Raw genomic sequence first — 71,933 nt, 5'->3', positions numbered from 1 at the left:
GAAAAAGAGAGTGTGTGTGTGTGTGTGAGTGTGTGTGTGTGTGTTTGAGGTAGACCAGAGGCCTTGGAGGCGGCAGGGCCTCCAGGGCTGGCTTTAATAAGCCGTGTGAGATGGTCACCTGTTTGCGTGCGGCTCCCTCGGTCTCCGTGGCTCGCCCAGAATGAAACAGCCCATCAATTCACTGCCTGAGGGCCCACGTCTCTCAGTCTCTCTCTCTCTCTCTCTCTCTCTCTCTCTCTCTCTCTCTCTCTCTCTCTCTCTCTCTCTCTCTTTCTCTCTGTCTCTCTCACTCACTCACTCACTCTCACACACACTCACACACACACACACACACACACACACATGAACGCACACACATTTACTCAGGGTGCTCCAAGTCCAACTCAGTCTAAAAGACATTCAAGTGGGGAAAGAGGCGCAGAGGCTATAATTTCGGCCGGATGGGGCATATTAACTTTTTTTTTTTTAGCATCCCATTAGCATAGCGCTCGTGTCCGTTCAGCAGCCACCCCTCGGAGCGCTGCAGAGGCCAGCCATGTGGGCTGAAGAGCTTGGAGAGGCGGTGGTCCAACTGGGGAGGGGGGTTAATAGAGGCTTTCAGCCAGGACCCCAAAGCCATTTAAGAATGTGCTGATTCTGATTTCCCTGAAATGTGCCTTCGGATGCTGTTTTCTGCTCGGTTAAATTAAAAGATCTCAAACAGGAATATTTAAAAGCCCACAAGGGTTTCTAAACAGAGGGCTGTAGTTTGGTGCTGTTTACCTTAGACTTGATGCCCTGACATACACACAAAAAAAACCTAGTACATGAAAGCATTTGCTTGTAATGAAATGCAGCCTCATAGATTCTATGTTTTATCTGTCATTGTAACTATGTCATGGGCACATCAGATAAACATAAACATCTCATAATTAGAGTGTAGCTATATCCGGCTCCCTTTTGTGTATCCCTCACTGGTTGGTCTAGATGTTTGGTGCAGATTTATGCAGACTTATGCAGCAGCATCAATGACCATAATAAACAAGGTTTCCACAGCAGAGTCATGCAACTGCGAGTGTGTGTGTGTGTGTGTGTGTGTGTGTGTTTGTGTGTGTGTGTAATGTCTGTCTGTTTGAATATGTGTTCTGCAGCCCAGGAGCTGGCCCGTGAGCAGGAGAAGGTGGTTCTGCTGGAAGGTGGGCAGCAGCGTGCCCAGGAACAGCTGGCAGAGAGGGTGGCAGAAGTTGTGCGGGCAGAGCAGGCCCAGAGGAGGCAGCAGGCCGAGCTACGCAGACTCAAGGAGCGGCTGGACAGCACAGAGGCTGAACTCCTCTCCAGCAGGTACCCTACAGTCAACACAACACATCACTGCCTCTATCTCATTCTGCTTGAAACACTCTCTGTCTTTCTCTCGTTCTATCACTTCTCATTTCCCTCTTTCTCTCTCTTTATCTCTCTCTATCTCTTTCTCTCTCTCTGTCTGGCTATATATCCGGTTAACTATCTGTTCATCTGTCAGCATGTCGACCTGTCTAATCTATTCATCTCTGCCTTTCCATCTGAGTATCTTTCTGTTGATCTGAAGATATTCCTCATGTTTATCTAGCTGTCTACAGTTAATGCCTTCTGTCCACCTATCTCTCCTTGTGCAAACAGTAACACAGTATATGTCAGGGCTGTAATAATTCAATGTAAATAACATTCATCTTTTCTCTTTCATCATAATTGAAGAGGCCAGTTACAAGTGGCTCAGAATGTAAAACTAGTTGGACTGCGTGCACCCTCTCTCCCTTATAGGAAGCTGAACCTTTCAACAGTCACCTCATTCAGTCTCCCTCTTCATTGTTCTCATGCCAAGTCTTACACTCCTGTGAGGCATAGGGTTAGGAGTCACAGAGAAGTGTCTCTTTGAAGTATTTGAACCTTGCACTCAAACAATACGCACGCACACACACAGGTTGTTGAATTTCCTACAGCTGTTCAGCTGACCCTTGATGTGTATGTGCCCCCCTCCCCCTTTCTTACTCACTCATACTCCTCTCTGCGCCCTGCACCATCCTCCATTCCTCTCTCTCTCTCTCTCTCTCTCTCTCTCTCTCTCTCTTCTCTCTGGCATGCATGTGCGTGGGCTGCTCGATGTTGCGGATCATTCGGGGTCGGGGCCCCCCGTGTGAAATCAGATGTTTAAAGCGTCAGCGCGGGCGGGAATCAGAGCGTCTTAAGCAGCACCTTGCCAAAGGTCTCCTGCTCACTGAGCCGTCCTGCAGCAGTAAAACGCCCCGCGCCCTCCGGTTGCCAATACACATTAGGGGGGATTTAGTAATTAAGTGATAGGCTGAAGACTAAATTGGGTGTTTGTGGGCCGGCGAGCCACCCCGAGGTCCCCACTGCCATGCAGATAGGGGATTCTAATTGCCAGGGTTATTGATCATCCTGGCAAGGGTGTGCAGGGGGATTTCACGAGTGATCGATTAGCTGTTACTGTGGCCAGCTCGTCGATGGGAGAGAGACAGTGGCTGAGAGAGTTAGAGAGAGAGAAGGAGAGGGGAAGAGAGGGAGAGAGGAGGTGTGCATTGAGGGGCTTCAGGGTCTTTTTTCCCCCACACAAACCATGGCCACGGTCTGGATGTGACACAGCAGCTAACAGTAACTGAGCACTTTTTTGCTGACGGGTGGCCTCTCTCCCTCTTTCTCTCACTATGTCTTTCACACACTCTTTGGGGAGTAGGTCGCTGTCCTCCAGGCAGCATAGTTGGCAGCATAGTTTCTCCCTCTTTTATTTTTTTCCTTGTCCCCCCAACGTGACCTTGTGTGTGTGTGTGTGTGTATGTGTGTGTGTGAGAGTGAGTAGCTCAACCGAGCGGCCTCTCACGCTACTGTGGTCAGGAGAGTTAATGTTTCAACAGAGCCACTGAACTCGCTGGATATTCGATTAGCTGCTTCTCCTGGCGTTAAACAGGCTGCGGCCACCTCCCACCTCCCAGACGGAGGCCCAGCTGCCCGGGCCGCCCAGTCGCCTTCCTGCCCGCCTGCCCCATCATTCACGCTCCAGCTGTGACTGCCTGCCCCCGATATGCCCAACCCAGCAGAAGCCTACACGCACACACACACACACACACACACACACACACACACACACACACACACACACACACACACACACACACACACACACACACACACACACACACACACACACACATACACTCACATGTCCATCTCATTAAATGTTAAAGCCTGCCTGGGCAAATTAAAGCCTTTGCCAAATTATAGCAAATTAAACACCTTCCGCCCACACCACTGTCAGACTCATGTTCCCTCCTGACACAGTGAGATTGAGAAATGTTTAATTCCCTTTGATTTATAGGGAATTAGGAGAGTGGCTTTTTTCTGTGTGTGTGTGTGTGTGTCTTGAACAAAGAGCATGACTTACAGCATCAGTTACTGTCCATTGCTTAAACTCCTGATATCAGTGCTCAAACAGATCAGTGCCTCACTCTTCTATATCCTGTGTTTAGGGTATTCTATCTATAATCAAGCATTTCAGGTCTCTTACTTCATCTCTGGCTCTCTGGAAGTATACTTGTAAGCCACTGAGAGCTGCTAAGCAGTGTACTGCTGTCTGTGGTGTTTCTTTCAGGAGCCAGGTGGAGCGTCTGGAGGGGGAGGTGGCTGAGCACAAGCAGGCCCTGCTCGAGGCTCATCAGGAGGGCACGAGGCAGCGCGAGGAGGCCCTCAGGCTGGAGGTGGAGCTGGGACACAGCAGAGAAGCACAGGACAGCCTGCAGCTTCAGGTACCAGACACACACACACACACACACAACCTCCTCAAAGCCTCTGCACATCTCCTCACAAAGCCTGGACGGAACTGGTGGTAAGGATATTACCAATTTGCACACAATGGTTTTGACTATACAATATCCAAAAGGATGGTGATGAAGTTGGCCTCTGGTGCATGCCACAAGTTCAGAAAGTATGTCTAACTATATTCCTGTAGTTTTGTATTTAGTTTGTTGCTTGATTTATTTTGGCACAAATACTTTTACCTCTTTGAAATCTCTATGATTGAGCAAAAGGCAGTCAGAAACCTTACCTCATGAACTTGCATCGCCTTTGTAGCTCAAATCAGACATTTAGTTTCAGACAAGGTTGGGGACCCCTCTGGCTTCGCTGCAACTTAGTGTGGCCACAAGTGAGTGATTGCATCTTATTCTCTCTTTCTCTCTCTGTCTCTCGGTCCTGTTGGGCAGCTGAAGGAGCAGGCGGATGCCAACCAGGCCCTTCGGGCAGAGCTGGCTCAGGAGCAGACGCTCCAGGAGGAGCAGCTGAGCTGGGCGAGGGGCAGCCGCAGTAGAGAGGCGTCTCTAGAGGCCGAGAGGGAGCAGCTGAGGACCAAACTCCACTCTGCCAAGAGCCTGGTACTACGGGGTCACACCCTACCAGCACACTCCTCCACCTTTCACCCTGAGCAGGAGAAGGAAACATCTGTGTTTCTCTGTTCTCTGTCTGTGAAAGGAGTAGCCTAGAGCCTTTGCAGAGTATGACAAAGCATGTACGCTGCATATTAATGACCAAACGTTATTCTGCCGAGAGCCTGGTTTTAGGGATACTCTCACCTCTTTGTTTTTAGATCATTTTTGCAACTGCACTTTTTACCCTTTCTTAAAGAATAACTCTGTTGTAGTTGTTCTCTGAAAAACACTGTACCGTTTTAATAAGTAAAAGGCTGTTTCGGAGACTGAGATAAGATGTGAGAAGTCATCTTTCGAGGTGTGGAGGTCATCTCGTCTGCGTCAGATGACATTCATCTCTTTTCGGCGAAAAAGGCTTTGTCTTTATCTCTCTGCTCAGTGCAATTTCTCACACTTTCCATCAGGCCTGCACCTCAAGCTGTTCTCCCAAAAGTCAATTAGTTTCCGTCTGAATGTGCTCTTCAGAAACGCTGCCTTAATTATATTTTAATCCCAGCGGGGCTAAATGTTTTCAAAAAGGTCTCAAATCTGCATTAATCACGAATGTAAAGGTTTTATTGCTTCTCTTAACTCGCCAAAGAGATGTATACCAGGAGCATGGCAATTTATGGACCGTTCATCTGTCGGAAAATTAAATCTTAGCACATTTTGATATCTCTTAGAAAAGTTAAATCAATCTGATGAAAAAGTTTCCCCACCAATTATGGTGTTAAATTAATCCTCTTAATCCCAATTTAATATCTGTCATGCACATAAGAGTACATCTCCCACCAGCCCACCCCCACTAATCCTCCAGCAGGGGCTCGCTATCTCACCGTGCTTGTCAGATTGGATCCCGATATCATGCTTTGATGTCCTCACTGTAACGCCTCTATCGCCTCCTCCATCGAGGCAAGGTAGAGGTGTGCGTGAATGTGCGGCCTGTGAGCGCTTGATTGACAGCTGTCTCCCTGTCTGTGTGTCTCAGCTGAAGGAGCAGGAGCAGCTGATTGGCCGGCTGAAGAAGGAGCAGAGTGCATGCCAGACGCAGCTGCAGAGGCTCCGGAAATCACTGGAGAGCAAGGAGGCCGACGCCAAGCACAAAGCTGACGAGGTCAGAAGTCAACGCAGACGCCGTCTGTACCCGGGGGGTGGGGGGGGGGGGAGTGGGAAGTGTGCATTGGAGAGGTTTTTGTAGAATATAATATGAAGATACAACGAGATAGAATAGAAACTAATTTCAAATTTCACTTGTATTCCTTAAGCATGGTTCTTTGGTTATTGTGCTTTAACAGGACAAGAGACCGATGACTCAAAGGTTTTGTAAAGTAATAGTCAAAAGTGGGGGTGGGCTACAGACTCTCATAGTTCAAAATACAAATCCTTATCCAGCAGTTTTGCACGATTTAGTCTCCTCGTTCATGCCCTCCTCGTTCATGCCCTCGTTCATGCCCGTCTGCTGTGGGCTCATGCCCGTCTCTGCTGTGAGCTCATGCCCGTCTCTGCTGTGGGCTCATGCCCGTCTCTGCTGTGAGCTCATGCCCGTCTCTGCCGTGAGCTCATGCCCGTCTCTGCCGTGGGCTCATGCCCGTCTCTGCTGTGAGCTCATGCCCGTCTCTGCTGTGGGCTCTGCAGGTGGCGTCGCTGCAGGACTCGGCGAGCAGGCTGAGGCAGGAGCTGGAGCGGGCGCAGGCGAGCGGGCGGCAGGAGGCCAGGGAGGCGTGTGCCACCCAGAACACACTGCAGGAGCTGAGGCTGGAGCTGGCTTCTGCTCAGGGCTCCCAAAAGGAGAGCATGGCACTGGTCTGTATACTTCAGTTGCAAGTGTGGATGTGATAAAGTGCATACCTTATTTTGATTTGTGGAAATTGAGTAGTGAAAATATCTATTAGATGATAGTGTTTAAATGTATTTAGCTTAGCCTCATTGAGGTGTATCTGTATGTCCATTTGCCTATTTTTTTGTCTGCTGGTGGTGAAATCTCTGGGGATGCGTGTGTGTGTGTGTATGTGCAGCTGGCCGAGCGCAGTCGTGAGTTGGCGTCGGTGCGCGGTGAGTTGTGCCGACTGCAGCAGCGCGGCTCCCAGCAGGCGGAGGAACACCAGCGGCAGCAGGCCACCGAGCTGCAGAGGCTACGCAGCGAGAGTCAACTCAACCAGGAGCAGGCAAGCACACACCCCAGCACCCGCCAACAACAATGACCTCTAGCATCATAGCTAATGCTTCAGCCTGTGCACCTCTCATATATGACCACAGTACACACCAGCCCCATGCATAAGTACAGGCCCCCTGTGATGTGATTAAGCCTGGGTTACACAGACACACGGTGTCCCTTGTTGCCAGCAGTGAGAGGTGCTGTGTCAGAGCCAGTGGCATCTTCAGGGCCTGCAGGTTGAAGTCATTATTCTGTATTCACATAGCTGTCCTTCAGCCCACACACAGCACCACCACAGAAACAGACCTCTTCTGTTAGCACTTTTAGATCCAAAGAATGCCCCAACCCATGTTTTTTTTAAATAGTTATCCACTATCTTGGCTGTGTGTGTGTGTGTGTGTGTGTGTGTGTGTGTGTGTGTGTGTGTGTGTGTGTGTGTGTGTGTGTGTGTGTGTGTCTGCATTTAGACTTTTTGTAGGTATACAAAGTGTGTGTGTGTGTGTGTGTGGCTATGGTTGTGTTTTGTGCATTTACTTTTCATGTAGTGTTTGTTTGCACACATTTAGTGTGTGCGTGTGTGAAGCGAGTGAACTGCAGTGGGATGAGGCAGGCTTAGCGTGGCTCAGGGCTATCTCCTTACGCCATCCTTTTTAAGTGCTGTCAATGTTGCATGATAACAGCACCACTCTCCAGGGCTCCTAATTGGTTTAGGAAAAGCATCGTTGTCATTTTTTGCGGTCAGCAAACTCCTTGGGTTAGAGAGAGAGAAAAAAATAAAGAAGTGCCCACCCCTTCCCACACTCACCCTCTCTCTCCATCTCTCTCTCTCCATTTCTCTCTCTGTCTCTCTCCCTTTATCCCTCCATCCACTCTTCCACAGATCCTCTTCTCTCGCCCCAGTGAAAAGATAATGATTATGTGCAGTGTGTGTGTTTGTGCGTCTGGTGTCTGTTTTCAGTTCTTGCTTTTAAAAATAATTGCTGTTGGTGCTGCAGCCGTATCACAGGAAGGCCAGTAATGACTGCTGGCACTGGTGTGGAACAGAGGCCGCTGGGGGTAGGGGGGGGGAGACGCACGCCATGGAGAGATAGAGGGGGGGGGGCTCTGAGAGAGTGTGTGTGTGTGTGTGTGTGTGTGTGTGTGTGTGTGTTTGTGTGTGTGTGTTTGTGTGTGTGCAGGCGTGCATGCGTGGTCTGATGCTTGGAAATGGATGTGTGTATATGTGGATGTGGTGAGATCATTTTGTGGATGTTGGTTTACACCTAATAGGTTAATGGTTATGTATTTTCTGTGTGTGTGTTTGGATGTGCATGCATGGTTTTAGTGCCTTGAAATAATTGTGTGTGTGTGTGTGTGTGTGTGTGTGTGTGTGTGTGTGTGTGTGTGTGTGTGTGTACACCGTCTTTTCACATATGGCTAGAACATATGGGTGTACACCTAATAGATGTATGCATATATATACATGTATATTGTGCATGTGTGTGTTTGTGTGTCTTCAAGAAAATGTGAAATGTAGTAAAAATGTGTGCATAAGTCTGTACAGGTATGTGTGCACTTGGAATGTGTTAGGATGTATTTATGAACATATGTGCAGGTGTGTGTGTGCAGGTGTGAGTGTGTGTGTGAGTGTGCGCACTCACTGGCCTTTTGTGTGGATTAGCGGTGAGAGGTGGGAGAGGATGATCAGACGTTGAGCACACTCTGGCTCCTGCGCAATCACAGAGGGATTAGAGGGGGAGGCACACTGCAGTCTGAAGCTCATCTCCTCACACACACACACACACACACACACACACACACACACACCACTTTAATTGCCCTTGCTTCTTTCATTACATTTATTGCCTCTCCTCTGCATTGCGTCGTAGCCGGCGCATCTGTAAAGGTCATTGTGTTGATGTCATCCCCCTACGGTACCCCGCCAACAGAAGCTCCTGCTCAGAGCTGAATTAGTGGGAGAGCCCCTGGCCACGGCACAATCAAGGCTGACGGCCTGCACAGAATACCTTATCTGGCACGCAGTCACTCCTCCACCATCACAGATCCCAGATGAATATGGAGCACATAGACATGGAGAGCAGTTGATGTATAGGTCACTACATTTCAGGCTTAGGGTGTTTTAGTGTTCTTAACATGGCTGGTGTCATATACTTAAGTAAGGTGAAGCCCTCTTGTAAATGTGTTTCTCTGTTTGCAGGTCACACACATTGAGATAAGTACAGAATTAAACAGACACACATTTAATACCTTTGTGTATGTGTGTGTGTGTGACGTGTGTTTGCGTGTGTGTTTTGCTCGCTCCAGGTGCAGACGTATGAGGGGCGTGTGGCAGAGCTGAATGCCCAGCTGGCACGGGCTCAGCAGTGGGGCCAACAGCAGCTGGCAGCGCTGGAGGAGCGGGAGGAGGAGGTGGTGGCACTGAAGGTGGAGGTGGCCTCCATCAGAGAGAACTACCACGCCTCCTTAGCCCAGGTGCGCCACGCTGGCTCAGCCCAGATATCTAGAACTAGATCGGCAGGTCATTTATCGCTAACTAACAGTTGTCCAAAGGTCGATAGTGTATACATTCAGATTGTGCCTATGTTTGTTTGTGTTTGTGTGTGTGTGCATGCGTGTGTGTGTGTGTGTGTGTGTGTGCGTGCGTGCGTGCGTGCGTGCGCGTGTGTGTGTGTGTGTGCGTGCGTGCGTGTCTCACAGGTGGAGGCCTTGCGCTCTCAGATGGACTCCACTGAACAGAAGTACTTGACTGCTGTGTTTGAGGTGAGGGCCCAAAGGAAATAGTATCAGCCACTCCATGTGACCTCTGAAACAGCAAGGGTCCTCCTGGGACCGCAAGGGTCCTCCACTCTTAACTCTCTCTCTCCCTCTTTCTCCCTCTATCTCTCTCTCTTTCTCTCTCTCTCTCTCTTCCTCTCTCTCTCTTTTTCTCTATCTCTCCCTCCCTCCCTCTGCCCCCACAGACGGAGGCACTGCGCCAGTCCCTGGGTGATGCCCGCTCCGACAGCACCCGCTTACACCGCGAGAGCCAGCTGGTCGTCACCAACATCAACCAGTGGGTCAATGAACAGAAGTAAGCACATAGGTCCAGATTCAAACTAACAGCGTATTGCTGGTGCAGCTGCCTTCAGTACTAATAACATTGCCTTCTGGTTGTGCAGACAGGCCAATGAAAAAATGTCCCAAAAGATCAATGACCAGACCAAAACTATCATCAGTCTCACCGCAGAAAAGGAGTAAGAGACGCAGTCAATGTACAGGTTACATTTGTTGGAGATTGGAGGTTTGATACGGACTCCTGTCAGAGTATAGTTTTTTTAAGGCAGGTTGTGTGTGTCCGTGTGTCCGTGTGTGTGTGTGTCCGTGTGTGTGTGTGTGTGTCCATGCAGTCACCTGCAGGAGAGTGTGGAGAGCCTCCAGCAGGAGCTGAGGAGGCTGAAGGAGGAGCTGGATGAGAGGAGGATGGAGATGCACAGGCTTAAGGTGACGACGGCAGCGCCCTGAATCTACTGTCACCATCACAGTCAATCCACAGCATCACAGTGTAGCTGGAGGGGCTAGATTATTATGAGGGTGATGGTAATGATAGTGATTAGGTTGGTCATTGTGAATATGTGATGGTAATGATAGTGATTAGGTTGGTCATTGTGAATATGGCGATGACAGTGTTGGAGGATTACGAAGACAGTGATGACTGCACACTGACAGCAGTGATGATGATGATGATGGTAATGATGTACTGACGATGAGGACTATTGATGTTTTCCAGGCTAAACAAGAGAGCATTGATGAACTCTCCAGTGCCGTAGGACGACATCCACATCCACTGCCCACAGCGGAGTGAGTAGTTCTTCACCATGTTTATGTACCGTAGTCTTTTATTCACAAGCTGCCTCACTCATGGGTCCAGTGAAGTCAGGTATCTGGACAAGACTCAGTGAATATCAATACTATCGTTGTGGAATCTGACAAGTTCAAAGTGTTCATTCAAAGGAGGCTGAAACATCAATATTGGATGATGAAAATATTGGATGATGAAATGAATTACTGTGAAATAGCTAACCCACATCACAAAGCAAAGCGACAGGCCGAGAGCCATTGGAAGTCATGTCAGGGGCACAGACAAGTGAAAACACCATCAAATCATGCAGTTGGGCTTAAAGGTGTCTCACTTGACCTCACACACACACACACACACACACACATGAAATAATTATATAAAAGTGATTTTCTTTTCTGACAGCTGTAGGGGGGTCTTGTCACAGGCACCGTCTGGTGTTCTGGGGCCTCTGGTGTGTACCTGAAGTGAGAGGAGAAATGTAGGTCATTAGCAACACTCAGTGCCATCACTGGCCCTGCCTGCGACTCAAAGTGGGGTGTTGTGTAACCGGAGAGAGCTTTATTGGATTGCATGCTTGTCTGGCGATGTTCTGGGATTTGCATAGTGTCTCTGTGACTAATGGGCCGTGCTGGCCGGCCATAAAAATCAGAGAGCTGTGAGACAAGGGATGGAGAGAGTGATGGTGGGAAAGAGGGAGGGGGGGGGGGGGATGTTTTAAAAATTCCCTGAATGCAAAGCTGGAGCTGCCACTCTTACCCACTCCCAAGCCCCCACCACACACACACACACACCCTAGTGCCTTTGGTGGTCTAGCACGTGGCGTCACGGGACACTCCCAGCATCCTCTAGTCCTCTGCCCTCACACTTCATTCTCACCTCCCAGAGGCCTGCTGTGTGTGTGGCGCAGGGGAGGGGTGCCTGTGTGAGCGGCCTGCCATCCGCTGGCCACCAAGGGAAGGGGAGGCGGTGTCTAATAGCCGGCCTCCAGTCGATGTCTCACCAGCGCTTGTTAACACTGAAGATGCATTTGTGTATCGAAGCAGATAACTTCAGGGGTGACTGCTGTGGGAGAGAGAGCGGCAGAGAGGAGGAGACACCCCATGCTGGACAAGTGTGTGTGTTTGGATGTGTGTGTGTGTGTGGGGGGGTCCCTGTCTGTGTGTCAATGTGTATGTATCTGACTCTGTTGGTGTTGGCGTGAGTGTGTATTTCTGTGTGTTCTAACCTCCATTACTCAAACACATAGCACACTGCTCTGGTTGCTGCTGCCCTATTGAGCCCCAACCCATTACGACTTTAATCCCAGACTCATCAGGCTGCTTCCAGAACTTTCCTCCTTTGCCCATTACCACAACTCCCATTTTTTAGATTGCCTGCGAATTTGATATTAGCTTCTTGTTCCCCCCCGCCACATCCTCTAAGACGCCATAAGACGCCAGAGGCCTCATTTCACCAGGCCAATCCCCTAGCTGAGCAGACGGACGTGTTTTTGTGGGCACAGGCATTTCCTCTTAATAACCCCCCAGATCCGCCTGGCCAATACAAACAGGAGAAGGGGAGTGTGAAGGGCGGAGGGGGAGCTGGAGGAGGAGGAGGCCCTCGCTTGATTGGGTTCAGGGGAAATCAACCCACTCAGGGCAGGCCGTGTTGACCGCAATGATGGGGTGGCTTTGGCAGCCGCCGATTGCATTCCAACCCGCTCCACTGTTTGTTCTGGTTTCCCAGCGCTAAGCTCCCATTATCGCTGGGCTACCAGCGGCGGAGTCGCACGGCCTCAGTTTAGTGAGCTTTTCTTCACTCCCCCCCTCACTCTCTCCTGCCCCGCTCGCTCGCTCGCTCACACATTTACATGCCAAGGTGTCTGCTGGCCTACTAGAGTTAACTCCCTCCACACGGCTTTGCGGAGTTCAGTTTGGAAGTTTCACAGGGGGGAAAGTTCACAGGAAGAGGCACTGGTGCAGTAGGAGTTTAATTGCCTCTGTAACTCAGAAATCACTAGTGTGTGTGTGTGTGTGTGTGTGTGTGTGTGTGTGTTTGTGTGTGTGTGTGTGTATGAGCACATGTGACTTACATATTTTTTAGTGTTTGCAATGCAGGCCTGTGTGTGACTCACTTATTCAGCTTCCAGCTGGTGGCCATGATCCACTCACTCACAGACCGCTCATGTGTACAGGGGTAAGAGGGTGAACCATGTCTGATGTTTCAGGAGGTCCCAAAAGCCGGTCCCCAGTCCCCTTCTAAATAAACTTTAAATTCATGGATTAGTAAGTGCAGGGCTTTAGTCCTTGCATGTATGTGTTTGTTTGCATATTTTAGTGTATGTGTGTGTCTGCATATTTTAGTGTATGTGTGTGTCTGTGCTTGTATGTTGCTTGTGTGTATGCCGTATTTTTGCGTGCATTCTCATGTGGGTTGTTCGTTTATTCATGGCATCTGGAGGTTTCCGTGTGTGTGTGTGTGTGTGTGTGTGTTTTCATGGCATCTGGAGGTTTCCGTGTGTGTGTGTGTGTGTTTTCATGGCATCTGGAGGTTTCCGTGTGTGTGTGTGTGTGTGTGTGTATTCCGGGCGGCTCCCTCCTCATGCATGGCTCCCCAGCTTTTATTAAGTGTCATTACCAGTGCTCTCAGCGCCGGGGCCAGCCACAGCCCCTACAAATCTGCTGAGACCTCACAAGCACTCCATAGATATGTGAGCATGCATATGGATGGACTCCTGATCCCTCTTATCTCCCTCCGAGGAGCAGAATTAGGGCAGAGAGACAGAGAGAGAGAAACCAGGGGAAGAAAGACAGGAGGAGAAGGAGGGATGTGGGCGGAAGGGTGCTGTGCAGTCATCTTTAATGGCAGGGCCAGAGAGCTATTAGTAAATGAAGGACAGTGGCGTTCATGCTTGATTTGCTGTCATAAATATGTAATAAAAGCCATATTTGTCTCTCCATCGTGTGTGTGCTGACTCCAAACTGGGTGGGCAGGCTCAAATAGGTGAAGGTGATGTACTGTTTTTCTGCGCTGCGTGATACATTTTGGGTACGTGTGTTCTCTGGGCTACAGAATCCTCTCGTACGGTTGGTAGTTTTCCGATGGCGAGAAATAGAATGAGAACAGAGGCGTCGTTAGGATGCTAGTTTCATTAGCAATGTACCTTTCCGGCTCACTTGCCGCGTGCCCCCCGGATTGATGGAAAGCCAGCGATGTTTATTTGGATATCAGGGAATGAAATATTCATATTGTACGCTTTTCCAAGCAGAAGTTATCTAGATGCAGCGTAAATGGTACTCGGGATTAGATTTTCACAGCAGATTGCTGTTATTAAAGAGAAAGAAAGAGGGGGGTGGGTGGGGGACGGAGGGAATGGGTTGGGGGGTTGTGAGCAGCCGTCTTCCAGGGAGGCAATCTATTTCTTTTTTTTCTCTCTCTCTTCCCAAGCCGAGTCGGAACGGCCAAGCGGGCTCTTAATGCACTGAAGCAAAAGTGCTTGGGTCCGCAACCTTTCACGCCTTCACCTCCCCTTTACGTGATTGAATACTTAATGACTTTGACTTTCCAGAGAGAGAGAGAGAGAGAATGCCCAGGGCCTGCCTGTGTTCGTGCCTGCCACACTTGTCTGCTTGCCTGCCACACACACTCACACACAGACACACACACATGCACACCTGCTTGCCTGTCTGTCTGGTTGCTGGCGTGGCCCTACATGGTTGGCCACTGGCCCCCACTGCCCACTCGCTCTGACTCAACACTTGACCGCTGGTCTGCCGGTGCTCTAGGTGACAGCGCCGGCCAGAAATGCAGCTCCCCCGACACTCGTTCTGACCCACCAGCTTCTGAGGCCTGGCTCCATGAGATTTTTGACCTGTATATGGTTTTCATGTGTCCATTTCCTACACCTACTTTGTCTCTCTCTCTTATCTGCTAATATACATAGTCAAACAGCTGTCTGTCTCACACACATTTGTACACATTTACAAATACCCACTCAACACAAGCAAATGCATATACTGCACATGCTTTCTCTCTCACACACGCACACTCCCTCTCTCTCTCTTTCTCACTAAGACCCACACACACACACTCGCTCTCTTTCTTTCTCATTAAGGCCCACATACACACACACACACACACACACACACACTCTCTCTCTCTCTTTCTCACTGAGGCCCACATACACTCTCTCTCTCCCTCTCTCTCTTTCACACTCACTAAGGCCCACATTCACGCACTCTCTCTCTCTCTCTCTCTTTCACACTCACTAAGGCCCACATACACACACTCTCTCTCTCTCTTTCACACACACACACCGCCCCACACCTCATTAGCACATCCGGCGCTCTTCTCCGTGGCAGAATATGACCCTGTCTAATTGCGTGCCTATCGCTTGTGCACGCGCACTCGTTTGCTCCGCTCCGGCTGACACGGCGACTGCTTATTTATTCTCCTCGGGGCTCGTCTATCGCATTAGAATGATTGACTCATTTCATTCCACGCACATTTTCACCCCCGACGATTATTTGATCAGCCCACAGCCACCTAACACACACGCACACACACACTGTCACACACACACAACACACACACACCGCACTCCCGCCCCCACATCTCGACTCATGGTCCCACACTTGTTAAAAAGTTCTAATGCTAGACAGGCACTTTATTATTATTCACACCCCTCATTGTCTCTTCTGCTAATTACCCACACCGGAGTGTCTCTTGTTCGGTTCCTTTTTTTTTTTTTTCTGTGCGTGTCCGTGAGCCTGTTTGTCCCGGCGGAATTAAGTGGCTCGAAAGGGCATGCATTAGCAATGCAGCCGGAATGGCCAACGAGCCAATTACGTATGCAAAGCCGCCGGATGCGGAAAAAAACGACCATCTCGGGTAAAAAGGAGAGGACCACGTTAGCACTGGAGGACCTCGGCTAAGTGAGCAGTGAGAGAGAACAGGAGAGAGAACTTTGGCATTCAGTTAGGAGAGAGGGCACGAGCGAGCAGGACTGGCGGTCAGGTGAGGCAGTGGCCCTGGTGTTTGGACATGAATGCAGAGTGGGGCTGCTTCAACAGCCCCTGACCAGGGGAGGGTTGGTTAATGGTGAACGTGCTGCTTGCCACTCAGCTGCTTCTTGGCTGACCCTGCCCCTCTTGAATCCCCCCCTCCGCCACCCAACCCCTCACACAGCAGTCAGGCCAGTTGGGAGTCAGACTCTCCAACCCTCAGGCACAGCTGCAGGGACAGGCAGAGCCAGAGCCAGAGCCTCCAGAGCCTCAGCCAGGGATCCCCAGAGCAGGAGCCAGAGCCACACCGGGACAGCAGGGCCCAGAGCAGTGGAGAGGAGGTCAGCTCTGGAGTGGTAGGTTAGAGCAGAGTGAAAATGCTCCTAATGGTAGGTCATGACAGGGGAACGCAGGTTTGGGAGTGTTCAAGTATTTACAAAAACCAAAGTGCAGGACAAATTAGACCCAACACTTGACATGCGTATTTTAGGTGACATGTACTGTATAGGGCTCAGCCTTCTGTAATTACACTAGTTGTGCAGCTCATGAATGCAGGTTATACTGGGCCTCTGTGGGTCAGGTGACATAATGCAGGGGCAAAATACAGCAATATCTGGGACCAATGGATCCAACATTAGACTGCTGTAGCAAATGTATTAACTCATAATCTCAGTCAAACAGTGCCAGAGGATAACCGCATCCCTCTTATATATGTTAAGATGGTTTCCAGTACATCATTAGATATTAAAATTGATATTAGTCTGTAGTTGTGCCATGTATGTCATGTGAGAGTCATCCACCCTTTCCGTTGGTCGCAGGCCGAGCCAGACCTGGAGAGGATTGGCGAGCGGTCGGAGGGAGCACACGAAGAAGAAGAAAACCATGTCCGCCAACCTCATCTGAAGCTACTGGCAGCCCATCCCCCCGTGCCCTCTGTGCCCGAGTACACCTTTGCGGTGGAGGTGGCACGCAGGATGGCTCAGCGGGCTCTGGAGAAGAGGCCTCTGCTCAGACTGCAGCGGCGCAGAGTGCTGCTTTGGAGTGGCAGACTCTCAGCCTGCTGAGGGCAAGGGCCTCCATCACTCTCTCTGGAACTCGGAGAAGAAGACTACCCATCTGCCCTCTGAACTCAGAGAAGAAGCCTGTGTGAGAGTGTTCTGTAAATGTCATGTAGGCATACAAAAGATGTGGTTATTATCTTTGGATTTTATTTTGGGGACATATTTGTAATGGTACAGAATATTCTGGCATGACGTTTTACCTTTGCAGATGTTTAAGTCTATTATGTGTGTCCATTTGTATGTGAGAATGATTCTGCAGATGTTGGTAAATGTTCTCATTCAGACTTGTAAGCTGAGAGATGCATCAGGCATTGGCATTGCCACAGTATGCTATTTGAGCCATTGGTAAAGGTTTATTTTATATTGAGTATTTAACACTGAGTGCTGAAGTTGTGTTGTTAAAGTTATAAAATGCCAATAAAGGGTAGATATATTTATTGAATTGGATCACCACGGTAATCTTCTTTGTTTAGTTTAGTTTTTTTATTCAGGTATTTTAACAGGGTCTAATTTATTTTTACCTTATTGCCTTTATTGTCAACAATTACTTTAAAAGATTCTAGAAAATGTGTGCCTTTTGCAGAAGGGGTAGCTGTCCTAGGAGTGCCTTGGTTCTGTGTCATCACTGGAGTTGTGATAGTGTAAGTCTTACCGTAAGCCATAGTCATCACTGTGAATGAAAATGATATGAAACATGATATGGCAGCAGCAGAATGTATTTTAAAATTATTTAAGGAATAAAAAATGGTTTCCAAAGTGAATTTCTTGCGTGTCTCTGTAATCAGTGTCTAGATTAGTTCTATGTGCTTGATGCTTGGTATGTTCTGATATATACGATAAATAAAGAGTGAGACATTGTGTTAAATGGGCAAATGCAATAGAAAGCTCCATTATATATGCAGTCTCTACCAGTTGGTCCTCTCTGAGCAAAGGCAAAGAATAGAACCAGAGGAAGTATCAACTAGTCTTTAAAGTAGCCTACACTGGTAGCCTTGCTAAATACAGACTATTTAACACAGCAGTGTGGCTACCGTAGCCTGCACTCACAAGCTCAACACTTATGTGTGTATATACAGTCTTGCTCAAAGTATCTCCACTTGCATTTGCTAGAGAGCAAAACATAGTGCTGCATAATAATAGAATTGAAGGTGAGATAGTGTGTCTATGAAGTGGACCCATTTAAAATGAGCACACATTTTCATACCTATCATTGGAACAGCTCATGAATTCCACCCACATTACATTTTTGTATTACATAAAAGCTTAAAGCCAGCTTAACGGTCATTTCCATATTGCACCATGATTAGCGGGAGTATTGGTGTTGAAGACTTGAAATTAAGAGCGGTCCTCGAAGGGCTTTAATGGGATGATTTCCCTCAAGTTGTGAAATGACAAAATGGAAAAATGGTATGTTTGCTCGTCATGCGTGTGGACTGAAATAGGATTTTCCCATCTTCAGCCTGCAGAGACGAAATGGGGATGACCAACATTAAGTTGATACCTGCATGTTTTACTAAAACCTGTCCATCATTACAACAAAGAAAATTTTTTTTTTAAAGAATAGTTTTCATGTATAAATGGAAATAATCCAGTAATCTCTCTTACTTGTGAACTATCCTACTTGTCTCCCTACACACAGTCGGTAGTGAACACAGGCACTGTTTGTCTGGGATGGCCCCACACTTGAGTGGTCACAGGTCATGTGTTCCCTGTGTTGATTTCCTGTAGCTGTTGACAGTGAAGTGAGGCAGGAGTGGTTACAGTCAAAGGGATCGAGCTGTGGCTGTTTGCTCAGCCTCCCGCTCGGATTAATCCCTGCCTTTCAGGGTGAGGAGACCATCTCTTTCTGCTTTGGCGAAATCAATAGGCAACATTCTCTCTAGCAAAGCAGTCAATACCCCACACTTAAGGTGTCTGAGGAAACTAAAGAAGGCCAATAATTGTTATTAATGCCTAGGGCTTCCCCAAGCCTAGCCTTTAAGGCCACTTATAGTGTTCCACGCGTAACATCAACACAACTTGGGCTGTGGTGGCCCCGGTGATAGCACCTGTGCACAAGGACAGGATACAAAAGCTGTGGACAAAAAAACAACGTGGCCAAATCATAGGAGAAAAAAAAGTTCAGATTGTCCCTATTTTAATTGTGATGAATAGTCTGACAAGTCATTTCTCCAACTTGTCATTTTTATCTGTGCTGCTGTAGTTATGCCTTTGATACAGCAGCGCTTAATTATTGAACAATATCTGTCCCATGTGACTAATATGAAGGCCACGTTGTTCAGGCTGTGTGCTGACTGGAATATCAGACAGCATGGCAGATTAAAGTAATGATGGCTCTTGTTAATGCAGCTTTTTTTCCCTTTAATGAAGCCAGTTTATTTTGGTGTAAGGACGCGACGGCATTAATAAAAAAAGAGGTGTGAGAACATACCGGAACATAAGAGCACCGTTGTTCAAGAGGGATGCTTCTTTTAATTCTGCGTAGGCTGGAAAACATGATAAAAGACAGCCTATGGAACGCAGCTCATCCATTATTTAAACTGCATCAATTTAAGACTTGATGAAAGCGTAATCTAGTTTTTTTTGAAGATGCCATCATCTTCAGCTGGAGCTGTTTGTGCTGGCATGTTGTGCCTCGCAAACATATTCACTGTGTGAAGGTGACAGTATTTTTCCCAAGGTCATGTGCTGACTCGCCTAAAAGCTTTGCAGTGGTGCAATCATCATTAAATGGCAGAGAGAATATCCAATGGAAAACACTCACTCTGTTAGTGTTGAACACGTACACTGAGACTAAGACACACCTGGGTGTATACCTTGGCTTTGTCCTTTTGCCAGAAACCTCATCATTTAGTCCACGCTAGGGAATCCAAAACATTCATCTCTTTCTGTTCTCTACTGAAAGCCACAAGCAGGGTTAAGGAATGATGCTGGGCTTTGTGTGTGTGTGTGTGTGTGTGTGTGTGCGTGTGTGTGTGTGTGCGTGCGTGCGTGCGTGCGTGCGTGCGTGCGTGCGTGCGTGCGTGTCTGTGTGTGTGTGTAGGTTGGTTCCATTCTTTTCCTGATTCAATCAAGCGAAGGCCATCCCCACCAGGCCATCCCCAGCAGGGCCTGGGGAAGAGGAGACGGCTCAAGTTAAGTTTCCACCGGGGCCTGCTGTGCCTCACACGCAGCCTTGGATGTAATTGGGTCCCAGAAGGCTCTTCATTATGGCGGGGGGTTAGGAGGTAACAAACAGAGGGTCTGTGTGTGTGTGTGTGTGTGTGTGATCCGGGGCGGGGGTGTACGGGGGTTGAGGAATGCCCCCGCATTGCACCGCCACTCACCGCCACAGCCAGCTTCCCAGGCACCGTCACAGCCCTGGAGTTAATTAAAAGAGTAGTTGATGCTAGGGCTGTTTTCCTCATCAATCTTGTGCACTTATTGCGTTTGTAATGACAGCAGGCCCTGTCCCTCACTGCTGAGACAAGAGGGGCAAGGAGGATTTTGCAGGGGGATGAGAAGGGGGGGGGGGGAGACAGTGAGGGACATCAAGGGGCTACGTCTCCAATAAACCTCCAACCACCTGTCAGTGGCCAAGACATGACAACATGCCTCTCTTGTCTCTCCCTGCCCGTGGTCTCGGAGAAAGGGGGGCTGGTGCGTGGGTGCGGTTAACCTTGCCGCATGACGAGCAGCTCCTCAAACGCCCCATCACTGAGTCCTGTACCACTGCTGCTGAGAAGGAAGCCCACGGGCAGATATCTGTGGTTTTATTATTAAGCCTGGACGGCCAGAATCGCAGCCACTTGCAGGCCGCCTTTTTTAATTCCCTTCATCATCGCAAAGACCTTCAAGCTGAAATCTCCCGTAAAGGTGACGGCCGCCTCTGTCATTCACGCGGGGGCTTTTCAAATGTCAGCCAGAACCAGAGATTTGTCTCATTAAAACCGCCGGATGACCACCCCAGTCTTACCCCTCCTCTCTCTCTCTCTCTCTCGCTCTCTCTCTCTCTCTGTCAGAAGAGAGGACCTGAGAAAAGAAGAACTGAGAGGAAACATTTATAATCATCTCTGCTGGCACAAGGACCTTTGGGATCCAGAGGAACAAGGATAAATGTAAAGTTGAGCTGTTCTAGAAATGAGAGCTGATCTATTTTAGGGAGCATCTCTTTGTCTGGATGCATCCACAGCCTTAATAGCAAAAATGGCTGTGAAAGTGCGAGTAACAAATTGTCTTTTCTGTTGCAAAAACAGCAGTTATAGCCCTTGCTCCATTACTTTGGACACCCCGAGCAGTCCAATAAAATTGCAGCATTGAGTGTGATTTGGTCCATTAATGTTTGTTGTTTAAGCCATTCTTCAAAAATACCCTAAAAGTTGTTTCTTTGGAAGCAAGACGCTAAGCTTTTAGAGGCTTGATCGATTTCGCACAAGGCTCGAGATTTTGCAGAAGTGCAGGTTTGTCTAATTTGTTCACCTGTGTACCTACAGGAACACTTAAGTTAACTTCAGTACAGCTTAGGCTGTCTCTATATACATTCAGTGGAGTGTGGGGGGGGGCAATGTAATATAATTTCAACCAAGCCAACCAACTAAACCAGTTACTTGGAATCCAATTCTTACAATTCTCAGGGACTAAATCTGACCTGAAGACAAAACACAAGAGTGAAAATCTCACCAAAGCCTGAGCACACGTGCGGGGACTGGGCCTGAGCACACGCGTGGTGACTGTGCGGTGACTGGGCCTGAGCACACGTGCGGTGACTGGGCCTGAGCACACGTGCGGTGACTGGGCCTGAGCACACGTGCGGTAACTGGGCCTGAGCACACGTGCGGTGACTGGGCCTGAGGGAAGCATGGAAATTAATGGAAATGAGCCCTGGTGACTAGTGACTATGTTATGGCAGAGATAGTGACACACACACACACAATGAATTCAATCTCTGCATTTTACCCATCCAGGGTAGTGATACACACAGTGAAGCACACTAACCCGGAGCAGTGAGCTGCTTTTGAGCGCCCGGGGAGCAGTGATTGAGGTTAGGTGCCTTGCTCAAGGGCACTTCAGCCGTGGATGTGGGCATGGGAGAGCAGTGCTCTACTACTTCCCCCGCCCACATTTTTCCTACTGGTCGGGGATCGAACCGGCCACCAGCCCGAAACCCTAACTAGTAGGCCACGGCTGCCCACGTTCGGAGAGGAGCAAAGGACACGGCTCTGTTTGGCCAAGGAGGGTCATCCATCATCATTATAATTAGAAAGCGTCACCTCACCTTTCTGCCCTATCAGTGTCTGATCAAATATTCTCTGCCTGTGGAGATTAATTGAATTTTGTGTGTGTGAGCAAGAGAGAGACAGTAGTTCAGCCAGACGAGAATAGTTGAGTGTGTGTGTGTGTGTGTGTGTATATGTCTTGTGTTTGCATACGAGTTAGACCCAGGGGGTACTGGGGAAAAGGGGAATTAATTAAAAACACAGGTCTATACTTTCAGCAGAGCCAGTAATGAGCAAGGCCAAAGCCGTGAATGCTTATGTATTCAAATGGAGTTGGTTCAGTTGGCCCTGTGATCGTCAGGAGCAGGGCAAACAAGAGTGTTGATGGGGAAAAAGAAATGCTTTGGGGAGAATAGGAGGCTGAAAATATTTGTGTTGAATATCTTGGAAGGAAAGTTAATCACTCCCACAGGTTGAGCAGAACGGACCCATAACTAATAAAATGCCATTCAAATGTGTAATAAACTTGATATGCTAAGGCTCCATAGAAAATGTTGTAGAATAGTGTACACAAACACACACACCACATAAAGTTTCTAATTACAAAAGAAGTATTTAATATCATTTCCAAAAATCACACAAATAATAAGCTGCACTCAGTGCACCGTTGCAGATAAATATTGACTGTGACTGACCGCGAAGGCGGCTCAAAGGGGCTTAGGGCTTAAAAACAATCTGTACAAAACAGGAAAGAAAAAAAATAAGAGAAAAGAACAGAAGTGGGTACACAAGGAAGAGAAGGAACCCGAGTAAATGAATGGGAAACGCATCACCTCCAACCCCGTCTGCAGCGCTCTCCAATTTACAGCGAGGCAGGCGGGGGAGAGGCGCAGCAGTGGCCCCTTCGCAGAGACAAGCAGGGCTGACAAGAAGCTGAAGAGGGCACAAGACCCATGCGGTGTGCTAAATCTGATCCTCCATGTTTCCAAGACAACACCTATGCCCATTACACCAGACACATCGCAGATCCTTAATGCGAGTACAAACAACACGCTCACCAACAGTGGGTCTTAGAGGCTGTTTTTTTCACAGGTTCTGTTTAAACAGAATGGAATATGCACTGGGTAAGATGTGATTACATTTGTTATGTCAGGTAGACATAAGGTACATCTCTTTTTTTTTTTTAAGAACACCTACAATGATAGTTCATGACAATGATCACAACTTATAAAGTCTAATCCTAACATTGGATTGCCTGAACAGAGAAGACAAAAAAAAAGATATTTTTTGACAATAATTTCTTTGTTGTTGTGATTGAACTGAGAATGTGTGTGTCTAAAAGAGTGCAGTGAGGAATAAAACAGCCATTTCAGGGGCTCTCTGCTCTGCCTGCACACGGAGGACAATCACTCCACCATCCTCTGAAGGGCTGGGCTCAGAGCCCTAAAATCTTTTGCCTTATACGAGTGTGCCTACTGCTGGCGTAATTGGGGAACTGCAAGGCTTCAGTACTCATGTCTGATGGTGCCAAGCGGTTGGCTCAGCATAGACGGAGAGTGTCCGTTAAAACAGTGTTTCAGTGGGGGAGATGTGGTGTCGGGTGAGGTCAACTCAGTGTCCGTCACAGGTCACAGCTCACAGGCCGAAGCGTGAAGGGGTTCGTCTCGGGGTCATGGGCAGTTCTTCTTTTCGGCCAGGGGTGCAGATTTGGGGTGACCTGGAAACATCATAGGAGGAGACATCATTGGTAAACCAGGTTTCAAAGGGATCAAAACAACTGATGACTAATGAACATTCTTCAGATGTCATCTTCCTCAATACAACACAGCGTAAGTGTGTTCCTCTGTGCTAGTAAACACACATGCTTAAACACACTACCTCTGCACTCCAATCAGACAGAAGGTGATCATTATTAAAAAGGACTAATAATGATATGACCTATATCATCACAGCACTCTTCTCTCTCTCTTAGTGGACATGGATCTTGTATCTCTTGCTCACCACTCAATCTACTATATCTACACAATGACCTCACTGACAACTCAGAAATCAATCTCTGACTAGGTTTCGATCAGTATCAGGGTGTTGATTTGACTTCTGGGTAAGGCCATTTAAACAGGCTTTGAACCTCTTTTACAGTATCTTAGTAATGTGTGTTATGTGGTGAACTGTCCTGTGAATAAAATGTGATTTAACACGGAGTGGTCAGAGAACAGAGGGAATGAGGCAGACAGGAGAGAGGGATGGAAGGGGTGAGAAGTGTTGAAGGGGGGGACAGAGGAGAATAAAAAAAAAGGACAGTCCGTCTCTAGGAGGGCCGCTGTGGTGCGCGCCATGACAGCGCAATCTATCATCTTTAATTACAGCTGCTACCCAGCATTCCCCCTCCACACGGCCTGCAATTACACCCATCAGGCCGTGACCTCGGCACCATAGCAGCACCCCCCCCCCCCCCTCCCCCCTTCACCCCAGCAGCCATTAGGTGAATTACGTCCAGCTCAGATGTGTCAGTATCTCCCGCCTTTTCATCCTCTGTCGATTCATGTGCTTTAAATCTGTCCTTCACAAAATAAATAAACAAACAAACAAACAAACAAACAAACTGAAGCAGAAGCTGTGTAGTTCTTCCCCAGCCCCACTGCCCTGGCTGTCATTAAACTGAGCCCCATGCTAAGGAGGCGTGTTGTTTTATGTGTTTGCAGGCTCCTGGTGCAGGGCAGCGAGCACAAAGAGAGCGCTGACCCGGGCCCCCCTCTCTCTCTCCGGAGTCCTCCTCAAAAAGCACTTGAGGGTCTGCAGCAAGACTGATCCTCAGATGTGAGTGGAACAGAGAGGGGGAGTGTGGGGCAAATGCGCTGGTTGTGGTGCGGAAGAGGAGCTGTACACTCAGTGAGATTAAAGCCAAATTCAGGCTAATATGCCACCGCACTCCTAATTCTCTGTGAAGTTTGGGAGGCAGAGTGGGGGCCAAATTTTGGAGTGGTGTGTTTCGGGGTGGGGAGGTGGGTTCTCCGTTTCAACCGCCAGGTGTGTCATGACTGAGCCCCGTGGCAAGAACAGAGGAAGAGCTTGTGGTAATGGAACTACAATACAGGCTCTCTACTTCCAGCATACAAACAGCCTCTCATTCCCATTGATCAGGCAAATGTACAAATAGCAGGCATCCCAAAGAAGCCGAGAGCCTATTCTCTGCATCCCTGGAGCCCTTTTACAGCAGAGTGACCCCATCAATTCATGTTGGTTTGTTATTCTCCTTCTGATGAGGAGCAAAACGACAACACTATTCCCCAATCATGTTGGTGAAAAAACCCCAGCACACTTCTGTGGCTACATGTGCTTAGAAATATACAGCACTCAGATGGGTTTCTTTATTCCCATTCAGTGCCATGCCAGCCATCCTCACTTAAGTACCGGATGATGAGTTTTTAAACCAGTGAGAGGAGCCGATGCCAATGAGCTACTGAAAGAGCTCACTTTTAATTATAGTCTCAAAACAGTCAGGCACACAAATGGCAATCCCCTCACTTTTAAAGGTGCAGTCCAAAATTCTAATCACATGCATTTTTGTCAAATTCAGCTAACTGCTCCTCACTGTCCTCTAGCGATCCGTAAAGTGTTCGTACACAGCCCCGGCTCTGTAAAAGGGAAACAAACATAGTGACTCGGACCAAGCCATAGACAATCCCAGCCAATCAACATGGTGCTTTAGGAGCATGGAAGAGAGGGGTGTCATTTGACTGGCTGTTGGACTCAAATATCAACAACCTTTCACAAAACCGACTGCATCTTTAATGTGATAACGGTGAATCTTGGTGAAGACACGCCAGACACCCAGACAAATGCTCCTGCTCCGAGATAAACACGCTGATTAATTAGTTAAGTGTTCATTGAAAGTGGAACTCATCTTCCTCCTTTGTGACTCCTGACAGATGTGTGCAAAATTAATTTGGGGGTGGGATTCATCAGAAAATGAAGGCCCAGTCCGTCTCTCCCTCCGCCTCTCTCTCTCTCCCTCCCTCCCTCCCTCTCACGCCATCTCCGCTGTGGCCCAGTGAAAATTGCTACAGTAATGGGGGTCAGCCAGGAGTCAATATTATTTCTGTTCCCCTCATGTGGAGACAAGAGGTGAGAAAAGCTCATCAAGAAGACAAAGAGAAGCACAGACGAAGGGGGAACGACAGAGAGAGAGAGGGAGGGAGAGGGAGAGCTTAAAAAAAGAGGTGAAAATGAATTGAGGAGATGAAAGGGAGGAATGAGGATGCTAAAATGGTTGAGTGAAGGGTACTTTTCCTCAGCTGGCAATGCTCACATTTGCGTGAACACACAGAACTACAGGGCCCAAGGACTCTGACGTCATTAGGTATGGAACTTTTTCACAACACATAAGAAGGAAAGGCTTGTTGTTCTTTGTGTGCTTGTGATTATTGTTGAGTTTGCTGAGACAAATTAAGACATAGCTCTAAGTTCATGAGCACTTCTGCCTGACCAGGAAGTTAAATAATGAAATATGAAATGGGAACAATTATCTTTCCTTGTCTTAATGCAGCAATTATGCACAGCATCGCCACGCTGCGGGACCACTGCGTTAAAACGTCCGCCCCCAGGACTAAAAGGCTTCCGCGGGCTCTTTGTAAACAAATGGGAGTTAAGCCAGCGACGCAGAAAGGCCCGGCCAGACGCTGTCTTAGAGCTCCTTAGCAGGAGGCGCGGGGGCCACAAGAGTTAAGGGTGGCTCTCTCAACAAACACTCCTCTCTGCTTAATTACAGCCATGCTTAATATGAATACGACACAGCACACACACACACACTGCTAATGGATTAGGAATGAGGTGTGTGAGCGAGAGAGCGAGACAGAGACTGTTCATGTGTGTATGGGTTTGTGTGCATTGTGAGGATGACTACCTGATGCTGCCCACGTTGTTCTTCCTCTCCTGCTCCTCCTTTCGGGTTATGATCTGCTGCTGGGCCAGAGACATCTGCTCCTCCATGTTGGTGATTTCCTCCTTGGCCCGCCGCTTGTTCTCCTACACACAGACACACACACACACAGACACAGACACAGACACAGACACAGACACAGACACAGACACAGACACAGACACAGACACAGACACAGACACAGACACACACACACACACACACACACACACACAGAGAAAAGGAAGAGGTCAGTAGTGGAGGTGTACAAAGTGTCTCTTGAACTGTGATGATTATTATTGATACTGCCACTACAAAGTTGGGTGCACAAAGAAGCGTGTGTATGTAAACAGACAAGGGCATGTCCCTACCTGCTCTTGCTTTATATTGCTGTACAGTCTTTGTCAGAGGAGGTGTGTGTGTGTGTGTGTGTGTGTGTGTGTCAGAGAGAGAGGGAGAGAGAATGAATGCGGGCGAATGTTTGTAGCAGTGTGTGCGTGTATGTGTGTGTGTGTGTGTGTGTGTGTTGTACCATTCTGCTCTTCCCGGCGTGTTTGATGCTGTAGAACATCGGGCCCAGCTCAGCCAACCACTCCCCATCCACTGAAGTCACACACTGCATGTACTCCTGAACACACACAAACCAACACAGAGATACGTTAAACACACACAGACACCTGCACAGGGAGTTACCACATACATCTACCTGTGACAACAAAGTCATCACAGATTATCTGATCTTTTCACATGTATCCATTCAAATTTGGAATCATACAGTAATCACAAGCTCACTGGAAACGATGCATACAATGCAAGCAAAGTTGATCTAAATTGACAGTTGTTTACAAAGAACATAGGGAAGAGCATAGCAAAGAAGTGTACCTTAGTAGTCATGACCAGCTCGTGGTAAGTGATGTAGTCTGGGGTGTAGCCCATCCCAAAGAGGGAGCTGGTAGGGTGCAGGTGGCAGGGCATCCCTGTCCTCACATTCACATACTCACCTATGCCCTGCAAACACACACACACACACACACACACACACACACACACACACACACACACACACACACACACACACACACACAGAACAAATTCAGTGCTGACTGATACTAAACTTCCAAGACTGTATGTACGTAAAGCAAACATAAAGTAATTATTCAGCTAATGCACACTGTTAGCACTCGTACAAATTTATGTCATTAAGGTTCAGAGAAAAGTGAAACCGAAACAAATATGGTGGGTTTAAGGAAGACCTTACAGTTTTCGTGTGGGACCGTAAACATGTAATAACTAATTCCAGATTATAACACATCTGGCTCATGGGTTGGTGGTGTACCTTCAGTTTGGCAGCCTGGTGGAAATAGGCGGCGCAGATGCACTTCCTGATGATGTCCCAGTCTGAGCCGCAGGACACCATAGTCATCCTCTGCTGCACCATGATGTCCTTCAGCTGGGCCCGCACCTCACGCACCTCAAAACACACACACAAACACGCTTATCAAATATACTGCCCATTTAGAACAGCATTTGGGGTGTAAAAGCACTCTATTGCAGGGTATTTACCCTAAACTAAAATCAAGACGACAAATAAGGGTTTTAAAACAAACGCTTTCGTAAACTGAAATAAAATTATTTCCGCGTAGAATGTCTAAAACTAAACTAAACTAATATTGATTCCCTAAAAAAAAAGAATTGTCATTATCGTTTCATTATCCATTCAAGGATGTCACATTCCCAAAACGACCTTAAGATGGCGCTATTATCTGATAAGTCTAAAGTGTCAGGGAGGAAACGAGCGAGTCCTGAATGGGTCTACTTAAACAGTGAAAGCAAATGCATGGTAAATCCAGGTGATGGCACCTGGAGTTTGATGCAACAGGGACCAGGGCAGTCAATCTTTCATTGTAAGTTTAGGCCGATTTCATTCTTTTAACGGGAGCTTGTAAAACTGGGGTTGGGTTATGTTTGGTGCACATAATGAGCCAACAGTTAGCGACAAACAAATACATTTGCTTCAGTCGAATGTTATAAAAAGGTTATAAACTTGCTCAATTGGCACTGATCCTGATCAGTGTGCAGGTACCTTGCGCATGGCCTTGGTGTGAATAAAGTGATCATTGCACCAGACGCTGGAGTAGTTGTTGTTCTTCCACTGCAGGTAGACGTTGAGGTACGTCAGGTGATCGCTCTCAGGCACCGCAAACTTCTCCCTCACCTGGTCGCTCTCCTCCTCTCGACCCTGAAGAACAGAGAACAGCCACAAAAGGTCTTCGTTAAAAGAAATTAAGAAAAATAAAAAGTATCCCTATCCGATCCATTAAGTTTAGTAAAGTCCTAGCATGGGACATGCTAGATGTATGACGTAACTGCAGGCCTACCTTTGGCCTGTAGAAGATGGCGGGCACCGACAGCATGGACACAATGATGAGGATGTCTGCACTGCATCCCATGTCACAGGACACAATGAGCATCTTGGACAGGGCTGGATCCAGGGGAAACTCCACCATGAGGCGGCCAGTGGGGGTCAACGAACCTGAGGCAAAAGGGGGGGGGGTGGTGGCACAGAACAGGGTTAGATGCGCCATGTGCCTATTGCTCATTCGAGGGCAGTGCTGTGCTCCCTAGGAATCTGATCATCCCACTGGATCCCCAGCGCACCTGTTAATAGCTGTCTTCAAAGAAACCCTGGTGCAGTCGAAGAAAACCCTTCTGAACAGTTTAGTTGGGCACATTAGAACAGACTCAGCCCTCAATGGCGTAAGGCAAAGGGCTGCTCTCTAGGGGGAGAGCGGGGCAATGGTGGTGCAGTCCATGTCTACGCTGTTGCTGGATAAATGAGCCATCAAAGCCATTGGAAGGTATAACACCATCAGACAGGGAACACAATACAGACTACTCGGCTTGTAATGAGGATATAGCTGATAATGGGGGGAAATTGCTGAGCATTTCAGGAACATGCCTTTGATCAAACCCTCAGCAGCTCAGACATTGCAGCGTTTATGTGGGATTAGCAGGATGTCTAGAGGAGAGCCGGCCGCCAACAGCTACTTCAGGACAGTCAGACCCTGATGCAATCCTCTGTTAATGCCAGACTGGCTCTTAGACGGGTCAAATCTACAACCTCCATTTATACTGACTGCTGGCAGTCAGTTGAGGGTGTAATATCAGGTTAAATTAGTCATTAGCCTAGCCTAAATATTAGGCCTACTGGAAATAATACTGCTCTTATGATTTCTTTTTTGGGGAGTGGGAGAAGGGGTTATCACTTCAATATCCGCATTTTGTAATGGCAGGCCAACACCCTATTCACACAGTTATGAACTGCATTGGACCACTAAGAGCATTACATTTGCGCCGTCTGAATATTTACATTGCCCGTGCGGACCTGATTTTGCTTGTCAGGATTACAAGCTATAGTAATGTGCTCACTATAGTGTTGAAAGCCCCACCTGTGTTGTCCAGCGCGCCTAAGATCCAGAGCTGGTACATGGAGTTCAGCATGTTGTCTTCAGGCGGCGGGTCCATGAAGTGGAAGAGCAGGAGGTCCTGCACCCCCAGGGACTTGAGCAGCAGGACCACGTTGGCCAGGTTAGTCCGCTGGATCTCTGGGATGGTGGTGGTCAGCATCTCATTCTTATACGCACTCTGTGTGTAGAGCCTGCCAGGGAAGACAGGGAAGAACAGAGAGAGGTAATGAACTTATGGCAGAGCTAGAACCAGAAGGGGACAAAGAGAGTGGGAGAGAATTAAAGAATGACCCAGACATGTTAGGGTGAAGTAGGGTACTGAATAAAAAACATCAAAGATTCTAAATTCCTTTGTACATTTACTGTGGGGAGAAGTTACAGCTTAGCCTACATAGTGGAGTGGTGTCTAGTCTGCACACTACCTTCTGAGAACATGCCCAGCATGGGACTTGTGCGTAGGCGTCTGAGTAACGCCCCAGAGTCTGTCTGCAGTAGGACTCCCCATCCCATTAACCAGCGCACCCCTTACTTTTGGAAAAGGCCATCGCAGAGGCCCTCAACAATGAACAATTCACCAAAACCGTCTTGTTATGAGCGCCTTAAACCCCCTGTGATTAAGCTGTGCCGTGAGTGCTGTGGCGGGGAGATAGGTCTGAGGCGAAGCAGGCTTTCTGTTGCCACTCCTGGTTAATGGATAATCCCTCTGAAGTCTGTGGCATTATTTTGAAGGGGACTCTGTAGGGGGGTGTGTATGAAGTTATGTATATGAGCGGAGCTTGAGTCCCCTCCGTCCGCCATTGAAGTCGCTGCTGTATTCACGGCTTGTGGTGGGTGTTTTTAGCGCTATGTATTCTTGTATAGAAAGCCACACACACACACACACACACACACACACACACACACGCACAGTTCCCCACAGCCTTAGTTCTTTTAAAGCTCGTCTCCCGAACAGAAATTGATTCTTCACAGATGCGAGGAGCTGGAGGTGTTGAGGTGGAGAGGGAGCTCACGTCTAATCTGAAGAGTGAAGGAGCTCTTTCAAGATGCTTCCAGACACATTTTCATGGAGGCAAAACAAACACAGGCATGTGTGTGTGTGTGTGTGTGTGTGTGTGTGTGTGTGTGTGTGTGTGTGTGTGTGTGTGTGTGTGTGTGTGTGTGTGTGTGTGTGCGCTTGACAGACAAGGGTGTCCACGCATCTTCTCTTCCCTGGCGTGCGGATTAGAAAAGAGGGTCACCGGCGGCCCTGGCGGGACCGGAAGCCTTTGTGGCGCATTCTGCCTGCTGTAAACAGACTTGAACGGCGTGAAATCCTCTTGAGATTACCATCCCGACGCGCTCCCACTCGCATGCTGTCCTGCGCACACAGGGATGCCAGGGGAAGGCGCAGCTGATGCGGGGGGTGGGGGTGTGGAGCAGGGGGGGAGGTCTGATGCCGTGGGGTCGGCGTGGCGATCAAGACGAGCGGCTGCGATGCGGATCGGCGCCAAGATGAAAGGATCCAAAGAGTGCTCAGACGGGCATCTACAAACAACCCGAGTCAAACAGAGAGGCTTTTTTAAGACTTTGTAGATTTGTTTATTTACATGCGCACACAACACACCCACCCACACCGAGACATCATGTCCACTGGCACATCTTTCTCAGACTTCTAAGATCAGTTCTGAGAAAATGTTGCAGGGTCAAGAGGAACCCGCCGAGCTCATTAGACACCCTACACTCCATTTGGACATGACTGAAAGGGTCGAGGGAAGGAAGGCAATGAAGGACCATAAGAGGAATGAACAGGACAGTCTGCACCACACCTTAACCCCCACCCAAAATGCATGTCACACACGCACACCTGTCTGGTGTGTTCACTCAGACCTGATGTATTGACTGAGAGGCATAGGGTGGGGGGGGCGGTGGGCAAGGCTCACTGGTAACGACCTCCTTAAGCCAACGTGGCCATTGTGTGCGCCAGTCCACTCGCCTGGCTGGAGAGCTGCAGAGAGAGCGGCCATAATCAGGCTGGTGTTAGTCTGGAGGAGATAGCCTGTGTGTGTGTGTGTGTGTGTGTGTGTGTGTGTGTGTGTGTGGTACGGGAAGGAACTGAACGTACCGCCAATGTGGCAAGAGATTGCAAGTGCCATTACGAAGCTCAAATTGCACAAGGTACCTGGTAACAATGGGCAGCCCTCTTCTCATGCTGGCTGGGGGAAGAAGAGTGAGAGCCCAAGATCACAGGCCTAATGACTAGCTCTTAATGCAGGATAATTCACCACCGAGTCACCCCCTTCACATCTCAAAATGACATTGAATTTTGAGATTTTAAGGACCGATATCACTGTTACTCAAAGTTCTCCTCCTTATGTGACCATCACTAGTGACACAGAGGAGCAGTGGCAGGTACGGGGATAAGAGTGCAGCCTCTGTGCTCGATCCATACATACATCCAGACAACTTCCAGTCAGTTATCTAGGAAATGCAGTTCTCCTGCATGAGTAACAGCCATGAGCTGTACAGGCTAGTGGGTGGTTCCTTGTTCACAGAAAAGAGAAGTGGCTAGGTACTTATCCGCTATACCATCTGTCACTCAAGTTTAGATCTGGAAAATGACTGACACACTAAACTACCCAGACATGCGGCTCCACGTGAGACGGTGAGTGTTTACCTGTAGCACTGGACTGGTGAGACGGTGAGAGTGTTTACCTGTAGCACTGGACTGGTGAGACGGTGAGAGTGTTTACCTGTAGCACTGGACTGGTGAGACGGTGAGTGTTTACCTGTAGCACTGGACTGGTGAGACGGTGAGAGTGTTTACCTGTAGCACTGGACTGGTGAGACGGTGAGAGTGTTTACCTGTAGCACTGGACTGGTGAGACGGTGAGAGTGTTTACCTGTAGCACTGGACTGGTGAGACGGTGAGTGTTTACCTGTAGCACTGGACTGGTGAGACGGTGAGAGTGTTTACCTGTAGCACTGGACTGGTGAGACGGTGAGAGTGTTTACCTGTAGCACTGGCCTGGGCCTGTCCTTCCAGCTCTGCCAGAACGCTGGTTGGCGTTGGCTTGGCTGATGGGGTACACCTGCAGGGCGTCCATGCCGATACGAGGGTTGAACACCTGTGCAAGACAATCACAAGCATCACGTCAACCTCTTTACCAATGGCTGAAAACAGAGAACTGGGAAGAGGAGAGAACAACTCTCTGTAGTAATAACGCGGTTACCTTGAGTTTACAGTATCCAGCATCCACCACAAACATGATCCCATCCACAGTCAGAGACGTCTCAGCGATGTTGGTGGCCACAATGCACTTCCTGACTCCGTCAGGGGCCTAGTGGGAGTCAGTGAACACAAGAACACAGTTAAGAATCGATCACGTGCTGAATCGGTCAGTCAAACACCATTTCACATACAGTGCAAGCTGATGGAGATAAGAACCTTCTGGAAGATCTTGGCCTGCAGGTCTGAGGGAAGCTGGGAGTAGATGGGCAGCACGGCCAGAGCAGGGGCGTTCTCCAGCTCCTCCAGACGCTCCACTATCTGATCAGAGGTCACCTGAGGGGGGTGGAGGAGGAACACGTTGGTACAGATGGAGAACACAACAATATACAGAGTTTGAAAAACTGACTGAGACCATATGCAGTAACTGCACTATGACGTAGAGGTCTGTATCCAACAAGATACAAAAGTTTAGGCAAGGTGAAGATTTCCCTTTCCTTTATGACTGCTTGGAATAACTGATGTTACAGGACCACCAACTGAGCCATGCTGAATTCCTGCTGTTTAGAATGCAGTCATCTTACTCTGACTAATCTTTACATATGCAGACCTCAGTGTTTATGGCCATCTGATTTCCAGACAACTTCATCTCTTTTGCTAGACTGGTTCCATTTCTGAAATTGTTTCTCTCCCTGAACTCACCTCGATGTCCTCCTGCCCCGGCATGAAGATGAGGATGTCCCCCATCATCCCGCTCAGGTGGATCTGCAGGGCCTGCTTCACTGAGGCCTCAACGTAGTCCTCCTGAGGAGTCTGAGGTCCAAAACACAGTCGCATATTACAGGCGCTCTTACAGGCAGAACTGCATACACAGATTAGAAAACTAAAAGGTACCGGTTGCAAAAGACCAGTGCTCTTACACAGGCAGAACTGCATACACAGATTAGAAAAATAAAAAGGTACCAGTCGCATATTACCAGTGCTCTTACAGGCAGAACTGCATACACAGATTAGGAAACTATAAGGTACCTTGCTGAACAGGATGTCCACAGGGAATGTTCTTCCTGGAATGTTGAATATAGGAACATTGCCGAAGAATGACGCAAATTTGTCTGAGTCCATTGTGGCGGAGGTGACAATCAGCTTCAAGTCAGACCTCCGAGACACTATCTGAGAAAACATGACAAAAACCATTCCATCTTTTAGTAGAGGTTATGTATGTGAAAACGTAACTAAAGTCCAACAGTAACACCAGGTGAATGGTGAAGCGCCAAAAAAAAAATATATATATATATATATATATTCCCCCCCCAGAAAGTTTATAAGTCAATTTTTCCCCAGTGTATTGTGCCCCCTAACCTCTCTGAGCAGGCCAAAGAGCACGTCAGTGTTGAGCGAGCGCTCGTGGGCCTCGTCCATGATGACGGCACTGTAGTGGTCCAGGTCAGACTCGCGCAGCGACTCTCTCAGCAGGATACCGTCAGTCATGTACTTCACCACCGTCTTCTCCGATGTGCAGTCCTCAAACCGGATGGCATAGCCAACCTAGAGGACAACAGAAGCCATGGTAAATTAGGCGCTTAAACCATGATAATGATGCTTTAAAAATGAAATCAAACGATTCTGCACACCCAAAATATTCCAAAAACTAATGTTCAGCTCTTTGCAATACATTTTGGCAAATAAAGGCCAATCAGGTTTTATTGAATCATATAATTTAGTTAATTTGTACCAATTCTTAAGTATAATGAAGGGAAAAGTGTGCATAACATCTGGTAATTCACTATAACACTGTATTTTGGGGGGTGGAGCTATTCTGCTAAATCACTCTGACTCAGCGTTAACTTGTGGTGTAATGCAATAAATATCCACAAGGTGGCAGTATTACACAGTTTGGAAATATGGGGAGTCCTCAAGAGACACTTGAAGAGTCCAATGCTGCACCCTTCGAGCTAATAAAGTCATTTTTAAGAACCAAATTTACAGTTAGAATCGTATGTCTCATCACATATAGGTTCGAAACAAGCCTAATAGAATGCAACAACAATAAAGACGCCAGAGAGTGAAGTATGAGATTCATCTCTTGATCCACGCTCCCTACTGCCCTCACCTCCTCGCCCAGGTTGATGTTCATCTCCTCGCTGACTCTCTTGGCCACACTCATGGCTGCCACTCTGCGGGGCTGTGTGCAGCCCACCATGCCATAGCCGGTGTAGCCATCCTCATGCAGGTACTGGGTCAGCTGTGTAGTCTTCCCACTGCCCGTCTCACCCACCACAATCACTATGTTATTATCCCTGGAAAACCGCAATCAAAAGGTTACATAACCATACCAAATGGCATCTTTCCAGTTAGCCACATTAGCTGATTTACTGCATGTAACACTATGAAGGACGTCAAGAGTCAGGTAGAAATAATGTCAAGGGACTGGGGATAACCCTGGCAGCAGAGTTGTACCTGATAAGGTTGAGCAGCTCCTGCCTCACAGCAAAGATGGGCAGGTACTGCCTCTGCTCCAGCAGGGTCTTCTTCTTGGCAAACTCACTGCTGGCCTCGCTCTTATCCTTCATGTGGTCTGCAAACTTCTGCTCCGTCCTGGGGTGAGGGAGGCAAGGTCAGCGTGTTACAGAGCGGCTATGAAGATAACAGGTTAGGTTGTGGATTTCCCAAGAGTCTGTTGGTGAACGTGCGGTATTTTGAGACTTACTTGTAGTCCACTCTTCCGTCCTGACCCACAGGCTTGGCCTCACCATCTTCAGTCTTCTTAACGCCCATGATGTTACCCAGCTTGGTTCCTGCCAGTTCCCAGTGCTTGTGTTGTGCCTGTCAAACGAGGATTAAAAATAAATAAATAACAATAAAAACAAAAAAAACTTCGTTTTCCTCTTGCATCTTATTGAAACCCACACAGGCCCTTGCAGGAGCAGTGTGAGGGGGCTGCATACCTTCTTACGCTCCTTCTGTTCCCGGTGCTTGCGGACCAGCTGACTGCCCTTACGGGAGATGATGGCCATATCAGAGGTGGGGTCCCTCACGGGGATGACTGGCTCAGGCTAGGGCCAAAAACACACAGAGTTAAGGACTAGATTGTAGCCACATATACACACGCAGTTCAGATAAAAGTTTTTTTAAAGAATTGTTTTCAAATGAATGAAAAAGTTGAGATGTTAGGAAAGAAGACTGTGGTTCATAAACCCGTCATACAATTTAAACAAACCCAAATAGCCCGGGGGCAAGTGAGGTTAATGGGAGAGGGCCAGACAGGCTGAACAACATTATAGTCATTATCTAAAGAAATCAATCCATCTAGATTGAGACAGGGGGGGATGGGATAAGGCTTTAAGGGAGAATGCATCACTCAAATTGACAAGTCTCTCTTCAGCCCACCCTGGCCAGAGAGAGAGGATTTCTCTTGTGGCTCGTCAAGAGTCATTACCCTCATTCATTTTTGTGATAGAATCGCAATACCCAAAACCAGAAATAAAATCTCATGTTTGAAAAGGCCATGTAAGAAGTTCCTGCAGTTGCACAACAGCAACCATAAAACTACAAAATGCATGGGAGTGAAAAAGTCAATAAAAACCAAACAACTGGCAAGATAACTTCAAGGTGTCAAGGGTTCGTATGAGGACTTGCAACACTTCAGAAGCAATCCCATCTGTCAGAGCAGACGGAATGTTGTGGGCTCCAGCGTCGCTCTTAATTAGGCCCAAGAGGACAGTAGCAAAATTGTATCGGCAGGCTGGAGGCAAAGTAAGCTGGCATGAAGACAACACTGAAGCCCTCCAGCCTGTCAAGATGTGCATTATGTATTTGACCTGCAGTAAACTACTTGCCTTGTGACAGCTAAACCAATTGTCTATCCTTGTGAGCAGTGACAGTGTTGACTAGGCTCTCACCTGTTTGGTGAAGACTATCCTGCCATCCAGGAAGGGTGGCACCAGGTTGTGGATGAGCAGATGGACCTTGGCGGCATTGTCCTCCTCAAAGTCCTCATCCACCTCCAGCCTTTGGACCACACCGCTGGTCAGCATGCGGTTGGTCTCCCAGCGCTCGTTATCCTGTAAGGGGGCAGGCAACCAACACAACACAGATTCAGGCACGGGAGGCAATAGCTCACACACCTGCAGATTGGCCTAAATGGACCAGACTACATGTTGACACCATAAGTAAGCCCACAAATCGGAAAACAGCATCTTGGTAGACTTCACCAGGTCATTCCATACCATAAACTCATCAAAGTTCATTATGTATGAAACACAACCTCAGTACTGTAACTGAAAGGCTGACACATGTGTGTGGGATAGATGTAAAAGAAGTGGGAGTGCTTTGCTGTACCTCATTAATCTGTCGCTTGTGAGCGGAGATGCGCTTCTGGGTCTGCTTCTGCAGGACCTGCTCTCGTTTCTTCACATACTCCTCGGAGCTGGAGGCCAGTGGGTTGTGAAACTCGTCATAGCCCTCGTCCATCATGTACCAATCTCTGTCTGCTTGCTGTGAACCAAAAAGCAGCCAAACAGTCTCAAACAATTAGAAGATGGCGCACAACTTCTGTAACACTGCAGAACTGATAATTCAGTCAAAGAAATTATTTTTCTGTGGAACTAACTAACTACTAAGGGTTTTGGCAACAATGCTAAGTAAATAGTTGCTACATTTGAGTAGCCACAATTACTCTGTAACATTGAGCATAAATGAAGCTGTAGAACCTCTGTCTTAAGGGTGAATAGTTACCCGCTGGTCTTCTTCCCACTGCTCCTTCTCCGACTCGTCCTCAAATGCAATGCCACCTTCTCCATTCTCACTTTTCCCTGTAGCAGAGAAAAACAGCAGGGCTTAACAAACCCATCACATTCACATACTGTATGCCACACTTGAGTGCATTGCTTCAGACTCAATCCGAACATCTGGTCGGTTTAAAGCAATATATTGCTGTTCGTGTCAGTGGTGGCAGTTTATAAATAACCAGTCTTTGCTGTCCTTCACCCAGAAGAAAGTTGCTTCAGACATCAGTTCCCAGACACAGTAAGGGGAGTCTGGAAGCCAGAGGGAGAGTTGAAGAGCACATGCCTTACCTTTGCCTCGGGAGAGGCGAGGGGTGGAGCCAAGGTGCTTTCTGTCATTAGCCCATTCATTGTACTTGTATGAGGGCGTAGGGAGAGGAGTGTCGTCTGGGTAACGATTCCTAACAGAACTGCAAGCACAAGGAGCAACAATCATAACATTGATGAATGTGTTACACAAACAACAAGTCAGCATTCTATGGTATTCCATTTTACCCATAACCTTTCACTGTATAGTATGAGGAAAACATTAATATGCTGATTTTTAGAGGGAGTTAAGTCAGGCATCCATTTCATACCGGTCTCTCCTCTCACTCTCTTGGCCGGAGGAATGGCTGCGCTCGGATTTGTCTGATTCCCGATGGGAAGGAGCAGGAGAGGGACTTTCCCAGTGGGAGCGCCGGGAGCTGGCATAGCCAGAGTCATCTTCATCCCAGCTGGAGCGAGAAGGGGTCATGGCATCTGTGCAGAGCAGAGCACATGCTTGGTCAGTTACACGCGATACACATTTACAAATAGTAAATGGAGCAACTACTGGCTACAGGTTGTTTGAGCTCAATCGATTTTTCTTTTCATTCAACGTATCTGACGTCACTTAATCAGCTGCTGTGTGACCTTACACCTGAGATTATTAGGAGCAGGCAGACAAGACAAACCGAAACAACTGTGACATAAACGATAAACAATGTTACATTTTCTCCCATAACCAAAGACATCAAGAGAAGGAGTGAGTGTGATGATGACTGACCTTTAGGTCTGTTGCGTGGGCTGGCAGGCTCGTCCCTGTTGCGTGGGCTGCCACGGCTGATGCTGCGCTCAGAGAAGCCGTCTCTATGCGAGCGCTCGCTCCTCACGCTGCCCTCACGCTGTGAGCGCGCGCTCCGCTCCCCAACTCCATCGCAGCGGCTAGCACGGCTACGCTCGCCTGCCAGGGCAACAGAGACAAAGGTTAGCATAAGCATCTGTTTTAAAGAAAAGTGATTAGAGCAGAGCAAGGCTTAGAACAGTCCTGCTCAGAACAGAAGTCCTGTGAAGTAAGGACAGCACACTGAACTTGTGGTTAGATCTAAATGCTAACCAGCTATAAACTTCACCACCAAATACAGGAAAATAGCTCATTCACACTCCCAAATCTAAAAACATTGTGTCACAATTAGGACTTACTTCGATCACCCTTTCTATCTCTGTCGCGGTCTCTATCCTTATCCTTGTCCCCACTATTGTCTTTTTGCTTGTCTTCTTTAGAGGAAGCAAATACTCCATGTTCCCGGCGATCTTTTTCTCTTTGCTGGTGTCTACGTCGAAACTCATCACTGACACCACCTGTATTGGATGGTGTCTCTGAACCAGTCACACGGTATTTCCTGTATCAAATAAGACAGTAAACTGAAATAAGCATGTCATGGCACAATCAAGCAGAAGTGAAGATTAATGTTACAATCTGATAGTCTAAATAATATGAAGGAGTATACTGAATATCACTATTAAGCAACAATATTTTGTTACAGATTTCTTAATTTCTTCCACTTTATATTTCATCAACAAAGTGTAAATCATATTTGATGATACTAACAAACCTACTAGCCACATAGTGTCATCCAACAAGTTAGGAAACAACCTAAATCTTTCTTATAAAACATATCACCACATCTAATGGATTAGGTAACTCATGGTAGCATGATAAAATGAAATAACTGATTTTTTCTTCTAGTCTAGGCCTGATGTGTGTGAAAGGCAAGCCAACCATGTTGATCTTGTGAGGCGTGTCAATTGACAGCTTTGATTTGTGCTATATTCCATATCTGATCTGTTGTTGACACACACATCAGCATTCAACATGTACAGAGAACATCAAAAAGAGATGCACTTTACTTACCGCTCATTTTTGCCACCCTTATCTCCCTTTTTTTGCTCTTCTTCCTCCTCCTCCTCCTCATCAGACTCTGAATCACTCTTGCTCCCTTCCCAGTCCTTATATGATGTCACCTTAGATTTCTTGGCATTGCTCTGTTCAGCTTCAGAATCCTGGCGTTCTTTATCCTCGCGTTCTTTTCGCTTCTGGGCCGCCAAAAGATCCAGCCCAAGGAGCGAGGTGCGTGGTGCCGGTGCACGGAACACGTGCTGCTCTGAAGCTGCATTCTTCTTCTTCACTATCAAACCTCCCACCTGCGCATCCGGGTCACTGCCCTCCAAACGATGCAGAGATGCATCATCTTCCATTTTTCGGCCAGATGAAGGAATATTTGAAAGTCGAAGATGTGTTACACGTGCTACAAACTCAGGTAGACCATCATGGGGTGACGTCTTTGAAGTAAGACGCTCCACGTGAAACTTGACAAAGCTTGATGTTCTCCTGTGCTGACTAAGAAAAGGAAAAACATTAAATATAGTAGCAATACTGTAAAACAATGTTGTGATTTCCCTGGATGTCTTGCTGGTGACACCAATGAGCAGCCACTGTAAGAAGCTCTTAGGAGCACACGTACATTTACGAGCGTCTCAAGTACTACTTAAGTTACGATACTCGGGAAACGGTCCGAAACTGTAAAATGATTCGTAAAAGGGATTATACGAATTTACGCTTACGATGTTTTTGGGGAAACCCGGACTTGAACCTATTATAAACAATCCGGGGCCTCATTTTGGGTTCTGTTGGTTATACGTTTACCTATAACCCAAGTTACTTACCCAACGCCCTTAAATATAGTTAAAACAGCCAACATAAGGCAAGCATGTGGGAGAAACATACATTTACGTACATAATACATACAACAGGTTAAAAGAGTCGGCAATACTCAATATCCAGGAGCCTAGCTCTGGCATCATTCCGATGACTTGCTTGCTAGTTAACATTATGCCTAGCTAACTAGCAGGTTGGTTTCGAATTAGAGATTCATTCATATTTTATGTAAAAAGAGAAAGAGAGTTCGTTACTCACTGTAAATGATACGTCTTCAACTAATGTTTTCCTGGTGTTTTACAGTTATCATAAGGACTGAAAATGAGGAAATGTTTGGGTTTGAGCGACAATAATACGTTTCATGTCAGGGATGAATGCCGCCATTACAATCCCACAATCCCCTGTGTTATTCTTTTTTTTTCTAAACAGCAGCTAACTCATTTAGAGCATTACTGCCACCTATGGGATATATTTTCACCTACAGCCGAACTCGAAATTCTTAGCTCCCTTAAAGAGGTAATGCACACTTAAAATTAGTGTTTTATTTTAGCTGTAAACTGAATGATATCACTGTGATGAAACACATCAATGCTGGTGTTAAAAATGATATTTTTTGTTTTATAAAAATCTGCATTGTATGGCATGAAATGGCATCAACTGCAAGGCCAAATGCTGACAGTCTCTTTGGGACTGATGTACAGTTGGGAAAAGAAGTCTTTCGCAAGTTTTCTGAGATGTGTGTAAACCTGGTGACCAACTACAAGAAACGTCTGACGTCTGTGCTTGCCAACCAGGGTTATTCCACCAAGTACTAAGTCATGGTTTGCTAGGGGTTCAAATACTTATTTTCTGCATCAAATACAAATAAAGTCATAAATGTTATAAAATGCAGTTTTCTGGATTTTTTGTTGATATTCTATTTCTCACTGTTAAAATACACCTACCATTACAATTATAGATCACACATTTCTTTGCAAGTGGCCAAACTTGCGAAATCAGCAGAGGTTCAAATACTTATTTCCCCACTGTACATCATGATATGGGCGGCCCAGCTATTCCCAGTCCATGAGTGTGAGTCTCATTTCAATTTACTCATAATTAAAAAAAACATAATCTAAAAATAATTATGCTGTGGGTTGAGTTAGGCTGGGGGTCTTAAATACAGTTTGTGCCCACAGACAAACTAAGTGTAATACCAAAGTCCTTACAAAGTCTTATAATTGTAATACTGTACTTACCTCACACCTAAAAGTATCCCATGTAATACACTCACTTAGGAGGGCCAGGGAATCTCTCAAGGCCAACAAATACAACTACGACTGTTGCAAGAGGCTATATAGTTAAAAGAAACAAGCTCATGGTCACTCATCTTGCATCATCTCATCAAGGTCTTTCTAAACCTCTGAAAGCCAGCCCAATCCTGTATTTTTTTAGCCGCATGCCTTGAACTGGAATAGCTTGCTGTTCCCCCTATAACCTTGATAGATGGTTTAATATGGTCATCTAGTTGTTTGAATTTTTTCTAGAGCCACTTGTAATGGGGAGGGCATTGTGTTGTGGCAAATGCAGTGTATGGTATGTCTTTTATGTTATTGTGAGATTTGGAATGTGGAAAGAAAAAAAGACTTGGGGGGTATTCCACGCATGTTGCTAAGTGACAAACCTGGATAAGTTAACTCAGAGTAAGTGGTAACCCTCCTAATGAAAGGACCCCAAATTGGTTCATTCTCCTAGGAAAACAACATCAGAGGGCTCTCACTCTGAGTTAGCTTATCCAGGTTTGTCACTAAACCACGTATGTGGAATACCCCCCAGTTGTGTGAAAATGTAAACAAACTAAATTGTAATATTTTATTCAAACATCTACTTAAACAAGAAAAGATACAGTATTTATCCGATATCAATTCTAAGTGGGTTCTCTATGTTGATTAATGCTCCATTTGTACCTGCTTAATAATAAATAGTTTGCGTTAAGTTGCTTTAAGTACAAGTCCATGTCTTTTTAAATGTCCCCTGGTAGTTCTGCTAATATCCTCGTTATGACACTGTGTTGGGAAAGACATTACCTAACACATTGGCATTTCAGGGTTTCTAAGACTAATACCTTTTCTGCAGTAGGTGCTACAAGGTGCTAAAGTTCATTCTTTCAAACTTCAAAGAGTAAAAGGGGAAAACTATTATGATTAGATTAACATTCAAGATTTGTATTCATACATCTATGCCTTAACTGCAAACATAAAGATGCCCCTAAATCCCAATTACGCTAAAAAAATTAAACAGACAAGGCAAATATTTGTCAAGGACTTTAGCGAGGCAAACAAGCTTAAAAAAACAAGGACACACAAATAGAACACCTCTAAAGAGGACCCCAGGTTTAATAAATGACACTCATCAGAACGTGCTGTCAATTTTCCTTTCCAATTTCATCAGTATGCTGCATGTTGTTGCAAGTAAAATAACAGAAAACAAACCCCGAAGGGGCAGCTTTCTTTAAGAGCATAAGTTATCATAAATGTGCATAGAAATGAACGAAACATGTAGATATGGGCATATACTCTGTGCATTTCAAGTATCATGGGTAACTAACTCAAATTATCACCACTCAAATAATTTTCTTAACAAATGTTTAAACAAATAAATTACAGATGATTATAGTAGAATACTTTAGTATATGTATATGCAAAAATAGAAAATAGGGTTTGAGCAAGAAAATTCAAGATGTAGACAGGACAACACAAACCATTTACCCTAGAAGAACGTACACATCAATGCCTTATTAATCCAGTTGGAAAACAATAGTGTCAAATCTTTGAATCAGCATGCTAACCAATTGAGAAGAAACATGCATCTGGAGACCAACCTGGAAATTAGTCAATGCAATCAAATTCTAAAGCTTCTTGTTTCTATTTCTTATCGTTTGATTCAGGTAATAAGAGGATCCCAAAGTGAAAACTAAGGCAATCCCCTTTCCATCATCGGCAAGCTAGCAGCAATGCATAATAAAAGCCTTAGACGTTAGACACTTTTTAACATCAAACCTCACACTGCTGTTATAAAAATATGTTGCCCACTCATATCAGTTGGTACGTCCACATCATTTTCAGATCCATTATGACACTAGGTATTACTGGCAATTCTGGAAATGTATTCTGTTAAGAACATTTGGACACCATTTTACCTAGTTTACACAGTTAGTACTAATTCATATAATGTCAACACACATAAGAAATCAGAAACAGAGCAACAGACAAACAAATGGAACCATCGTGACACAACGAGCCATTGCTATCTCAGGAAGAGCAGTCATAAAATCAGGGAGGAGGACGCTCATCAAGTGAAATAATTCTGTCCCCTCTTCTGAAAAACGTGGTGTCAAGGAAAATCAAGGGCTCCATCAAATGTGTCTGTGTTCGATGTGACCATGAGGCAGATTTAGTCAAATATATTAAGGCCTCCAGACAAATGAGAGAGAAAGGTCTAATGGAACTGTAAAAGGGAAAGGATCAAGAAGACTTGTGTTCCATCAGGTAGAAGCGATACATGACCCCAACAATGGCCGCTGCAACTGCAGGGATCAACCAGGTGGTCCACGAGCTGTAGCAGGGGAATATGAAACAGTATAATTTAGTTGAAGAGGTACAAAGAAGTAAAAAAACAAACAACCAAACAAATACACTCTGAAAAGTTTTACCACCACAACTAGTAAAAAATAGAGCAACAGGGACACAGGAAAATCAGAAACAAATAACCAAAAAATGTTAATAATGACCAACCTGCCAGAGTCGTTTGAAGTTGTGATATAAACATCCTGACGATATAAAAAGAAAGAACAATGAAATTAATGTTTGAATGAAATAATTTATATTTTAAGGCAAAAAAGCAAATATTATAAATTGACAATAGGAATAACCTCAGGATTTAAAAAGATGTACAGTTGACGGACATGAAATTTGAGTTTGATCTTACCTTTTTCGCATCTTTCTTTCGATCGTTCTGCATGGATAAATGAGAGAATACATTTCAGATTATTTCTTGGTTTTCTTAACATGGTTTATTATGTTAAGTGATTTAGGTCCAATATAGGTTGTTATTATACGGCTCTTCAGAACGTTCCAAAAAGTACCGTTGATTTGAATGGGCCATCCCTACGTCATACCCATACATTAATTCCTGCTAGCAGACCTCTGCCAAAGATAATCACCGCTGTCATTGGCAACGGGTTTTGTACTTCTAATTCACATCTTTCATATCATTCCGCCAGAAGTCCAGTAATTTTAACGCAACAGTAGAGAGTAATTTGAAGTCAGCAAGTAATGGGTTGCTATGCAACACCTGAAACTTCAAAGTTCTATTTGCTTGAAGAACTATTTATTTCTAAACGGGACACATGAAACGGCACCTAAATCATTAAAAAGAGGTATGTTGGAGGAATGTCTTCTATCGTTTTTGGCAAGTACCCGTATAATAAGCGCTGCGCGTCGGGGTGTTGTTCGCCCCGTCGGGAATTATTTTTGTAGAATGACCTCCGGATAATACATTATCCCTTACATGTTTATGACCTCAAACATTTGTAAGAAATCTGTTGTAATAAACATGAAGCATTTGCATGTAAAAGCCCATTCTGTTTTTTTTGTTTATGCATGGTGTTAGATTTTTAAAACCTCAAAAGGTTTTTGTGGTCAGACAAGCTAGTATGACTAGTGAATTATCCTTTATTTTTGTCTGGATGTAAAACTAGCCTGACAGGTGGAGACACTAGCTACAGGTGGAGACATGGTCACGTTTTAAATTAGTTTACATGTTTGTTTGAGAATCAACGAGTTAAGGTTAACTGTTTGCTGGTTAATGACAGGACAGGAGGATTTCTTTAGTGCGGGAGTGGCATAAAAAGAGACACTAAACAAACAGCGATGGCAAATGGGGAAAAGTGCGGGCTTGGAGATTGCTGTCTGATGTATATTGTTGTAACTGCTATAAGACCAGACAAGGTGTTGTATTCTGAGTGTGAGCACATTGTTTACGTTATTGAGTTAACAAATCCCTTTGAGATGCAATTGAGAAAGCATTTGAAAGGAAGAAGCAAAAGTATGTGGGACTGTTAGCGGCAACGGATTTGGCAGGCACTCATCAGGAATTGGAGGCTTCCTAGCTAAATCAACGACAGCACTTCTGTTGAATTTTGGTTTTCGAGGACTGTCACTCAAAGAGGCTTTAAAGTTCTAGGCTACTGAAAAAGCAAACCAGTAGTTGTTGCTTTCTGAAGCGCTCAGACTACTTGTGGTTGTAAATTAACCTGAACTAACACGAAAATGTGTGAAATCTTGTCAAGGTGTATCTGGAGTTGTATCGGTTGTCGTCTCTGATTTTGACATGACCTGACCAACCATGAGTATGGAGAAGGGTGGCTCTTGGAGCCTTCTGGAGGTGTTGTGGGCCTAATTCTAAAGGGATTTTACATATTTTTCTGTGTACAAATAAAAAATAAATAAAATAAGGATAAGCTGCATACTGCAAATCCACCGTCCCTTGCCTCCTTGAAATTTCATATTTGTTGAGTAGAATTTAAGAACTCATGAATGGTTGGCATTAGTTCACTGAAATTAAATGACACCTGTCTACAGATAATGCACTGCTAAATGAGCATGCTTTCAACCTGCCACATCATCTTGCACCCTCACCACTCCCACTCAATCATTACGACATTTAAGACGGTACCATGTGGAGCTCTCCAACATAATACTGCTCCAGCATCTCTCTGGCATCTGTGGAATGGCCAACATCTTCAAAGCTTTCTGTTGCATCTGACCCAGCCTGCTCCAGTAACACTTCTTCACCTCCTGGGTGCTGTGTAAAAAGGGGAAAAAATGAAAGACTGTAATGGCCAGAGAACAACGAGGAAAAGTAACACGAGAATGTGAACAAAGGGCACCAGATTATCCTTTGCTGGTTTAGCAATCACATACTGGTTAAAGGAGATACGCATAGACCTCCTTAGTGCTTGTTCACACTTATGTGCACTGTGCACAGATTTATTTTACATAATTCGACCAAAGACCAATCTTCTACAGACCCAAAATGTACGTGTTGCTTTCGTGAAAGCCAATTGAATGATAACCTAAGCCCCATTTTAAACTGTTACAAGGTTGCACAACACCGGCAAAAATGACCTTACGTAAACCCGATGTTATCTAACGATGCCCATTGGTCATACTCAACTACGGCATCTTTTCACGGAATGACTCAATTTCGTTAACTAACTGGTAACACTTCCCAGACGACTTTAAACTTCGATCTCGGACATTAATAAGCCAAGCTCAAGGGCTTGCATATCCATTTCCCCACGAGACTAATTTAGCTAGGTTATCCAACATATAATGCTAACTTTTCCCAACCCAAGCAACATTTGGCAAATAAGACCGGCAATTAACAAATGTCACATACAGACGTTAGCTTTGTAACGATAGTGGAAGAACTTTACTGAGGTTGTTACCTGTGTATTAGCTGGGGTAGACTAACAACGCCTGTGAAAACGTTGGTTAACACCAAAAGAACACGGTAGATGCCGCCACGTTATCACAAACAGCACGGACAGCAGTTGACATTTCAGCATTTCACGTTACTAGCCACATAGCAAGCTACCCACTGTTTGACCCGGAGTTAAGATATGCCAAGAGGCTGTCTGAAAACGAACGTTAGCATAGCTAAAAGGATAGCTAAGCTAACACTAGTTTTCAGACATCCTAGTTAGCTGTCTAGGCTACGTGCACTTGGCAGGCAGGCGTATAGCTATCGCTACATGCCTACCTACCTAGTGCACGTAGCCTAGACAGTCAACTAGGCAGCCAACTGGATGTTAGCTATACTTGGTCCTTTTACATAGGTTTTACAAGGGGTACAACCTAAACAACTAACGTCAGGCTTGTCAAGTTAACCACCAATGCATCACATCTCAGAACATTAGCAAGCGCTAACGTTAGCTCTTATACAAACCGGCTTTCCCCACACATTTAGCTACCATCATCTGACTCAACGCCCTTACCTCTTCCATAAAACTCGTAATATCATACACTTTATCGTGAATGATAAGCCAAGTGTCCTTGCTGAGGTTATGTGCTTGAATTTCCTCGAGTGTGTAGTATTTCACATTGCTTTCTGGCGAGTCCTCAGATGACATAATTTCATCTCCATTTTCCATTTTATGATCTTCTGTTGTTATTGTAGAGTCAATTTCCTCTCCCATTGTTTTCTTAACTTCTTTGCTATCTTCCGACTTTTGGGTTAAATGAGACTACTCTTGTTTTTTCCAGTTAGCTGTTACGACAGAAATGCTTATCCTACAACTTCCACATTAGCGTTACTCTAGGCACAGGAACGAATTCTCCTCCTTAGACAGCGTCTAATCAGCAGACCTCAAGAAGACCAATCAATTTCCATGGGGCCATCTTCCAATGAACCTTTAGTGTTCATAGCAACGAACCAATAGAACGAGTCCGTTTATCTTTAAACCAATCATAGTAAACAACAGAGAATCACGAGACCTTTACAGTCACCACGTTTTCAGTCGCTCAACAGGTTAGTCTTTACATCCTTGGCCGCAGTTTCCTACATAGAGCGCCTTTCTTGTTATTACAGTGCATGAAATGCCCTGTATTGTTATTCCTAGGCTTCTTCTTCTTCTTCTGCTTATTCTTGTTACCTTTTTATGCGATTAATTCAGCTCGAACCGCTTAACTTCGAAACTTGTCGCGTATGTCTTGTAAAGGACACTTGTGCTATGTTTTTTTCACTTTTCTAAACTTATACCTTTTAAGATATTAAAGAAAAACGAATATAAATGTTCCCATTGACTTACATTGAGACATTATGACATCATTATAGGGTCTTTAAACTGGCTTGCACCTGTGCTTCACTGACACCTGCGCCAAGGTTCCAAGGCTCCTCTTCTCTCTGTCCCTCTCCATTCAACTGTAGCCTATAACTATGTTAATGAGACACCTTCGGCTTCCATACTCTACTTTTTTTCTCTCTCCTTCTTTCTCTCTATCCCTTTCACTCTACTTTCTCTCACACTCCATCTCTCTGCTTCACTCTTTTTTCTCTCCTTCTTTCAATATTTTCCCTCTTCACTCTCTCTTTACTGGCTTTATCCAGAGCCACTCTTCTTTCTTTCTTCCACTCTTCTTTCTTTTCTTCTTTCCTTCTTCCATTCTTCTTTCCTTTATTCACTTTTCTTTCCTTTCTTCTTTCCTTCTTCCACTTCCTTCCTTCTTCCACTCTTCTTTCCTTCTTTTACACTTCTTTCTTTTCTTCTTTCCTTCTTCCACTATTCTTTCCTTTCTTCTTTTACTCTTCTTTCTTTTCTTCTTTCCTTCTTCCACTCTTCTTTCCTCTTTCATTCTTCTTTCTTTTCTTCTTTCCTTCTTCCACTCTTCTTCCACTCTTCTTTCTTTTATTCACTCTTCTTTCCTTTCTTCCTTCCTTCTTCCACTTCCTTCCTTCTTCCACTCTTCTTTCCTTCTTTTACTCTTCTTTCTTTTCCTCTTTCCTTCTTCCACTATTCTTTCCTTTCTTCTTTTCCTCTTCTTTCTTTTCTTCTTCCCTTCTTCCACTCTTCTTTCCTCTTTCATTCTTCTTTCTTTTCTTCTTTCCTTCTTTCACTCTTCTTCCACTCTTCTTTCTTTTCTTTTTTACTTTCTTCAACAGTTCTTTCCTTCTTTTACTCTTCTTTCCCTCTTTCACTCTTCTTTTTTTTATTCTTCCTTTCTTATCTTTTGCATTTCATGCACTGGTATTTCCTTCAGGAAATGCATTGTCTAGTTAAATTATGCTATGCTGTGTGGTCATTATCTTTTCGCAGCGGTCTGTTAGCAGGAATTAATGTATGGAAGAACGTTGGGATGACCCATTCAAATCAACGGTACTTTTTCGAACATTCTGAAGGGCCGTATAATAAATTAATGTATCGACCATTTTTACTCGATTAATGATATGATATAGCCTAGCTTTGTTCATAAGCTGAGTGGATAGATCAGTGGGTGGGTCAAAGAAAAAATAACAGTCCTAAATATTCTAGATTAGCATAATTTCATGCACTTCATGCAAAAAATGGGAAGGCTGAGTGTGTGTAGATACATGTACTCATATGCTGTTTTCTGTGCACGAAAATCTCACTCAAAATGGGTTGTCCTTGTCCATGTCAACATGTCCTAACCCTCAGTGTGCACAAGGGTTAACTCCAGCATTGAAGTTAAACATTAACAGGGTGCCTTTGAGCATTCACAAAAAAATATGGTTGAGATTAACCATCCGCATGTGTACTGAAGAATATTCTTTTCCACAAGGAAATTCAGATTTAGAAGGGTGGAGGTGAGTGGGGGGAGGGGGGCTTTGTGTTAGTATGAAGACTCTGAAATCAACATTCAAAGATTAATCCAGTTTCTTTTCTATGTTATTTCTGACAGTAATTGATTAATTGACATAAACAGTCAGTCTCTCTCTCTTTTTGTGTGTGTGCGGACACCTGTGAATACCTGTGGCTTTATGTATGGCAACATTATCATTGGTTCTCATCAATGGAGTCGGTGGGGCTCAGGGGAGATTGTAGTCACTACATCTAAGTAAGGAATATACAGTATGTGTCACTGGTATATTGCATCACTCTTGTGCTTATATTACTTCAGTGTTGATAATAGAGTCACACATACTGAGGATTGCAACATGGCAAGGTTGAGGAAGCAGGGATGGATTACCGACCGGGCCCAGGCCCAGGGGCCCATGAGCTTAGGGGGCCCATAAGCCAGATCCTCTGCGTGAAGTCGCTGCTATGTAGGGTGACCAGACATCTTCTTTTACCCGGACAAAACTTTGTTGCGTGGGAGGGGGCGGGGTAATTTGCATGTGAAAAATATGTCAAAAGTTTGTCGCGGGGAGGGGCCTTGGTCGGCATGCTATACACTGCCCCGCCCCCTCCCCCTGCAAAGATGTGTCCTCCTCTTCTCAAACTCAAATATGCGTGAAGGAGAGGGGGCCTTTTACATGTCCAGGCTCAGGGGTCCATGGTTTCATTATCCGTCCATGTGAGGAAGGCAAGTTGAAAAGAATGAGCAGACCTAACATGGTATGGTAGAGGATTTTATTCCTTTTTTTCTGTATTTATTAATTTGTTTTAACTAACTTGATTTAGCCATAACTAAATAAATGATCATAATATCTGTTCTACCATTGGGAGCACAGGAAAACTGTTAACACAAGAGCTGACAGTACCTACAGATACAGAATTTGAGCATGAAGCCACAATATGTAGCATACCATGGCCTACAAGAAATCTCTTCTGATAAATCATGAAACGTATGAACTTGAATAGTTGCTCAAATACAAGGCACTGCGCGGCTTCAAACAGAGATAGTCTAACATGTACTGTATACAGACACACTCTTTAGTATGCCTGCGTATAGTGAGGGTGCCACTTAAAATAGTGTCTTTAACACATTTCAAACAGTTCAGTATAGTGCCACCAACAGTGGGCAAAGCCATAATTTGCATGTGAGCACACCTGTGACAGGAGAGGCAGTCTGGATATAAGCAGTCTCTGCCAGCCCAGTGTTTAGCTGAAGAGCCACTATCAAGCAGTTGCTGTGTTGACTAAATAATACAGTGGTTCTTAACCTGGGTTCGATCAAACCCCAGGGGTTCGTTGAGTCACTCTCAGGGGTTCGGGAGGGGTCAAGACACACACAGTATAGCCCGGTTCACACTAGCAATGTCGGGCCGTTTTTATACATACCTACATTTGAAGAAATCATATTTTATTTTTCAAATTACGAAGGGTTCGGTGAATGCACTGAAGAAGCTTGCAGGGTTCAGTACCTCCAATAAGGTTAAGAACCACTAAAATAATAGCTTAAACAAAGGAAACACACACAGCACTGTGTATCCACGTGGCCATTCGGACCCATCAAGTTTATTAAATTCATTAGATGCAACAATGTTCCGTTTGTCAAGATGCAAAAGAGACTAAAGTCCACTCTTTGACAGGGTACCTATAGTTTGCACTCTATGGCGTGGGGATTGCAGATGCCATTCTCCCAAAAGACGGCCATTAAGAGACAATGCAATCCACCTGATTTTCTTCCCAGGAATAAAGACAGCTCATAGTGACAGGAGTGAATCATGTGGTTTATCATTAATCTGTTGATGCACAACGTCTCTCTGCTTGGGGTAGAGGTCCTTCATAAGAATTTCTACTTTAATTGATTTGGCATGACCCTTTTTATCCAAAACGACTTACAATTGAGGTACTATGCAAGCAAATAGTAGATAAAGGAAAAGTTTCATGAAAAATATGTTTGTATCAAAGGACGCCAGATAGAGGAGAGAAAAGAAAAAAAAAATTAATAGAGAGTGTGTGGAGCTGGTCAACCTCTTCCCCCACTGTGGCACCACTGAGGCAAATGCCTTTGCTTGGTAAAGCAGTAACTTTATGCTTTGTCATGGTCCCACCCCTTGGGAAAGTAATCTAGGTTCAAGCATACTTCTGAGTCATAGCCCCTAGCCCAACAAAATACAATTATCATATAAAGGGACAGAGATGTATAACTCCATTCAATCCCCTGTGATGACTGATGACACAATGGTTAACTACATCATATCAGTAGTAAATGAGTGATTTGAGTGCCCTGAAACATTTGTGTCAGTGCATCCAGCAGCAAAAAAACAGACAGATAAAGTGCTATGCACAGACATTTAAACACTTTGCTGCCCACACAGTATTGAACTTTAAAGCATAAAACACAAAAGTGGAGCGCCGAATGTGGCCTTGAGGATTAGGGACTGTGTAATGTTCATGGAATGACACAGGATGGCACCAAATATCTCCAGGAAATATTCTTTCAAAATCAGAGCAACACCTCACATAGTGAGTGAGGAAAGGTGATTCTATATACTGATGTATGAAACTCATTGTGGTGTAATGTGACTCGGGTTAATCCTATTTATTAGTGCTTTGTCCATAGGTGCAACAGGATGCTCAAATACAAGGCACTGCTCGTGCTTCAAACAGAGATAGTCTAACATGTACTGTATACAGACACACTCGTTATTATGCCTGAGCATAGTGAGGGTGCCACTTAGAATAGTGTCTTTAACACATTTCAAACAGTTCAGTAAAGTGCCACCAACAGTGGGCCAAGCCATAATTTGCATGTGAGCACACATGTGACATACTAGAGCCAGTCTGGATACAAGCAGTCTCTGTCAGCCCAGAGTGTTTAGCTTAAACAAAGGGAACACACACAGCACTGTGAGCTAAGCCATTCGGAACCATCAAGTTTATTTCATTCATTAGATGCAACAATGTGCCGTCTGTCAGGGGCAAAAAAGGATGATTTTGTAAATGGTTGGCTGCAGTAACGTGGAAATACTGTGTTAAATCTGTCACTAGGTTCACAAATTATAATATGTACAGTAGATAATGAATGTGTGAATGCACTACATTATGTTACAAAACTTTGATCAACCAGTTGGACTGAATCTCAAAGGTCACAGATGATTATCGGCATTTAAGAGCCTAGTGACTTGGTATTGGGGGGAAGGCCCTCACATTACACAGACATTTACACACATGCTCAATTTGACATAAAGGATGAGGCAAATATGACCAAGGCGAGTAGTTAGCACTGCGGTATGAGCACATCATCAGAGCCAGGTCCATAGGTCAAACCCAAGGCTGTGCCCACTACGTCAGTTCATGAAGACTGCCAGTGAAGACAGTAGGGAGATCATAATAGAGCACCGTCCTCAAATACAGCTCAAGTATCACCGCTGCTGGAGAGATGGTGGTGTTCGGATAAGACACTGACACTGTCCTCACATTTGTCTCCCACTTAATGGATAATTAATATTCCTCCCATTTCCTATCCCATTGTGGTGCTCAGACCAGCTTTCTAATGTCTTGCAAGGCACACACAGACTTTTACTGCCTAATCAAAAGGAAGTTCAATCACTAGTTTGTCACCACCACTAACCACTAAAACAATGTGAAAATGTTTTCTGAGTTGGTTTCCCATTGCAGACCTTTTGCTCATTCTATCGAACTTGAATGTTTTTGTTTTCATTTAATTAAAAGCCATGTTAAAGCGCCCCATGAATAGCTCTCAAATTGCACTCAAATGTTGGTGTTTTCCTGAAATAAAAGCAATGCTGCCCACACTCACAAACAAGAGTCCTCATAGGGCTGAGTGGGCAATGTGAACCAGCATACTTACAGTGTTATACATCAAAAGGCACTAATTTCCCTGTTGTGATGTAGTACGCCACAAAACACTGAATTAAGTAGGGCATTTCACTCCCACAGTGTTGGCAAGTCGTATAATTACCTGAAACCAACAGTAACCTTATGTTCAATTAGGCAATGGGGTTCTGCTGGAGTAAAGACTGTTCTGTGTTTTCACAATTGTGTTACCTTATGCAATGTAAAACAAATGAAGTGACATGAAGTGCACACAGCCTGAAGTCACTTCCAGACTCTGTTTGCCCTCTCTCTTCCTCTTCCTCCTCTCCTCCTCCTCCTCTGTCCTCCTCCTCTTCTCCTCCTGCATTCTGCTTGCCCCATGGCTATCTCAGGTGGCTCAGGCTACTACAGACGCTGACCCACTTCATGGCTGCATGGCTGCTCCAGGGTGCGCACACAGTCGGAGGATGCGAACGAGGCCCTGATTAACCTGGACAGGGTGATCCTGGGTGAGTGAGTGAATGGTTTCTACCACAGCAAAACAGTGAGACGCACTCTGTGCATGTTTGCCCTGAAACCCAGCATGGCAATGTAACATATAGTTTCATGTTTTTGCAGACATAATCTCATAACATCATACAGTAGCGTGATCTCATACAATCCTTTGGTTGAAACAATTTACCGGTAAAAATATTCATACCAGCTCTCAGCTGCAAGTCATTTTTAGATTATGTTTGAACTATGATCCTATAAAAAAATACACTGATAATTCCATGTGTTCTATGCCTGAATCACTAGGTGGCAGTGCATCATCAGACAGGTGTTATGAATGCAGTGGGCAAACATCAGCCAGTTCTCTACTGGACATTTTAAAAACAAGATTTTATTGTGTAACGATTTTTACATATTCAAAATATTAGATGAATTCTTTGTAAACCCTTTAAAGAAGTCCCAGCTTTTGTTTTATTTATGAAAATAAACTCTGCAGAGGGGTGAGGAGTGAAGTGAGAAGTGAAGACAATTACCATCGCCCTTAAGGAATGCATTGTAAGACACAATAGTCACAATAGACACAATAATCACTTGCATCACCATAGTGCGATCATCAGATCCATATCCCTGTTAATTTCCTACCACAAGCACGTTGCCTAGAATGAGATGATCACATATTGTGGACCAGACAGCTGGGTGTGTTTACGCAGGAAATTGCACTGTGGTTTTCATGCACCACCATGTAGAGTACTGCATCATGAACACTCTGGAAGGGATGAATCATAATTGTGCAGCCATCATTGTATCCAAATGGCCATGTATAATCAGCTGTCATTCTGTTCTACAGGAATCAACACTGTTGAAAATGATTCATCTAATAACCTAAAATAATTTGGCTACTCTTCCTGATTTTTGTTCTGCATTTTTTTCATCTCCATATATGTAAAGGACAAACTGGAAAGAAACTGATAAAGAGGATAAATAGCGCGCATATAGTACCATATCACCATAGCAATAGAATATAAAAAACACTCTTCCCCTGAGTGGTGGCAGAGCTCACCCACCAGAAACAGGGATTTTACAATGAGATTCAAGGTCATGACATCCTGCAGAGAGCTTTGATTTTTATTCTCAATAGATAACGTGTCGGTCGACAACTGCTTTCAATAAAAAAGACAAAGGGCCACATGTTGAGGAGGAGCTCTGTAAATATAACAGCTTGGTTAAAGAGATGGGATTTGTAAGGGAGATGTTACAATCAACTGAGTTATTATCTAAGTGGCAGTTTTAAATCACATACAACTGACTCAACTCCAGATGTCAGCAGCAAATTCACCGACAAACAACTATGTTGGGTATAGTATACATACAGTATATGTTGTTCTGAATATATACATCTTATCTATTTGTTTATCAAAGCCTTTACAGTTAATTACCATGGGAAAGCCTCAGCTGCCAAATCATTTCAGTTATGGTGACAAAAGGTAAAAATATGACATACAATGGGGCAACATATTTAAAAAATAAATAAACAGATTGTTTGTCCAAGGAGATAAACATGTCTGCATGACATTGAATAAATTACAGCTGACACTCGAGGCATGGTAATGGCCTGTATTATAAATTAATATGAGATGAGCTTGAGATTAGCTAGTATAGAGGATGTGACCAATCTTGATGTCTTACTGCCTTCTTTAGTGTATTTGGTTTATTATTCATTCAGGACTCATACTGCAGTACTTCACTCCATTTGATTTGCTCCATACATGGCCTAGCTTTTAAGTTTGGCATGCATATATTACACTTTCTTCCTGTTTTGTATACCAAACTAATCTTCCTACAAACATGGTAAAATATGTCCACCTACAGCACAAAGGGTTGTCATGAATGGCTTACCCCTCCACAGTTTAAAAGTGTAAGAATATTGTTTTGTATTACCTGCTGCATTTGTAAATTATTGCAACAAGTGGTGTGATGCTTGCAGTTCTTGAATGATTAAATAAATAGAACAACATAGGGTTGAGCCATGAGGTCAAATGCTGCCGTTAAACACTTCCATTGGAACAGTTTAAGAACGATAATATAGCATATACACATATACAACATCCAGCAGTCTGTCACAGACCACTGTAAAATAAAGTCGTTGAGTGGGATTGCATGTTGCATTGACAGTTCTGTTTTCCCTGACCAGACATCAAGAGCTATGTATGCTGTTACAGATGGCTGAACGCTCTTGTATTCCTGAATCCATGAATCTCATTTGTATTCTACCCGTCACACATTCCATTCTTATTTCTACACAAGCCCTGGAACATCGTAAAGCTCCAGATTCACAGTACAGAAAACTGCACTTTGCAGGAAACATGTAATTCTGTAATATTGAAAGCACGTTGTTTGGCTGTGTAGTTGAGTAGTTTTGCTGAAAAAAGAAATCCCTCTACACTTGATTGACAACAATGATGTAATTCTGAAAACACTATGAAAACGTTTTCTACTGATTTAATTACACATCTTATACTCTGGAAAAATCGTAACATATACAAAAATAATTATGAAATAAGATGGATCGAAAGCGCAGAAACGCTGGGAAACACACTTAAGAAATACTTACTGTAGGTCTTGCTGTACCTTAGCTAAATTACCTGAGCTGCATTCAAAAATGATTGACTGTCGTACAAGGCAGACGTAGTCACTCAGTGCTATGGTCTGTGGGTGTGCTGGGAACATCCAAGCAAAAAATGAAATCAAATTCCTTTTCAAGTGTAAAAGAGTTTTCCAGCATACTACCTTGATTTGAAAAGTTTAGGACCCCCTCGAAAACAAGATGCTGCATCTCAAGGGGTTATCCTCCAAACAATACATTTCAATACATTATGTGAGAGTAATGTGCACCTGAGCATCCTTTAAAATGAGGCATAAACATCCATCATCCATACATAATAAAGAATCTGATTCATGAGCATAATACAATGCAGACTTTATTTCACAATTCAATTTTATTCCTAAATAACAAATACAATCAATATTCAATTGTTTTCCATATAAATATAAAATTCAGTATTTACAATACATTTTGGACAAACTGTTTACAAAATAGTGTTCTTAGCATACATCGCAAGGGTAAAATCTCTTTGATACAGATCCATTTTGACAAGTCAAGCTACCAAGCAACTTCATGTTTAAACAAAACACCCCAATGATAACAGAAAACATGTTTTGTTGGAAAATAAACGTATTTACATACAGTATATACACATTAATTAATATGTCCACCTTATTTTGACACACAAATCGCACAGACACATATAGCTACCATCTGATTGGCTTTCAGATCACCATGGGCAGGTGATGAAGAGTGAATGGTCCTGTTGCAAAGAACAAATAAAGAGAACAATTGGCATGATAAAAAGTAAACAAACCTAATTAGTGATACACAAAAGCTTTAAGAGTGTTGATGTGGCACCATCTCAGTGACAACTAGCTTGCATTCTTTCAAGAGACAAGAAAGGGTACCTCCCACACACAGCTGTGATGACCTTTATGCACCGAAACTGCCTAATTGCTTTACCTTTTGCATAAATTGCAATGCCGAGGCTTAAAGGTTAAGCTTGCCAAGTTGCTGGCAAGCTCAGGTCTTCTGTATCAGAAAATGAAGCTGAAGAACATGGTGCTCATACAGTATGGAAGTACTCACTGACCAATTTCTGTGATTATTTGCCAACTTGATTTGAAAAGTTTGCTTTCAGCATTTGGTGTTGTTCTATGAGCACTTCTGCAAGCATGAGGTGTAGGTTTTGATTTTTAAGTTATCTAAAATACACCACTACAGTATGTTGAGATCGAACACAAAAAGGCTTTAAACTAAAACAGAAAAATAAAAATAAAACTGGAATCCTGAGAAATCTTTCTGATTTGAAGAGCTTCGTCAAACTTGAATATAAAAAAAAATAAAAATAGATTTTGATAAGAAATGCTGAAAACTTTGCCTGAATCCAGTCCAGTCCGGAATTGAAGCTCTTCTGGAGTGGACATTTGGAATTGACTCCATGGAAGTTGGGTGGTGTTTTGAGTGTGTTCGGTTCACTCCATGATCTTTCAACTCCTCGTCCTCAGACATAGGTGTCAGAAGCCAATGTTAGTAGTGTGCAGGTGGATGAAACGCTAGAGGAGCGTTCCTGGAAAGTGTTGTTGTTGTTCCACACGCTATGGTCCTCGTGGAACCCTGTAACAGGATTGCACCCCATTGCCTTGCACAGTTCAGGACAAAGACCCCAGAAAAGTCTTCCTACGATTGTGTAAAACTTCCTTCGAAAACTCTGGTTGATCCAGAAGTAGAAGATGCAGTTCAGGAACCCATTGGAGGTGGGTAACCACACAGCCACGAACTCCTTCCATTCAGAGACGCCACTGCCTGAGATGGCTGGGGAAAAAAGATCAAGTCATAACATAGCTGATGAGTACTGATGAAGCACCATTATCTCTACTATGTACACTGTAGGTTCACACAGTATTGGGTTATGTGGATTATAGCCATATGATTTCTATTTCAGGTGACCTCAGAAGCAATCCTTTAGATACACCTACTCATGAGTGTAGTAAGTATTATTTTGGCAAAAAAAGAAACTGCCGGGCGTATACTGATGGTATAACTCTGAAGGCATGACAAATAATGTGTTCCCAAATATTACTGTGCACTACATGCTTCTGTTTCAGCCCTTTCTAGGTTTTTGTTTACAGGTCCAGCCCCCCTTAATAATCAACAGATGCATCTAAGCGCCTAGAGGCAATTGTATTGTTATGGCGCTATACAAATAAAATCGAATTGAATTGAATTGAATAAAAACACCTCCAACAAAAATCAACATACACAGTAGACACTGAAACTCTGAAAACAATCAATATTCCCCTATATTAGTTTAGGTCTAGAAATTACTGAAGCACTTCAAGAGTACAATTAGTGTTAACTCTTACCATTGTAAATCATTATAGCCATGCAAGGTGTCCAACATGCATAATAGGCTGCCATCACAGGAATGAGCACACGGGATGCCACGTTAGGTCTGCTGCGTCCATTCAGATTAGTTTTTCTCAGTCTCTTTTGTTGTCTCTTGGCTGCAAACCAAAGTCGCAGGTTGCAGTAGGTCATGACGATTGAGCATGGGAAGAAAATGAACCCGGTTAAGGTAAACGAGTAGACAACATTGCTGGAGTAAGATGGATTGCAGACCAGCGACGCTGTGGAGAAGTGTACTTCAATAATCCCTTCAGGTAAAGAGATGGGGAACAACAACATGGGCGGGAAAAGCCAGGCAAAGGCAATTAAGAGCAACGCACGTCTTCTTGTCATTAAAGATCTGTATCTCAGCGGATAAAACACAGCGATGTACCTCTCAAAACTTATAGTGGCCAGTGTGTACATGCAAGTAGAATACACTGTTGAGTTAAAAAATGCTACAATATGACAGAATGGATCGGGCTCCATACTAGAGTTCTTTACCAGGCTCACGCAGAGATTTAAGGGCATTACAATGAGACCAAACGCGGAATCAGCCCCAGTTAAAGACAGCAGGAAGTATCTAGAATTCCTTGACCACCCAGCCACTGATGAGGATATTACAGATATAACAGCAATGTTTCCCAGTGTGATCATTACTCCTAAAACTATTATTATGACAATCTTTACAGGTCGATGTGCCAACTCCATTGCATGATGGCTGTCCATGTACGTCAGATTGTGGTCATCATTACTGGTTGTCGGCGCGGATACATTCTGCCACTCCAGCATGATTGCTTATCCCAAATCAGTTATCATTTACATGACTAGGCCTACGTGTCATTGTCTTAAAGTCTACGAAACGAAATCTCTGTGGACCTGTGGAACCAGCATGCTCGAATGCAAATTTGCATGACAATTAAGTATTCCCCATCAACAATAAAGAACTCACCTGCACCAGATAAGGACATGTCACATGACCGCCAGGCCTAATTGATAAACGTCCCTTAACACATTTAAAATGGGCTTTCAAGTTGTCATTTTCAGCTCCGTAAATTTTTTTTCGTCAGTGTGATACTGAGAGTGAAAGTGATGTAAGACGTCGAACTGAATGCCCTTGGTTTAGATTAAATTTTAAAGTTTTATTTCGATGTAACTGGTAAATGCAGTCTCTGCCAGGCAGCGCAATAACTAACTGAACATTTTAAACGGTATTTTATCTTCTTTCAAAATGCAGGTGCCTTGTCCTTCTCGTTAGCCCTGACGCCACTTGGCAGGCTGTCAGTTCGATCAGTTTGATGACGTCATCTTTACGACATTTTTAATTGTAGTTTCTTATCAACTTGTTAAAAAAAATCGAAATAATTCAAATTGTGGCTGAAACTGAACAATGAAAACTACAATAAATAAAGTGTATCTCAAAGCATGTCATGGAAGCAATTCCACTAACGAAAACTACAATTAATAAAGTGTATCTCATGGCATGGAAGCCATTCCACTAACTTTTCGAAGTTAAAAAAAAAAAAAAAACTCTCAGTAATGCTACCATGATGGCGACTCGATGCTTCTGTGGTCAATACATGCTAAGTACATTTAAACAAAGAAGCCTCATATTTATTAAACAGGTGGCAAAACCACAGAGCATATCTCCTAGACCTGCTTCACACCCTGTCGGTGTACAGCCACCATATCCACAAGCTAACGTGCCTTCCATTTTTACTCAGAACAAGATGTGCAAACAAACCTTTTAGTCTACTCATCTAGAAAAACTATCATTCAAGATAACACACTTTTCTTGGAACAAACAGGGTCCCTAAAAACCTTCCATGCTGCTCCAGGGTTGACCCTTGAGAGACATTAAAAGCCCCCTTAGTAGTACACAAGGAGATACATGGGCCAACAGCCTGAATGCAAGTGATTAGGTCTGACCACTCTGGGCTATAGCCATGAATATTTAAAACGATAAACAAACAGGAACAAAGCGTAAATTGACTTGCAGAGGGGGCAGTAATCAAGTGCTGCAAAGGGTGTAAAGTTTTCACTATTATTGGCTGAGGACAAGCAATTCAAATGTATTTTACTATGGCTTTGCTCCTCGTGCAAGACTCATATTTATGGTTCTGGGTAGAAATAACAATTGTTTGTTTGTAGTACCTACATGCTTAAGTAATCAGAAGAAATCCCACTAAACCACAAGTGCTCAATGAAAACTGAATATTAAGATTCAAGGTTTGGAGATTTAGAGGCAACACAAGCAAAAATCCTTACTGACGAAAAGTATAGGTCTGCATTGTTTTATAACCCAGTTCTGTAATGGGCTTTACGTTTAGAAAAAGCTCTTCATCTCATGGTCTTCATCCCGGTGCTGTGGCCTCTGCATCAGGTGCAACCTGCAGTACAGCGATGCTTTCTAACTGAGGATTTAAACCAGACAGGTGCAGCACACTGGAGCTCTTTGCAGCTTACCGCTCTCACTCACCCCCAGGGAGTGGCCAGAGCCGAGGACATTAGTCTGAGCGGATGACAAATCAACCATTGCTGCCTCGAAAACTTCCAGATACAGAGCCACTGGGGCCAGGACGTGATCATTTGGCTTGTGACCAGTGCATGCATCAAAGGTATTTTTCTGTCAGATACTAACAGTGGGGTCTATTAGCGGCTGTCTTCATTGTTCCGGTGCTGAGTCAGGCAGCTGTGCTCGGGCCTGCATGAACAATGACGCCTGCAGAAGGTGTTCAAACAGAGCGTGATACAGTGCATGAAACATATACTTACACCACTTGCATACAGCTGACCGCACAGTGTTTCATTTGGGTCGTAATCTGGTCACTTCTGTGTATCATGTCAAGGCATTTTCATATCCAATCTGAAAGAGAGTATTGAAAATGTGACCAGTAGTTTATATTCAGTTCATGCTTTGGGGAATGTGTGGAAATTTGTGAATTAAGTTGTGTGTATGTACCCACACCCAAGTGCGCTATCAGAGAAAAATGCTCTGTTGACAAGAGTCTGTTTATTAAGTTTTCTTCTGTGGCTGTGGGGTCCCAAAGAGGTATGTTTTGCAGGAAATGGATGGTGTCAAACATGTCTACTAGCCTTACTTGAATTGTTAAAATTGTTTTATGCCAACTTCCTTGTTTTACTACAGAGTATACTAAAAGCAAAATCTTACTACCCCAGCCTCTTGTCCTTATACCCAAAAGAGGAGACACAATTCAATTCTGACAGCATGCTGGGATTAGGTTGGGGATCAGATAAACCTTTGTGGAGTATCAACTTGCACAATAGTGTGGAATAATATCAGATACATATTCAAAACAGGACAAAGAAAAGGTATGGAGCAGGGTACAGAGAATAGTTCTACACCCAGCCCTACCATACCCATGTCAAAAACATCAAGTAAATATTGTATTATATGTCTACACTGTAAAAAAAAACATGTTGTTAAGCCAACTTGAGAATGCAACGGAACCTGCTGCCAAAGGATTTTGAGTAAACTCAATTTAGGCCCAAATAGTTGTGCTGATTTTTTCTTCTAAGTTAATACAGATATGTATTTTATGTTGACTTTCGTTTTTTTAACAAGTTCAGCCCATTCAAATTGTGATGTTGATCAAAATAATCATTCCAATTAACTTAGAAAAGTAAGTTGGCACAAAACATAAAGTTACCCTAACTGGTTTCTTTGAAGTTCACACAGAAGAGTATTTTTATGCTGACTTAACTTAAATTGTGAAATTGAAATAAATTGAAATAATAATGGCAATTAACTTAGAAAAGCAAGTTGGTACATACAGTAGGCAGAAGGAAGAAGGTTGCATTACATTTTTTAGTTAACACAACACTTAAGTTCTACTTCACTTTACCTATTATACTATAATATAATGACACACAAACAGAAACAAATACCCACATACAAGGAGTATGAGGAATTCCCTGGCCTCTGTTGAGGAAAGCTTAGTCTACTCCTATAAAACATCTCTAGTACAGCTGATTAGCTTCCCCCCCCCCGTGATGCGTTTGAACCCTGAATTTATGATTTAGCAGATTAACAATACCGGTAGTGCCACAGTATCACAGTAAAACATACCATTAATACAATAAAATAACATAAAACTATACAGGTTTAAATTTGATTTGAGCGAAACAGAGCAAAGCAGCTAGCTGACAACGTTGTTGAAGAGATGGCGCCCAAGAAGGCACGGAAGCGGCAAAGGTGTCAATTTTCCACCAGTCACCACTGGCTGGTGTAGCCTCCGCCCCAGCCCCATCAAGCCTTACTGCCCTACCCAGCCCTGATGCCCCGTCAAGCCTTACTACCCCACCCATTCCTGCTGCTCCATCAAGCCCTGCTGCCCCACCCAGCCCTGCTGCCCCGTCAAGCCTTACTACCCCACCCATTCCTGCTGCTCCATCAAGCCCTGCTGCCCCACCCAGCCCTGCTGCCCCACCCAGCCCTGATGCCTCATCAAGCCTTACTACCCCACCCATCCCTGCTGCTCCATCAAGTCTTACTGCCCCACCCAGCCCTGCTGCTCCATCAAGCCCTGCTGCCCCACCCAGCCTTCCTGCCCCACTCAGCCTTCCGGCCCCACCCAGCCCTGCTGCCCCACCCAGCCTTGCTGCTCCATCAAGCCCTGCTGCCCCACCCAGCCCTGCTGCCCCACCCAGCCCCATGCTCCAGCCCTGCTGCCCACCCAGTCTTCTTGCCCTACCCATCCCTGCTGCTCCTTTAAGCCTTACTACCCCACCCATCCCTGCTGCTCCATCAAGCCCTGCTCTCCCCATCAAGCCTTACTGCCCCACCCATCCCTGCTGCTCCATCAAGCCCTGCTCTCCCCATCAAGCCTTACTGCCCCACCCATCCCTGCTGCTCCATCAAGCCCTGCTCTCCCCATCAAGCCTTACTGCCCCACCCATCCCTGCTGCTCCATCAAGCCCTGCTCTCCCCATCAAGCCTTACTGCCCCACCCATCCCTGCTGCTCCATCAAGCCTTCCTGCCCCACCCAGCCCTGCTGCCCCAGCCCAGCAGGCATTTCAGAGTGTGCATAGCCTGCTGAGGACATGTTTTGGGCCTCAAAGTGTGAGATACCCAATAACAGTGGAAGAGATCAGGAGGAGGACTGCTCCTCCTGAGAGCATGCCGGTTAACACCCTCACTGCGCTCCTGAGGACTGATAAGAATTTGAAGCGGGACCTCAGGCAGCAGCTGCATGAGGTGGGGGTGACTCCGGCCCCAGTGACCAGAGTCCCTTCACTTTGCTCGAAATGGTCAGAGGGAGAAGCCAAGGACCTGTGCTCGTCTGTTTGTGCCCTGGCTGCCAGGAACATTGAATTCAATGCAGTGAGCATGCTGCCTGCCTCAGACCCCACCAGGGACGGACTGGCCATCGGGCATACCGGGCGTTTGCCCGCTGGGCCGGGGTGCAATATGGGCCGATGGTCCCGAATTTTAATTTTTTATTTTTTTCCCCATATAATGGTCTGACCGGCTGGCCCACGAAAGTAGTTCATCAGCGGCCCTACTGACACTGGGCTGGCCCAATCACATCCCCTGGGCTGACCCAACACAAACCCCTTTCGATTTGGACCTGCCTACATAATGCATTAGGACGGTAAACAGCGTGGCCCATGGCCTTGACTTGCTTGACACGCGCACGCTAGTCTGCGGCCCATTGGCCGTCTTCTTGAGTGACTAGGGTCTCGTCCAATCATATCAGCTAACACCTTCTACCTTTAGCTAAAAGTTTGCCATCAGCTCCCGTGGATGACAGTGCTGGTGGCTACAGCCAGGGAGATACGATACAACGACCTACGGTAAGCTTACTGATCATGAATTAAAACGTCTCTAAAATATGTTTGACTTAGAAACTATGTTCTATGGCCAAGTTCGTTTGCATTGTAAATACAAGACAAGTCTGTAGCTGTTGCTAGCCCTCAGCCTACTGTACTCTGAAACAGCCAGCCGTTAGCCTACACTCTATGTTGTGTGTTTGAGTGGTGCGCGGTGCCATGTCAATTGTTCCGAAAGCCCAGTATTCCCAAACCCTGGTATTCCGAAAATATGCCAATTTGTCCAGATACCGAATTATGATAGCCCGTTATACGCTCCAGTTTTCCCGTCCCCCCCGAAGTTCAGGGGCGTAGTTCAAACGTTAATGCCACCTCATCAAGCGCGTTTCCTACAGGAGGAAATAGACTCCCTTCTAGAAAAGGGAGCAATACAGCCTGTCCTCTCGGAGATGAGAACAGGGGGTTCTTCAGTCGCTATTTTCATGGAAAATATCGACCGATCTTATACCTCCGTATTCTGAACAAAGCTTTAAAGTGTATGATGTGTAGGCTATTGCATTTAGATTAATTAAGACCACCACCTTAACACACAAACTCTTGTTGAACTCATACAGTAGTAGGTTCAGTGATGTGCGGTGAGACAGCTGTCTTCTGGAGCTTCTGCGAGCCCGTGAATCAATGTTTCGTTGGAATCATGATGTAACGTTGTTGTAGCGGAAATACAGCAATGCTATTTGTATTTTCTAATTGGCAGGTCATATGTATGATTCTAGACTTCGTTAAGCACTGAAGCGACTGAAACGGTGAATTTTGATCACATTCAGCGAAGTTAACAGGTAAAACGGGAGAAAAATAGGGCGTCTTTAGGCCGTCCTGCCTAAAAGTAGGGCGTCCCGTTTCTTCTTATTTTTTAGTAGACTATAGGGCAGACGCCCTGCTAGCTATAAGCCTGGTTGGTGTAGACATTCGAGATTAAAAAGGTGTGTTATCGAATTTAGTGGGCCGGTCTGGTTCAAAATGCCCGGGCCGATTTTTTGTCCCAGTCCGCCCCTGGACCCCACTGTGGCCACAGGGAGAGCTGTTGAATTTAAACAGCTCCAGCACCTCGCCAACCAAGTAAGGAGTAATGAGAAATTCAGACTCCTCACTCACACCTTGGGGCCAGGAATGGTAGAGGTGGTGGTCAATGTGTTACAGAAGTGCGTTGACACACACATTTCAAATGTAAACAATTAACTATTTTGTTCTGTTCTGTCTGTTGTGTTAAATAAATATCTTGATGTTCTTCAAAAAAATATAGTAGTAGCTGTACCAAACATACTGGGAAAACATTGAGATAAGTATCCAAATAACCAAGTCAGCAGATTAAAAGAAACGTGTCACAGTGAAACATAAAAAATACGATCAAATAAAAGTATACCTTTGCCTTCTCTGTGTATGAGCTTAAAATGCATAGCAGTAAAAGTGGCAACATTTCCATAGTAGCATCTGTTTCGAACCTACTGAGCAAACAGTGAGATGAGTAGCCAAATTACCATAAAGCAACATTGGCTTGCTTTTTACAGCACACACACACACGTGTTTACAATAGAAAGCAGAAAACACACGCTTTAACAAATCTATCCAAAATGTACAGAAACACAAGGGGCCCTATCTTGCACCCAGCGCAATTGACATTGTCACCGACGCATGTATCATTCCTATCTTGCACCCGGCGCACAGCGCGATTTTCCCTCCAGAGGCGCGCTTCGAAATGAACTTGCGTCGACATGGGCGGGGGCGGAACAGAGAAGGCGTTTCTCTGGCGCAAGTGGTATTTTGCAGTTTCAAAACAACGCCGTGCGCCGTGCGCCATTGACCACAAAAAAGCTGGTCTAATGTCAGAGGCGCAATGTCTTAAGTCTGTAACGCGTATTCAGAACGCTATTTTAAGGGCGCATGTGCTTGCCCGCACAGTAAAGGACCTATAGGCTATACACTTTACTTCTTTCGTTTACACGAGAGATTTACACCAATTTTTTGGCAAGCCATAGGAAAATAAAGTATTTACCACATGAGGAAATCATTGTGATATCCGTATCCAAGATATTTTAAAACTAGGCATACATCTAGCTTACACATTGACCCAAATGATTCAGGTTAATTGAAGCTGCGTGACATTTGATTTATTGTATGGCTTTGTTGCATTTATTTCATGCCAGTATTATTATACATCTTGTAAACTCATCTCTGTGTATGTGGACTTTATTTATGTACCTTGGGTTTGGTCAGCTGGTGCACTGGGTTGGGTGCCGATTTCCATGCCCCCAAATCCCTGCACGCTCTCAGGCGTGAGGGTAGACGTGGCGATGTCCTCTGCTGCCGTCAGATCCTGGGTCGAGGCAGATCCACCTCCCGTGAGGCCACGAGAACGTGTGTTACCTTCCAGCTTGGATGTCCCATGTCTCCGGACGTCATTATAGCGTTTTCGGCACCGTTTTCGGGTGCCCCGTAGCAGAAACAATCACGGCAATATCTTCCCGTGCTTGCTTGGCTTTGCTTACTTTTGGAGGGTTTCTCGCATCCCCATATATATCTATCTCCCGGCTTTTTACAAAGCCATACAATAAATCAAATGTCACGCAGCTTCAATTAACCTGAATCATTTGGGTCATTGTGTACGCTAGATGTATGCCTATTTTTAAAATATCTTGGATATCACAATGATTTCCTCATGTGGTAAATACTTTATTAGGTTTCCTCCGTAGGGAGGTAACCTATTGTTATTGTAGGCAAAAATTCTTGTACCATGGGAGTCAATGGCAGCCCATAGAACCATATGGTAACTTTTTGTGAAATTTGGCACACTCATTGAGGACAGTCCCTTCTTCATTGACACCAAGTTTCATGGCTCTTATTAGACCACTCTAGCGCCACCAACAGGCCAAAGTTGGACTTGTTTTAACACACGCAGCTTTTGAACCGTATGACCGATTTTCAAAAATGAGGTACCATTGGATTCCCTGGATCAAGACGAATAAACGGTCCCCGCTCCGCGAAAGCCTCCGGTGTATAGATCTTCCGCTATTTCCGGTTTTATCAAAAACCTTTGAAAGCCTTCTCCTCCTACAATTTTTGGCAAATCTTCTTCAAAATCACCAGAGATGATCTTCAGACCTAGCCTCACAAAAGTTATGGAAATAATTTTGATCCTCACAACCGTTTGTCCGGTACAGCCACTCAAATTCAGCTGAAAAGTCGCCAAACAGGAAGTGAAGTCATATCTTGGCAAATCTTTGACAAATCAACACCAAACTTGATATGTCACTGGAAGACACTACAACATGTTGCCATGTGCAAAGGCAACTTCATATCTTCAAAAATGATTGATTTAAAGCAAATTGGATAAATTGTTAACGCTAAAACAATGCTTTACACATCAACAGGTCAAAAAGTGATACTCTGATTGAATCACAAGTTCATGTGAAGACACTTGAGAAGGTTTAGAACACAAATCTGAAAAAAAATTGACTGTAAGATGAAAAGTAGATTTTTGGTGAATATTTGAAATACGCATGGTTGAGTAAGAGCTAGGGTGATTCTCAAAGGAATGTGTGCCTTTGCGCCGCGTGGTTTAGACACAGTGAGACACATGGTACCCATAACAACGCTCGAAGGTGAACAGACAACCATTTTATCACTGAGCAAGGTACACGATTTTTTTGGAGTCTAGAAGATTGTCATTTACATTTGACCGTAAGTAATGGAAGCATGTCTACTACTGTTTAATTTGTATGTTAACCTCAATACAATTGTATTGTGTTTGTATTCTCGGTTGCTGTGTAAAGTTGAGGTGCTGAATTAATGTGTGTTTGTAAGCAATGGGCTATGTCTTTTAGCATAGCAAAGTATAAAACATTTTGACGTGTGGGACGGCGAGTGAAGTTAATGTAATGTATGTGCATGTACAGTTAGGTTATTTGTTCACCATGAAACTAATTGTGTTGTTCAAATTTCTGGCGGCCTTGGTTATTACTCTGTTGAACGCTGATCGGGCTTGGACAGAAAAGTTCGGCCCCGTTCATGCTGTGATGTTCATGTGTTTGCAGAGGTAATTGTGTAAGCTTTAAATATTAGCATAGTTGCAGGGCTCGACTAGAAGGCAATTAACAGAGGCAAAGACGCGTGATGAATTGTGTTCAGAACGTGATTTAACAAAAGGATAGAACTTTGACACAGTTCGTTTGCGTTGATGAATGAAAAGTAAGTGCTTTATTGACATCTTCCAGCATTGCTTTGTGGTTTCGTATTGTATTGTGGATGTTAGATGTGGTTTCGTATTGTGTTGTGGATGTTAGCCTATAATTAATATCTTGCAAAGCAGAGATAATCTTTGGACATGCGGTTGGTGGTTGCTACAGATTTATTTGCGTTAGTGTTTGGTTACATTGGCTGCGACAGATGTGTGTAAATTGGTGTGCGATGTTATAGTTACTAATGCTCTTGGTAATTATTGTTTTCAGTTGGTTATAGGCAAGTGATGATGTGTCTTGAGCATTCAGTACGTTCACATGATGGCATAAACCCGATATTGGCTAAAGTCCAGGTTCTCTATCCATGGGGGGGGGGGGGGGGGGGGCAACTATCTCAGCGTATATGGCAGTGACGTAGTTAGGCCTAGTTCAAATTGAATGTGGAATGTTGACAAGCGGCTATGGCTTGATTATACAGTAAATGACGTGTGAAATTAAACTAAAACACATCACAGTTAAAGTTGTATAAATATTGATTGATTCACAGCTATTTGAATGGATGACATGACTAACAAGTGGTCGAAGAGTAATTTGAAAGTATTTGTTCAGTGAATTAACGCGTTCGGTCAAACAATCGGTCACCTTTTTTGTAATGTTTACACATTGGTGTAGCCAGGCTACCACACAACTTTCATCTGAAATAGCATGCAACATTTTTTTAATTTGACAGAATATTCAGTATGGAATGGCAATATATCAGACCAGTATGGTTTTTAGCGGTTGACATTATTACGGTTTGACTGCTTCTTTGGACCAAGTGGAAAAGAAATGGTCTTTGCCCACTTAGATAAGGTAAAACTCAAACAAAATAAAATGCCATGTTGGTTTTATGGGAAGCTTGAAGGTTGTAACGACAGCCCATCAATTGTGAGCTAGCCATGTTGTTGATAACTAACGTCAGTTAGCTGTATTTAATATTTCACTGGGTATTGCAGCTGTTTAATTAACTGAAATAATTATGAAATGTTATGTTCTATTTGCCATTCACTTAAGCAAGTTACAGTATTGGCAAGCATTGATAGCATGAATCTATTGAGAGACATGACACTTTGTGTGAATAAGGAAGGGACTGTCCTTAATGAGTGTGCCAAATTTCAAAGCCTTCTAGCACAGTATTGCATTTGAAATGTATTATCCCATTGGTAAGTCTGCAACATCCATTTTTCTATTCAGTGACAAATTGTCACAAAAGAACATTTCCCCCTGGTTCGCAATGTTTTTAGGAGGAAACCGCCATCGCTGCTTGCGGCTATATTTAGGTTTCCTCCGTAGGGAGGTAACCTATTGTTATTGTAGGCAAAAATTCTTGTACCATGGGAGTCAATGGCAGCCCATAGAACCATATGGTAACTTTTTGTGAAATTTGGCACACTCATTGAGGACAGTCCCTTCTTCATTGACACCAAGTTTCATGGCTCTCATTAGACCACTCTAGCGCCACCAACAGGCCAAAGTTGGACTTGTTTTAACACACGCAGCTTTTGAACCGTATGACCGATTTTCAAAAATGAGGTACCATTGGATTCCCTGGATCAAGACGAATAAACGGACCCCGCTCCGCGAAAGCGTCCGGTGTATAGATCTTCCGCTATTTCCGGTTTTATCAAAAACCTTTGAAAGCCTTCTCCTCCTACAATTTTTGGCAAATATTCTTCAAAATCACCAGACATGATCTTCAGACCTAGCCTCACAAAAGTTATGGAAATAATTTTGATCCTCACAACCGTTTGTCCGGTACAGCCACTCAAATTCAGCTGAAAAGTCGCCAAACAGGAAGTGAGGTCATATCTTGGCAAATCTTTGACAAATCAACACCAAACTTGATATGTCACTAGAAGACACTACAACATGTTGCCATGTGCAAAGGCAACTTCATATCTTCAAAAATGATTGATTTAAAGCAAATTGGATAAATTGTTAACGCTAAAACAATGCTTTACACATCAACAGGTCAAAAAGTGATACTCTGATTGAATCACAAGTTCATGTGAAGACACTTGAGAATGTTTAGAACACAAATCAAAAAAAAAATTGACTGTAAGATGAAAAGTAGATTTTTGGTGAATATTTGAAATACGCATGGTTGAGTAAGAGCTAGGGTGATTCTCAAAGGAATGTGTGCCTTTGCGCCGCGTGGTTT

General features: G+C 44.7%; 3 protein-coding genes across 3 annotated transcripts; all 3 read right to left on the bottom strand.

Annotated features, from left to right (window-relative positions):
* Positions 1–22,315: 22,315 nt before the first annotated feature.
* On the bottom strand, positions 22,316–41,389 carry dhx38 (DEAH (Asp-Glu-Ala-His) box polypeptide 38). Its single transcript, XM_080843804.1, has 27 exons — positions 41,253–41,389; positions 40,191–40,676; positions 39,479–39,678; positions 39,063–39,239; positions 38,614–38,776; positions 38,327–38,445; positions 37,986–38,062; positions 37,590–37,745; positions 37,151–37,312; positions 36,197–36,304; positions 35,959–36,074; positions 35,709–35,846; positions 35,362–35,548; positions 34,611–34,796; positions 34,281–34,421; positions 33,954–34,064; positions 33,471–33,587; positions 33,256–33,363; positions 33,038–33,150; positions 30,029–30,237; positions 28,958–29,112; positions 28,663–28,818; positions 27,916–28,050; positions 27,462–27,587; positions 27,112–27,207; positions 26,565–26,686; positions 22,316–23,378 (listed from the first exon to the last, which is right to left on the bottom strand). Exons 2-27 carry the CDS (start codon positions 40,532–40,534, stop codon positions 23,297–23,299), a joined length of 3,804 nt encoding a protein of 1,267 aa, XP_080699930.1. The 5' UTR covers positions 40,535–40,676; positions 41,253–41,389; the 3' UTR covers positions 22,316–23,296.
* A 1,951-nt stretch (positions 41,390–43,340) lies between these two features.
* cyb5b (cytochrome b5 type B) lies at positions 43,341–48,342 on the bottom strand. Its single transcript, XM_080843026.1, has 5 exons — positions 48,034–48,342; positions 46,710–46,838; positions 44,961–44,987; positions 44,768–44,802; positions 43,341–44,588 (listed from the first exon to the last, which is right to left on the bottom strand). The coding sequence occupies exons 1-5, from the start codon at positions 48,232–48,234 to the stop codon at positions 44,498–44,500; spliced, it is 483 nt and encodes a 160-aa protein (XP_080699152.1). The 5' UTR covers positions 48,235–48,342; the 3' UTR covers positions 43,341–44,497.
* A 10,481-nt stretch (positions 48,343–58,823) lies between these two features.
* On the bottom strand, positions 58,824–60,499 carry LOC308369429 (putative G-protein coupled receptor 21; the record flags this gene model as incomplete). Its single annotated transcript, XM_080843856.1, has 2 exons — positions 58,824–59,134; positions 59,686–60,499. The coding sequence occupies 2 exons, from the start codon at positions 60,497–60,499 to the stop codon at positions 58,824–58,826; spliced, it is 1,125 nt and encodes a 374-aa protein (XP_080699982.1).
* Positions 60,500–71,933: the final 11,434 nt, after the last annotated feature.

This window comes from Sprattus sprattus (assembly GCF_963457725.1).
Source record: "Sprattus sprattus genome assembly, chromosome: 8".
Classification (NCBI taxonomy): Eukaryota; Metazoa; Chordata; class Actinopteri; order Clupeiformes; family Clupeidae; genus Sprattus; species Sprattus sprattus.
Note: the sequence above shows the minus strand (reverse complement) of the source record. Positions and strands in the feature narration are given on the sequence as shown.

Coding starts and splice junctions, on each gene's coding strand:
- cyb5b (XM_080843026.1), bottom strand. CDS start 48,234: ATGGGAGAGGAAATTGACTCTACAATAACAACAGAAGATCATAAAATG. Junction 44,988..46,709: donor ATGTTGGAGAGCTCCACATG/GTACCGTCTTAA, acceptor TTATCCATGCAG/AACGATCGAAAGAAAGATGC. Junction 44,803..44,960: donor GAAAGAAAGATGCGAAAAAG/GTAAGATCAAAC, acceptor TTATATCGTCAG/GATGTTTATATCACAACTTC.
- dhx38 (XM_080843804.1), bottom strand. CDS start 40,534: ATGGAAGATGATGCATCTCTGCATCGTTTGGAGGGCAGTGACCCGGAT. Junction 39,679..40,190: donor AAGGGTGGCAAAAATGAGCG/GTAAGTAAAGTG, acceptor TATTTGATACAG/GAAATACCGTGTGACTGGTT. Junction 34,065..34,280: donor TGGACATCCTGTTCAGCAAG/GTACCTTATAGT, acceptor TTTGGACCTCAG/ACTCCTCAGGAGGACTACGT.